The sequence below is a fragment of the Procambarus clarkii genome, chromosome 74, assembly GCF_040958095.1.
Source record: "Procambarus clarkii isolate CNS0578487 chromosome 74, FALCON_Pclarkii_2.0, whole genome shotgun sequence".
NCBI lineage: Eukaryota > Metazoa > Arthropoda > Malacostraca > Decapoda > Cambaridae > Procambarus > Procambarus clarkii.
Window position 1 is genome coordinate 9,909,200 of NC_091223.1, and position 55,197 is coordinate 9,964,396.

The 55,197-nt window shown below is 42.0% G+C and overlaps 2 protein-coding genes across 2 annotated transcripts; one reads left to right on the forward strand and one right to left on the reverse strand.

Moving 5' to 3' along the window:
* The first annotated feature begins 28,171 nt into the window (after positions 1–28,171).
* On the forward strand, positions 28,172–44,268 carry LOC123767307 (mucin-22). Its single transcript, XM_069313127.1, has 5 exons — positions 28,172–28,225; positions 32,311–34,231; positions 36,348–36,596; positions 38,058–41,879; positions 42,405–44,268. The coding sequence occupies exons 1-5, from the start codon at positions 28,172–28,174 to the stop codon at positions 43,016–43,018; spliced, it is 6,660 nt and encodes a 2,219-aa protein (XP_069169228.1). The 3' UTR covers positions 43,019–44,268.
* Positions 43,092–43,898, reverse strand: LOC138356806 (uncharacterized). Its single transcript, XM_069313128.1, has one exon. The coding sequence runs from the start codon at positions 43,896–43,898 to the stop codon at positions 43,092–43,094; it is 807 nt and encodes a 268-aa protein (XP_069169229.1).
* Positions 44,269–55,197: the final 10,929 nt, after the last annotated feature.

The window sequence follows — 55,197 nt, forward strand, 5'->3', positions numbered from 1 at the left end:
TGGACTTTAAGAATGCCTTCAACATGGTAAGAAGAGATGCAGTACTTTGTGCCGTACATCGCCATTTCCGGCCCCTCTACCCGTTCATACTATCGTGCTACAGTGGCGAGTCAAAACTGCTCTTTGGTGAACATGAAATCAGATCATGTGAAGGTGTTCAGCAAGGTGATCCTCTTGCTCCCCTTCTTTTCTGCTTAGTCTTAAAAGAAATCACCGAAAGCATGTCCAGCGAGTTCAACATCTGGTTTTTGGATGATGGCACTATAGCTGGCACCGTAGACCACCTCTTGTCAGATATCAGGAAAATAAGGGAGCAAGAAGTAAGCCTGGGTCTCGTCCTGAACCCTTCCAAGTGTGAAGTAGTCTCCTCCAACCCAGACATCGTAGCTAGAATAAGGTCTGCCTTGCCTGGAGCCCATGTCATTGGGGCCGAGAACAGCACCCTCCTTGGAGCTCCCCTCGGGTCTAACGCCATTGAGGAGATCCTCGACAAGAAAATCGCAGACCTTAGGAGGATGGAAGACAGAATAGGTGACATCGATGCCCACGATGCTTTTTATCTCCTCACCAAATGCCTATCCCTTCCGAGGCTAACCTACTTTCTGAGGTGCGCCCCATCTTACAACAACCCAAAGCTTGACGAGTATGACCTCCTACTGAAGACCATGCTGGAAAAAGTTGTTAACCTCTCTCTCAACGAATGCCAGTGGAAACAAGCCACTCTTCCTGTCAGGCTCGGTGGCTTGGGTGTCCGCACCGCCACCCAAATTGCAGTCCCAGCCTTCCTGTCTTCCTCCTCAGCATCAGATGACCTGGTTAAGGAAATTCTACCTGACACCCTGAGTGATGTAGCGGGGATACAGGACCCCCACTACACGGAATGTGACACGAAATGGGGTGCCATGACAGACCCAGCACTCAGACCAGCCATGCCGAAAGCCAAGAAACAATCCAGTTGGGACAGCCCCATTGCAGACAAAGAAGCCACAGCTTTGCTGGAGGCAGCAACAACCCCCAGTGATCGTGCACGCCTCACAGCTGTGCAGGCTCCCCATGCAGGGGACTTCCTTCTGGCAGTCCCTATGTCTGCGACAGGCACACGTCTTGATCCGCAGGAGCTCCGTATTGCAGTCGCTCTCCGCCTTGCTGCCCCTATCCACACTGTTCACAGGTGTATTTGCGGCGAGGCAGATGCTGACGAATATGGATTGCATGGCCTGCACTGTGGAAAATCGGGTGGTTGGCACACTAGACACGACGAAGTCAACGACATCATTAAGAGAAGCCTTGCCTCTGCTCAGTGTCCAGCGGAGAGAGAGCCCCGCAACCTACTGAACCGTGACTCTGTTAGCTTTGCCGGCCGACCAGACGGAATCACACTGCGTCCGTGGAAGGGTGGCAGGCAGTTAGCATGGGACTATACTTGCGTATCCACCCTGGCAACGACATACATCACCCTCTCTGCCGGCACGGCAGGAGCCGCAGCGACACACAGAGAAAAACAAAAGTCAGTCAAGTACAGGCAATTAGATCAAAGGTACAATTTCGTTCCAATAGGGTCTGAGACCCTAGGCCCATGGGGTGAGAGTGCAAGAAGGTTTCTTAAGGATCTTGGTTCCAAGCTCATTGACACCACAAGAGACCCTAGAGCGGCAAGTTTTCTCTTTCAGCGCCTCAGTGTCGCGATCCAGAGGGGAAATGCCCGCTGCGTCCTCGGTTCCTGCCCGGCGTCGGAGGAGTTCGAGGAAATCTACAGCCTCTAGGAAGCGAACTTTTTCTTGTGTCCTCTTAATGTTCATTTTTTGTATAAAATCAGATATGTAACTGTATAACCTTGCATAATAAAGTGTACATCATAATAAAAAAAAAAGGGGGTGGTAGGAGAAGTGAACACTCTTTCGTATTCAGAGTTAAATGTCAAGTTTTTCCCTGAGTGCTCTGTGTTCCCTTCTCTGAGGCTGTGGGTCCCTATAATTACACCAGTGGTGGTACCCCCCTATATATATATATATATATATATATATATATATATATGTCGTACCTAGTAGCCAGAACTCACTTTTCAGCCTACTATTCAAGGCCCGATTTGCCTAATAAGCCAAGTTTTCCTGAATTAATATATTTACTATAATTTTTTTCTTATGAAATGATATAGCAACCCTTTTCTCTATGTATGAGGTCAATTTTTTTTTATTGGAGTTAAAATTAACGTAGATATATGACCGAACCTAACCAACCCTACCTAACCTAATCTAACCTATATTTATAGGTAAGGTTAGGTTAGGTAGCCAAAAAAAGCGAGGTTAGGTTAGGTTAGGTAGGTTAGGTAGACGAAAAAACATTAATTCATGAAAACTTGGCTTATTAGGCAAATCGGGCCTTGAATAGTAGGCTGAGAAGTGCGTTCTGGCTATTAGGTACGACATATATATATATATATATATATATATATATATATATATATATATATATGTCGTACCTAGTAGCCAGAACGTACTTCTCGGCCTACTATGCAAGGCCCAATTTGCCTAATAAGCCAAGTTTTCCTGAATTAATATATTTTCTCTAAATTTTTTCTTATGAAATGATAAAGCTACCCATTTCATTATGTATGAGGCCAATTTTTTTTTATTGGAGTTAAAATTAACGTAGATATATGACCGAACCTAACCAACCCTACCTAACCTAACCTAACCTATCTTTATAGGTTAGGTTAGGTTAGGTAGCCGAAAAAGTTAGGTTAGGTAGGTTAGGTAGCCGAAAAACAATTATTTCTTGAAAACTTGGCTTATTAGGCAAATCGGGCCATGCATTGTAGGCAGAGAAGTGCGTTCTGGCTACTAGGTACGACATATATATATATATATATATATATATATATATATATATATATATATATATATATATATATATATATATATATATATATATATGTCGTACCTAATAGCCAGAACGCACTTTTTGGACTACTATGCAAGGCCCGATTTGCCTAATAAGCCAATTTTTCCTGAATTATTATATTTTCTCTAATTTTTTTCTTATGAAATGATAAAACTACCCATTTCATTATGTATGAGGTCAATTTTTTTTTATTGGAATTAAAATTAACGTTGATATATGACCGAACCTATCCAACCTTACCTAACCTAACCTAACCTATCTTTATAGGTTAGGTTTGGTTAGGTAGCCGAAAAAGTTAGGTTAGGTTAGGTAGGTTAGGTAGTCGAAAAACAATTAATTCCTGAAAACTTGGCTTATTAGGCAAATCGGGCCTTGCATAGTAGGCTGAGAAGAGAGTTCTGGCTACTAGGTACGACATATATATATATATGTCGTACCTAGTAGCCAGAACGCACTTCTCAGCCTACTATGCAAGGCCCGATTTGCCTAATAAGCCAAGTTTTCCTGAATTAATATATTTTCTCTAATTTTTTTCTTATGGAAAGATAAAGCTACCAATTTCATTATGTATGAGGTCAATTTTATTTTATTGGAATTAAAATTAACGTAGATATATGACCGAACCTAACCAACCCTACCTAACCTATCCTAACCTATCTTTATAGGTTAGGTAGCCGAAAAAGTTAGGTTAGGTTAGGTAGTCGAAAAACAATTAATTCAGGAAAACTTGGCTTATTAGGCAAATCGGGCCTTGCATAATAGGCTGAGAAGTGCGTTCTGGCTACTAGGTACGACATATATATATATATATATATATATATATATATATATATATATATATATATATATATATATATATATGTCGTACCTAGTAGCCAGAACTCACTTCTCAGCCTACTATTCAAGGCCCGATTTGCCTAATAAGCCAAGTTTTCCTGAATTAATATATTTACGCTATATTTTTTTTCTTATGAAATGATAAAGCAACCCTTTTCTCTATGTATGAGGTCAATTTTTTTTATTGGAGTTAAAATTAACGTAGATATATGACCGAACCTAACCAACCCTACCTAACCTAACCTAACCTATATTTATAGGTAAGGTTAGGTTAGGTAGCCAAAAAAAGCTAGGTTAGGTTAGGTTAGGTAGGTTAGGTAGACGAAAAAACATTAATTCATGAAAACTTGGCTTATTAGGCAAATCGGGCCTTGAATAGTAGGCTGAGAAGTGCGTTCTGGCTATTAGGTACGACATATATATATATATATATATATATATATATATATATATATATATATATATATATATATATACATATATATATATATATATATATATATATATATATATATATATATATATACATATATATATATATATATATATATATATATATATATATATATATATATATATATATATATATATATATATATATATATATATGACTAGGTGAGAGGGAATAGGTTCCTAAAATTGCTTCTGTTTAGTAAGCGTGGATAAATTGGACTCCCTTCACATCGTGACAACTGCCTGAATAACCAATGAGGGTTTTGGCGAGGGGTGTGCCTTGTGCACCATGTGTCACGGAACCCAACACCTGCCGATTAATGCAACGAGCTTTCATATGCATGTCCTGATCTGGTATAAAAGACTTCCGAGCAACCTACGGTGTTAGTGCATCTAGTCCCTGGCCGGTCAGCGGACGTTCTGGGACTGTGCTCCAAGCCCCTGTTGCTGCTACACGTCGGTGTAGTCCCCTGCAGCAGTAGAGACAGTAGCAGCCCACTCCTCCTGTCCCAGCTGTACGCTACCAACATGAAGACTTTCATTCTGGCTGCTTTGGTCTTCTGTATTTTCCTCCTGGCACAGGTACGGAGGATCCCTTACGTGCAGCCCAAGTAAGCGCAGTACTATACACCCACTTTAAACTTTCAACTTAAGAAGATAACAGTGTTTACATGACTACAAAAATAGACATTAAAGACAGCTATTTATTATAGCAACATCATGGGCAATGAACAAATCAGAGGTTCATATATACAATTTTACTGCAGTGGTATAAATAATAAGAACCAATAATATGTTGTTCTCGTAAACTTTATTCAAACTGGGAACCTATACTCAGTTGTTGCAATTTTTATGCAGTTTAGAAAATATATCATCTGTCCATTTGCTGAGTATTTCCTTCTTATATTCTCTCTCTAGTGGAAGTCCATCCACTTGGGCTGGACGGTAGAGCGACGGTCTCGCTTCAAGCAGCTCAGCGTTCAGTCCCGGACGGTCCAAGTGGTTGGGCACCATTTCCCCGACCCATTCCAAATCCTTATTCTGTCCCCATCCAAGAGCTATATAGTCATAATTCCTTGGCGCTTTTCCCTGATAATTCCCTCCTCTCTCTCTCTATTTATCTAAATAGTGTTCATTAGTTAAAATGAATATATGTCCTGCAAACTATACATTCATACTCTTTGAACATATAAAAATGATCACTACGATATTTGGAGATAAAACAGATTTGTGCTGAAAAGAATGTTTCGCTATTGCATACACTTCCGAAGATCACATACAGAAGTCGTAAATCACAGGAAGTATGTTTTGCAGGAATATTTTAAATTTAAGGCAATTATATTTTTATGACTTAGCATTTAAAGAACCCTCCAATATATTCTGACTTCTAATATAACTAAAAGTTTTTAGTGTGACGACAACAACAATAAAACACTTTTTCCGCCAAATGTTTTATTTGATGGCCTCTATGTGTTTTACAACGTTACCATAGAGTTTTTATTTTTTTATCTTCTCAAGTTATTTCCTTGTGATCAAACTCTAGCGTGTGTAGTTCAGGGGCGATGGCCACACAGATTTTTCATATATATTTTCCGAGAAATGTCTTCAAAAAGGAACATAAGCATTTCTTACATAGGTCTCACGACTTCCAACATTTTTGTACAGTCAGTGTGGTCAAGCGGTTAAGGAGCCAGGTACGCCAAGGTGCACAGAGCTCCTGGCTTCCTGGGTTCGAATCCTTCTGGAGTGAGGAGTTTTCAGTTGCATACTGACTTGGAGACCATTCAAGCTTCTTCGCATATATACATACATATATATATATATATATATATATATATATATATATATATATATATATATATATATATATATATATATATATAGAGAGAGAGAGAGAGAGAGAGAGAGAGAGAGAGAGAGAGAGAGAGAGAGAGAGAGAGAGAGAGAGAGAGAGAGAGAGAGAGAGAGAGAGAGAGAGAGAGAGATAATACCAAAGTATTTCAATCTACAGGTGCATGGAAAAACTGTTGAAAATCGTCAGGAGGTAAATGATCAAGACCTGCTGACTCAGAGAAGAAGAAACACTGGTATTGACAAACATGGCGGGAAAAGTGTTGGTCACGGCAGAATTGATGAAGTAAGAACAGGTCACCGAGACCAGAATGGAGGAAAATCTGTTCCTTCCAAGATAAAAAAAGCTGACACTGTTAAGAAATCGTTAAAACATCGAACTAAAAAACAGGAAACGAGTTTTCGTACCCAGAATGGACAAAAGCGTCATGATGGGCAGAAGAGGAAAAGTTCTATCAAAAGGAAAGGAGAAAAACGTCGAGGGAGCAAGAAAGGCATAAAGAATAGTGTAGATCAACCCAGCAGGAGTAAGAAAAAAACTAGTCGCACCAAGAGCGGAAAGAATAATCGCGGAGGCAAGAATAAGGATAAACTCCAACGTGGCAAACATCGGCGGCAGAAGAAGAAAGATGGTCGCGTCAAGAATGGCAAAAAGGTTTTCACTGTCAAGAAGGCTGCTAAGGGACGCGACAAGTCTAATAAAGAAGTTCCCACTGCCAAAAAGATCGTTAAGGGACGTAAAGTCACTTCAGAGAAAAAACAAAAGAAGAAATCAAGAAAAAATTTAAAAAAGTCAAAACCCAAAAACCGTAAGACAGGCGGCCGTAAACAAAAAAAAAATAAAAAGACAATGAAAACAAACTCAAAAAAAACAAAACCCACCAAAAATCAAAGAAGGAAGCCAGCGTCAAATAAACAAAAGAAGGTGATGAATGGGAAAAGAGCAAAGAAAGTTAAAGGCATAAAAGTAAAGGGGGATAAATACAAAAAGAAGCAAAACAAAACTAATAAGATCCAAATGAAACATAACAAAAAAACAAAGAAAAACCGTAAAAAAAACAGTAAGGACAAACGCAAGAAACACAAAAATACCAAGAAGAATAAACCCAAAGTTAAAAGCAGCAAGAACTCTAATAAAAACAATAAAAAGCCCAAGAAAAGTAAAGCCAAGGCGGGTAAGAAAGGTGACGAGCCTGCAGTAAAGGAGGAAGGGAAGCAGTCAGACGGGAGGAAAGGTTATTCAGACTCGGGTGAGAATCATGGTGGCGATATTGACTCTAAAATAAAGTGCAAACCTTATAAAAAGTGTACTCAAGCCGGCGGGAAGTGTCAGAAGAAAAAGACCTGCAACACCAAAGTTGCCGGTGTCAAGTGCAAGGGGAAGTCGTGCGAGTGTTGCCTCTCATGTAAGTGTCTATTTGTTTTCAATGTTTGTTTGTTCATTTTGTTGAAATGGAAGGAGCAGGAAGTTATTAGCCTGACAGTTGCTTATGACTATCAAACGTTTGCCTCTTCATTTTGTGCCTGGTGTATCAATCCATCTATCCATCATCTCTCCACAATATGTGAGATAGTAATATGATCTCGCAAAGATGATATTACTTTTTAAATTAGTAACTTGGGATTAGAGCTGTTAACTTTTTCTGTATGTCTTAACTATTAGTCTAGTACTTGAAAGTGAAAGTTGCTCAAGATTTATTTGTTGTAAGTTTACTTTACTTTTCACAGTTACATATAATGACTGATGTCTGTTCTATGGAGAGATACAAAACCTGCTCAAAAATATATTTTAAGTCTGTAACTTTAATACATCTGAAATATACATCGGTGTCAAACGAGATATATTAGAGGCAATTTAGGTTAAGTGACAAAATTTGAAACAAATGTTGAAAAAAATATTAAATAGATAATTATAATGTCCCGTTTGCTGGACTCTCTACTATAATAAGTAATTGTGACTGTATTTGATTTTTGAAGTTATTTGACGTCACTACCACTATTTCTCCTTCCGGAAGTAACATACTGAGCAAGACTCGACTCTAGTATTGTCTGATTCAGGTCTCTTAAACTCTCCTCTGAGCTCAGCGCTCTTACTTCTGACAACAATGTTGTAGTAAATTACTCTGGACATTCTCCAGCAGTTTATTGTGCTCGTAGAGACGAGCTGACCCCGAGCTGAATATTGTTGAGCCAGTCATTCATTTGCTTCCGCTCTACTTGTCACTGTTGCTACTTTATGTTTAATTTTTATTTTCGTTCTTCTTACCACTAATGCAGCCATATGTTTGACTTTTTGACAACAATAGAGTTTTTCCTGTTGTTCTCAGCGTATACTTCTCTGGACCCCCTGCTGTTTACTGGAGATCTGTTGAGGCCTATTACTATTTATCATTAAATCCTCTGCTGTTACTGTGATGTAATATTGTGCATTGACCACGTCTATCACAGGGTATTCAAAACGAACCTGCATATGTATTTACGATTCTATTAGCTTTCCCGGACAATGCTCTTTTATATAAAGGGGCTGTATATCAATGAGCAGGTTCATACGGAGTAGATAGGCTAAAAATTTATATTCTGGAATAATGTCCAATTATATTATTAAAATTGCCATCACTTTTTGTACTGCAATTGTTTGTGGCTTTTCACATAATGCTCCGAATCTTAAAAATTTCAGTGTAGCTCTAGATAAAACAATAATAATATATTTAAAGAGTGGTTAAATTTATATGAAAGCCTATATTGAGATCCTCAAATAATTATATTATTTAATATTATAGTGCATAAATTTATAATAATTATCTTTCAAATAGCTTGTGCAATGAGCCCAAAAAAGAAGTGTACGATATACAAGGGCGTGTGCAAGAAGAAGTGTGGGTCGACGGAGCGCCAGATAGCCAAGGGATGCTCCAAGAAGAAGTGCGTCTGCTGTGCCAAGGCTTGCAAGCCATTGAGCGCCTGCAATGTTCTCGGTGGCTACTGTGTCTCCAGTAAGAAGCTCTGTACAGGATTGATAAACAAAAAGGGCTGCAAGGGAAACAAATGTCTCTGCTGTTATCCAGGTAAGACATCCTTTACCATCACTTAAGCACATACTTGTACATCTAGGAACGAATTTACATAACATATTTGCACTTATAGTTGCTGTTAGGAATCCAGATCTCAGTAACTGGTATTAACCTCATTAGCAACCTCGGAAGACCATGCACAACTGCCAGAGTTCCGGCAGCTTCTGAAAGTACTCTTATAGGCAATCTTTATACATCATTCATTTGATTCCAGAAATTCCAAGAACGCTGGTACATATCAATTCAAAATGTAGCTATTTTGTACAAGATGCAGGCAACTATATTCTGAATCTAAAGCAACAAGTTTTGCTGTTTTATCAAAGTTCTTAATTATATGTGTATGTGTGTGTGTGTGTGTGTGTGTGTGTGTGTGTGTGTGTGTGTGTGTGTGTGTGTGTGTGTGTGTGCGCGTGTACTCACCTATTTGTGCTTGCGGAGGTTGGGCTCTGACTCTTTGGTATGTGTATGTATGTGTGTGTGTGTGTGCACTCACCTAGTTGTACTCACTTAGTTGTGCTTGCTGGGTTGAGCTCTGGCTCTTTGGTCCCCTCCTCTCAACCGTAAATAATCTGATGTACAGATTCCTAAGCCTACTGGGCTCTATTATATCTACTTTTGAAACTGTGTATGGAGTCAACCTCCACCACATCACTGCCTAATGCATTCCACTTGTTTACTACTCTGACACTAAAAAAGTTCTTTCTAACATAACTTTTGGCTCATTTGGGTACTCAGTCTCTACCTGTGTCTCCGTGTTCGCGTACCACCCGTGTTAAAAAGTTTATTCTTATCTCCCCATTTCAACTCCTCTGAGAATTTTGTAGGTAGTGATCATGTCTCCCCTTACTCTTCTGTTTTCCAGTGTCGTGAGGGCCATCTCACTCAGCCTTTACTCGTAACTCATGATTCTTAGTTCTGAGACTAGCCTAGTGGTATACCTCTGAACTTTTTCCAGTTTTGTCTTGTGCTAGACAAGGTACGGGCTCCGAGCTGGGGCAGCATACTCCAGGATTGGTCTTACATATGCGGGAGTACAATGTTTTGAATGATGCCGTACACAAGTTCCTGAAGGCTGTTCTGATGTTAGCCAGCCTAGCGTATGCTGCAGATGTAATTCTTTTTATGTGGGCTTCAGGAAACAGGTTTGGTGTGATATCAACTCCTACATCTTTCTCTCTGTCCGTTTCTTGAAGTACTTCATCTCCCATTCGGTATCCTGTGTCTGGCCTCCTGTTTCCATCGCCTAGTTTCATTACCTTGCATTTACTCGGTTGAACTTTAGAAGCCATTTGTTGGACTATTCATTCAGTCTGTCTAGGTCATCTTGTAGCCTCCTACTATCATTCTTTATTTTAATCCTTCTCATAATCACCAGCAAACAATAAGAGGAAGGATTCTATACCCTCTGGGAGATCATTTACATATATCAGAAACAGTATAGGTTCATGGACTGAACCCTGCAGTCTGAATATGCAGACTGAATATGAATATGCATCCAAAAATATGCAGTCTGCCCACTCCTCTCTTTCTTGCCTGATTTTTGTTGTCTGGTCGTAGAATTCAACTAATCCTGTGAGGCAGGACTTGCCATCCCTGAAACCATGTTGATGCTGTGCTTCAAAGTTCTTTCGCTCCAGATGTTCCACAAGCTTTTTTCGCACAATCTTCTTCATTAGTTCAACAAAGAGCAAAACAAATTATTAAATTATTACATAGCGACATGGGGCCTGTATCCCCGACCAGTACAACAACGTTTCCATCATTTCCTTCTTCAACTTTGCCGAGATAACACGTACAGTTAACTAACTGGTTAGCTCTTCTCTCTCTCTCTCTCTCTCTCTCTCTCTCTCTCTCTCTCTCTCTCTCTCTCTCTCTCTCTCTCTCTCTCTCTCTCTCTCTCTCTCTCTCTCTCTCTCTCTCTCTCTCTCTCTCTCACATTTTGTTTTTAACTAAGACTAGGGTTCATTACGGTTGTCAATTGATGGGAAGCCTTAGGACGACGGGCTGGATAATGAGTTATTTTTAACACTTAAGTGGTATAATTTTTTAATAACATTTAATAACAAATATGTTATTTGTTTTTAACTAAGACTAGGGTTCATTACGGTTGTCAATTGATGGGAAGCCTTAGGACGACGGGCTGGATAATGAGTTATTTTTAACACTTAAGTGGTATAATTTTTTAATAACATTTAATAACAAATATCTATAGATTCGACTGCTTCCAAATTATAGAAAATTCATAATATTTATGTATTTTATTTTAAATATATTTATTTCAAGATTTGTAACTATGTCCTAAAATACAGTTTACATTTGTAATTTCTTTACACATAGTAAATAACTTTTAATATTTCTTTGCAATTACAGCGTTGCCGCCCCAGCCTACAGGAACAAGCACATATACGACAACTTCTGTTCTTACACCGTCGACGCCTAGTTCAAGCATTAGTACGCTGAACATGACCACTTCATCGAACACATCTACTTCTACCTCGAGCTCAACATCTACTACTTCCTCGAATACGACATCAACATCTTCCAGCACGATACCTAGCATATCAGGCACGACATCTACATCTACGTTGAGCTCAACATCAACGACTACGACAATAACGACATCGTCTACTACATCTGGTACGACATCGTCTACTACGTCTGGCACGTCATCTTCTACTACGTCAGGCACGACGTCGTCTACAACGTCTGGCACGACATCGTCTACTACGTCCGTCACGACTTCGTCTACTACGTCTGGCACGACATCATCTACTACGTCTGGCACGACATCAACTACTACGTCTGGCACGACATCATCTACTACGTCTGGCACGACATCATCTACTACGTCTGGCACGACATCGTCTACTACGTCTAGCACGACATCAACAACCACATCAACAACGACGTCGAGTACGACATCTACTACTACATCCAGTACGACATCTACTACTACATCCAGTACGACATCTACTACTACATCCAGTACGACATCTACTACTACATCCAGTACGACATCTACTACTACATCCAGTACGACATCTACTACTACATCCAGTACGACATCTACTACTACATCCAGTACGACATCTACTACTACATCCAGTACGACATCTACTACTACATCCAGTACGACATCTACTACTACATCCAGTACGACATCTACTACTACATCCAGTACGACATCTACTACTACATCCAGTACGACGTCTACTACTACATCCAGTACGACATCTACTACTACATCCAGTACGACATCTACTACTACATCCAGTACGACATCTACTACTACATCCAGTACGACAACTACAACGACATCGACCACATCAACTACCACATCGACCACGTCATCTACTAGCACGTCGACCACTACATCAACATCAACATCGACTACATCTACCACTACGCTGAGTACGACATCAACTTCGGCAACGAGCACCACCGCGACCAACCTACTAGCCGTGCTCACAAATCTACTCTCACTCTTGCAGACCTCCAATATCGCAATTGCTACCATTCAAACCCTTCTGAATCAACTAATAAACCTTTTAGTCTCTCTCGGCCTCGGAAGGAGGAGGAGGAGAAGGAAGCGCAGTGCGGAGACCGCCATCATTGATAACATTAGGACGACCTTTAGCAACGGTGCCACTGCACTCATGCGCGAAGACGAACTCGCTCTGTTAAAGATGATAGCGGAAATCAAGGATTCCTCGAGCAAAGTGGTAGCCATTGATGCTTCCATAAAACGTGGGTCCTTGGCATACTCTCCAGAGCTCGTTAATTCTATAAATAATACCATTTCCTCCGGCCATGATACTCTAAGAAATCTGACAGCTCAAAGTCAAAACGTAAGAGGAAAAATAAGGATTGTGTACACCCAAATTGGTGAAAAGGGGGGGACGACAAGTGACATCCCGGAAGTAGTGACGTACAGCTTGATGCCGCTTTCGACGTCAATTGGGACTACTTCTTCAACTACTATATCGACCACGTCATCTACTGGTACATCTACAACGACATCAACTACTACGTCTGGCACGAAATCGTCTACTACGCCTGGCACGACATTGTCTACTACGTCAGGCACGACAGTGTCAACTACGTCTGGTACGACAAGGTCTACTACGTCTGGTACGACAATATCTACTACGTCTGGTACGACAATATCTACTACGTCTGGTACGACATTGTCTACCACTACAGTTGTACCAACCACTCCAGCAACAACCACTACTGACACAGCTGCAACAACCACCACTGACACAGCTGCAACAACCACCACTACTGACACACCTGCAACAACCACCACTGGCACAGCTGCAACAACCACCACTGACACAGCTGCAACAACCACTACTGACACAGCTGCAACAACCACCACTGACACAGCTGCAACAACTACTACTGACACAGCTGCAACAACCACCACTGACACAGCTGCAACAACCACCACTGACACAGCTGCCACAACCACCACTGACACAGCTGCCACAACCACCACTGACACAGCTGCAACAACCACCACTGACACAGCTGCAACAACTACCACTGTCACAGCTGCAACAACCACCACTGACACAGCTGCAACAACCACCACTGACACAGCTGCAACAACCACTACTGACACAGCTGCAACAACCACCACTGACACAGCTGCAACAACCACCACTGACACAGCTGCAACAACTACCACTGACACAGCTGCAACAACCACCACTGACACAGCTGCAACAACCACTACTGACACAGCAGCAACAACCACCACTGACACAGCAGCAACAACCACCACTGACACAGCTGCAACAACTACCACTGACACAGCTGCAACAACCACCACTGACACAGCTGCAACAACCACCACTGACACAGCTGCCACAACCACCACTGACACAGCTGCAACAACCACCACTGACACAGCTGCAACAACCACCACTGACACAGCTGCCACAACCACCACTAACACAGCTGCAACAACAACCACTGATACAGCTGCAACAACCACCACTGACACAGCTGCAACAACCACCACTGACACAGCTGCAACAACTACTACTGACACAGCTGCAACAATCACCACTGACACAGCTGCAACAACCACCACTGACACAGCTGCAACAACCACTACTGACACAGCTGCAACAACCACCACTGACACAGCTGCAACAACCACCACTGACACAGCTGCAACCACCACCACTGACACAGCTGCAACAACCACCACTGACACAACTGCAACCACCACCACTTAAACAGCTGAAACAACCACCACTTAAACAGCTGAAACAACCACCACTGACACAGCTGCAACCACCACCACTGACACAGCTGCAACCACCACCACTTAAACAGCTGCAACCACCACCACTGACACAGCTGCAACATCCACCACTGACACAGCTGCAACAACCACCACTGACACAGCCGCAACAACCACCACTGACACAGCTGCAACAACCACCACTGACACAGCAGCAACCACCACCACTGACACAGCTGCAACAACCACAACGGACACAGCTGCAACAACCACCACTGACACAGCTGCAACAACCACCACTGACACAGCTGCAACAACCACCACTGATACAGCTGCAACAACCACCACTGACACAGCAGCAACCACCACCACTGACACAGCTGCAACAACCACTACGGACACAGCTGCAACAACCACCACTGACACAGCTGCAACAACCACCACTGACACAGCTGCAACAACCACCACTGATACAGCTGCAACAACCACCACTGACACAGCTGCAACCACCACCACTTAAACAGCTGAAACAACCACCAATGACACAGCTGCAACAACCACCACTGACACAGCTGCAACAACCACCACTGACACAGCTGCAACAACCACCACTGGCACAGCTGCAACGACTGTGACAGGTTAAACAGCAAAGGCCGTGCCAAACGTCTCAACTCATCACAGTAAACCGTGCTTAGATGGTCACCTTAACAGTTGTTCATAGCCTATGGTTCTAAACTACAAATGAAATAGCGAATTGCTTCACAGGTAAAAATTAAGTCTTTAGTAACGCATACAACATGAAACGCAATGAGCTGGCTAATAGAAATACAATCGACCAGTGAACAGTATGTTAAAAAACAATGACATGCAACAGTCAAGAATGAAACAAGAGATCTGAACTAGACCAGGCTCGAAAATCTTGTTGGCTTCCCTAATAGTACGAATTGATTAAGTAAAATTATACATTTTAACAAATTTACATCAGATTTCAATAATTACAAACATTTTATATATACTTTTTTCTTACAAGAGATTGTTCCGAATCACAAGTTATTAGAACAAGTTATCCACAGAAACTTACAGACGAGACGTTATGCACAGAAACTCACAGACCAGACGTTATCAACAGAAACTCCCAGACCAGACGTTATCCACAGAAACTCACAGACCAGACGTTATCCTCAGAAACTCCCAGACCAGACGTTATCCACAGAAACTCACAGATAAGGCGTTATCCACAGAAACTCCCAGACCAGACGTTATCCACAGAAACTCACAGACCAGACGTTATCCTCAGAAACTCACAGACGAGACTTTGTCCAGTAGGAGGAAACCACTTCCACAGACAGGCACAGTAACGCCCCGTGTTGCTGCGCCAGAATGTGAGAGTTTACTTAGTTTTGGGACGTGGATTCGAATGTTTGCCTGGCTATTGTTGCCTCCTGCAACACCCTGCAATTGCTTGCAACCGCACCTACACCAGTGCGGGCCACACTGCAAGAGGTCACTTTGGAGAAAATCACAACCACAGAACAAACAAACTAATACACCCCCTAGGCGTGAGCAAACACCAAGGTCTAGGTATTCCACGTGGAGATGAAGGCCAGAACGGTCTTGAGAAATCATCTTAAGGTAACCTCCCCCGAGTTGACAGTGTAACACTTCACAATCTCCATGAAACCAAACACAGAGAAAGATCGTTGTGAGATATACTCACATCGATCCGAGATTGGGTGATTACTGATCACCCAAAATTAATATGTGCATATAAACAGCACTTAATTAACCCGGGTTTTGTACTTACATTCAATTACATCATTGGTACTCCCTCGACGATGATCCAGGCGTCTCTAGACGTCACGGTAAGACTGCAGATTTCTTAGCGAGGGAGCCCAACACTTACATCCAAATGTTGAATCAAGCTCACACCTCCAGCTTTCAGATGAATTAATAAATCCAGGAGTAATATGGCTATACCACGCGAGTTGGCCAACCATCTTGACACGATCATCAATGACTAGCGTAAATTATAACCCACTCAACACAGTCTCTTTGAATTCTTGTACATCGACCCACTTTGTGAGAAAAGAAGCTTTACACTACTTCCACTTCTCATTTCCCGTGTGGCTTTAGAACGCACGAACACGCACGCTGTTGTCAGGATGAGGTACCTCCTCACCTCTCCACCCCGACACCACAAACCTCCACGAGTTCTTCTACCTTTAAAATCTTTCACAATTCTTGTGACCTTCCAAAGCTGATTTTCAATAATGATGCTAAGACACCCAAGTAACACTGAATATTACGAAGATGACTTAAGATTCGATACGAGAGTACACTGCTCTCCCTTGCCGGTTACTTAACATTTCACCGATATCTCTGCTTTCTATGAAATCACACGTCTCTTTCTTTCACAGGTATTTCACACTGCTATAATTATCCATACAAATACCCGTGACCAAGACGCTTCCTTGAACTGTTGCTGGTGTCAGAAATTCGTGTCTTCCTTAAAGATGTAGATAAATCATTTGACACCTGTATCACCCAGTGATTCGGATTTGGAATAGTACTGGTGTTTAGGTAAACTGTTCTCTGAGGACTTAGGACAAAGAGGCCTTGCTTCAGAGCTCGTAAGGCAATCCTCCTCCTGGAGAGTCCTCGGGGGAATGAAACCCCGGGGGTACTCCACGAACCCTCCAGGACTCCGTGACCTCATCACCCCGTCAGCTAATCACATGCATAGGTCTTTCCCGCGTTTTCCGTAAATTCATCTGATTGGCAGCGGCACCAGGGTGCCCAGTGCCGTCATGTTAACTTCAACAGCGGTACCCTTGACAAAGGGTACTGTAGCCTTGCATTCTCCATTTAAATGGGACGACCCAAGTCAAAACTGTTGACCTCAGTGGACTCCTTATATGAAGACGAATCCGTAGACACTCAACTTGACACACGTCTTGCAAACACTTATGCAAGCACAAATTTGTGCATTGAGATATCTATCACATTTAGAATCTCATAGATGACGTACGTTATCTACAAAAACTCCTAAATGAGACGTTGTCCACAGAAACTCAGAGGAGACGTTATCCACAAAAATTTACTCATGAGATGTTATCTAAAGAAACTCATACACGACACGATGTCCACAGAAACTGACAGACGAGACGTTATTCACAGAAACTCTCAGACGAAACGTTGTCAACAGAACCTTCAGCTTAGTATAAAAGAGCTGAATATAATCTTCAGCTTAGTATTTATCATCTTAGTAGTCAACAACCTTTGCTCTCTTTAAAAAACTGCGAAAATGCATTTACTATAAATTTTCTTTATGCGTTTCTTATTTAATATATTGTTGCTAGTGTTTCCTGCCTACCAAGTTGCTTTTAATCTTATATATCTGTATCGCTTTAATTTCCTTATATTTACAATGTTGTATGTTCACGGCTGTCATTATTTCAGCTTTAGGTCGATATTTTCGAGAGATACACGAATCAATGATTCTAATCATTTTTGGACAAATAAAGTATCAAGTACAGATTGGATTTGTTTCCATGTCCTCCGATAACTTTACTAGCGAGTGTGTGTGTGTGTGTGTGTGTATGCGCTGAGATTAGTGGACTCATCTGTCGTTATCTATTTTGTCAGACTTTTAATGGAAGTTACCTTCTTTTTCACTACTTGCTCACCTAATTTATTCCATTTTATTACGCCTTTAAGACTACAGCATTTCCTTGCATCCCTATGACTCTTTCGTGTCTCTAGCATCAACTCGTCCATTCTCGCTATAAAAATCAAACAAATTCGGCTATTTCCTCTATAGAACCAGGAGAGGACACTGCGCCTTGTGTTTCAAGAACATTGAAGCGAGTGTACATGAAATTAATTTAAATTAACTGGTCCCAACACTTGGAAACTACAGGATTTGTTATAAAGATCTAGATAGGTTCGGGGGACAACAAATCATTCTGACCCTGCCTTTCTAACCATCCGTCCTTTAATGTATAGACTCCCGACCAAATTATTCTCCGCATGTGTGTGTATGTGTATTCACCTAGTTGTTTTCACCTAGTTGTGCTTGCGGGGGTTGAGCTCTGCTCTTTCGGCCCGTCTCCCAACTGTCAATCAATCAACTATTACTAACTACTACCTCCCCCCCCCCACACACACACACCCAGGAAGCAGCCCATAACAGCTGTCTAACTCCCAGGTACCTATTTACTGCTAGGTAACAGAAGCATCAGGGTGAAAGAAACTCTGCCCATTGTTCCTCGCCAGCGCCGGGAATCGAACACGGGCCACAAGATTACGTGTACAGCGTGCTGTCCACACAGCTACTGGCTCCCCTGTGAGTCCCCGACCGTCCAAGTGGTTGAAATTGAAATTGAAATAAGTTTATTGAGGTAAAATACACACAAAGGGATGAGGTAGCTCAAGCTATTCTCACCCCGTTATCCAAGTGGTTGGGCACCATTCCTTTCCCCCGGCCCGTCCCTTTTCCTAATCCTGACCCCTTCCAAGTGCTATATAGTCGTAATGGCTTGGCGCTCTCTTCTGATAGTTCCCTTCCCCTGTGTATGTGTGTGTGTGTGTGTGTGTGTGTGTGTGTGTGTGTGTGTGTGTGTGTGTGTGTGTGTGTGTGTGTGTGTGTGTGTGTGTGTATTTTCACCTAGTTATGCTTACAGGGGTTTAGCTCTGCTCTTTCGGCCTGCCTCTCAACTGTCAATCAACTGTTACTAACTACTATTTTATTCACACACACACACACACACCCCAGGAAGCAACCCGTAACCACTGTCTAACTCCCAGGTACCTATTTACTGCTAGGTAACAGGAGCATCAGGATGAAAGAAACTTTGCCCATTTTTCTTTCTCTCCAGCACCAACAATCCCATATGCGTATGGGAATGTCTAGACCCACAAGCCTGGAAACTCACTTCAGCCAGTCATCAGCCAGATACCCACACCCACATACAGACTGGCTAAGCGATTCAACTGCCTGCTGACTCCTTATGTGCCGTGTGCCTATAGTCTGAAGTCTCCAAAGGAATTCGTTGACTTACTGCGGGGAACACGGGCCACAGGAACAAGAGCCTCTTTGGATGTGGAGTCGCTGTTTACCATCGTACCTGTGGATGAAACAATCGGGATGATAATGGACAAAGTGAATCGTGATCCTGCTTGTACTCCTCTTGACATTCCAGAAAACATACTAAGAAAGCTACTCCAATCTTGCACTAAAGAGGCACCCTTCTTGAGTCCCGATGGGCACATGTATAAGCAAGTAGATGAGGTTGCTATGGGTTTTCACCAAGATGTCCTGTTTGCGAAATTCTACATGGGTACCATAGAGCAGAGGGTCTTAGTTGACATGGACTTAAAAGCCGCCATATACTGCAGGAATGTTGATGACATTTTTATGCAGGTACCTGATGTCAGACGTCTGCAGCAGCTGAAGGAGGCATTCGAGCAGAATTCGGTGTTAAGTTTCACTTACGAGATGGAGAATGATGGGAAGCTGCCCTCTCTAGATGTACAGTCACGGAAAGGAGCGGAGGTTTCCACACTGCAGTCACAAAAAAGAATAGGCGTGGCAGGAGAAGAAAATATCAAAGTGTTCAGTGAGGATCCAAAAGGTCTTCTGTGTGGGAAATTTCACCCATTATATCTATATTATTATCTAAGAAATGCATTATTTTTATATCATATTAAAATCATATAAGAATCATATCAGAATCACTACAGATTCATTATATCTTACATCTGGATCCTACATGACTATGCCACCTATGATCACGTACACCATAGGGCCCTTGGTGCCTACCTGACTTTGTGCATGATTTCTCAAGGCTCTAGTAGCTTCGAGAAGAATATCTTAATTAAAAAATTATTTAAAAATCAATCGATTTCCGGTAGAGATTAAATCAAATCCTTGATAAGAATCAATAGAAATCAATAGGTACCTGGGAGTACTATCCAGCACTATTAATATTCTATAAATCTTATATCTAATTATATTATAATCGCATCTGATCTCAATCTTATGTTTAGACAGTAAAAATAATAAATTAATATGCATTGAAGGTTACCTTCCCCAATGAAGGGAGGAGCCAAGCCGGGAGAGAAGTGACCCAAGCAGCGCCCCGAAGACAGAAAGCGTTGGCTGATTCCTCATGGACACGGACGGAACGTCATGGCAACTACTGGAGGTTCACGCAGCGTCTCTCCTACAAACATTGACACTACCTTAGAGGATACTGGGAAACCACTGTTGCATACTACACATTTGGATCATGAACGTCACCCAGTCTTAGAAGAGGATCCAGAGGGAGTTTACCTGGACAGTAAACATCACAACAAGGCAAATAGATTGGAGGCGAAACGCCGCCAACTTACAGAGGTAAACAGAGACCATGCCGGCACCACGCGGCCTTAGTATCAACATCCACAGCTCAACCAAGGTAGGCCAAGTTCTTTTGATTTGCAAACTTTCATCATTGCCTTTGATGGCGAAGAGGAGAATGTTTTCAGAAATAGCAGGGACCAAAGCATCTTATATAATGCCATTCCCAAGATATTCAGGATCAACGTGCACGATACGAGACCTAATGAACAAAAGAACTTGATCGCACGGGACCACAAACACAGGGCGAAGAACTATAGTCATTGGCCGATATAACCTCAATTCCCTCTATAGGAAGACTGTTCACCACAGCTAACTTACACTCGCCGCTGAAATATTGTGACTCTAGATGCACTTTTATCAAAGGGGCAACGTACAATGTGGAAGGAAAACCGCCTAGGATCACATTTTATTTCCCATCAACTGATACTCCCTCGGGTAATGACTTTTCCAAAATCAGAGACTGGGCAGCTCCACTGTCTCTGAGTACTACCACGGGCTTACCCGAGTGGTCACTTGATACATACCCTTGGGAAGTGTATGGGACGAACAACATTTCTCTTTTCTAGGGCGGCCACCGGTGGTGCTATACCACCAGCATAACTTCTCTATGAGGATTGTTACCAGCACTGACACGGCACTTAGCCGCCATGTGCCCTTTCTTTCCACATGTCCAACACACTACGTCCCTTCTTGGACTAATCCTCCTAGGACTATCCGGGGTTGATTTGGCGGCACTACGAGGGATGGTCTTATCCTCCGGTTTATGCTTTGCCAAGTACTTCGTGTAGCTCTTTGGGACATACCTAGCAGAAGACCTAAGTGTCAAGATGTATTCCTCGGCCATAGTGGCTGCTGCTCTTAAGGTCTCTACCTGCTGTTCTTCTAAGTATGTCTTCAGATCCCCAGACAGGCAATCTTTGAAGTTTTTCAACAGTATGAGCTGCTCGAGTTGTTCTTTCGTCTTCACCTTTTGAGATGTACTCCATTCCTGAAAAAGCCGTTCCTTGATGTTCGCAAACTTTGTGAACGTGTGCTCCGAGTTTTTCTTCAGGTTCCTGAACTTTTGCCTATAGGCTTCCGGCACCAACTGATAAGCCATGAGCAATACCTTCTTCACAGCGTCGTAATCACTGGAATCATCAAGCGACAACGTGGAGTAGGCAATTTATGCCTTACCAGTCAAGACGGACTGGACCATGATGGCCCAATTCTCCTTTGGCCAATCCAAAGAGGCAGCAACATTCTCAAAGGCAGTGAAGAACTTTGAAACTTCTTTTTCATTGAATTTTGGGACCATCTTTATATTTCTCACTGGATCGAAACTACTTGTTTCCTTTTTTTCCTCTGACTACCTAATCGTAGCACTTCTAACTCGCGCAGTCTTTCCTTCTCTCTGTCTTGTAATTCCAAACGTTTCATTTCCATTTCCTTCTCTTTCATTTCCCGTTCTATTTCTAATTTCTTCCACTCTATCTCACGATTTATTTCTAAGGCACGCATTTTGACAGTTAACAAACTTATATTCAGTTCACCTACATCACTTTCACCGTCACTACCTTTATCTTCCTTTTCAGTGGAAACCACCACACTTTCCTTTGTACTCTGTGCCTCGCTTTCCTGCTTCTCCCCGGCCTTTAAGTGCTTATGAACCTTCTATTAGATTTCAACACGGGAATCACTCTCACGTACTTTGATCTCTAAATAGACACTTACTATCACAAGTTCCAGCTTTCCCAGATGTTTCAATCTAGCAAGACAGTCCTCCTTGTTCAGAAACTTTTGAACATTGTCTAGATCCTCAATGGTTATTTTCTCTGCCATTTTGTCACCAAGTTGTGCACGAGCAAGTAACACACTGCTTCACTTAACACTAGACACTTATAATAACTGAGCACCGCACTCGCCAATACTGCACTTAATCGCACTGAGCACTGCACTCGCCAATACTGCAATTAATCACACTTAGCACTGCACAGGACATGTAACGTCCTGAAAAATAACGAACAGGGGAATTATTCACAGGGGGTTGCACTACATCGCCACCCCTGTCAAACCTACTTGACAAGAGGTCGGATCCCGATGGGGATGCCAATTATGTTACGGCCACAATGGGTCGTAACCGGGTTCTTTGCTGGTGGAACTAAAGGTCTGGTATCCAACCCCAAGTTAGTAGTGACTTTCAAGGAGTGAGCTCGGTAATGCAAGTAAAACACAATGGGGGAGGTGCATTGAATATGACACTTCATCAATTATCAATATATTCACATATAATCACTTTTCCATCACCTCATATATAATCCTAAAGGAAGTATTACTACACTTAATATGTACACAAGTGTCTCTCTCATAGGACACTAAAAGCTCCTCGATGCTCAATCGATGCAGTCTTGTCAGCTAATGTATTTCCTCAACACACAGTACCATCCTCAACCAGTACTGGGAAACATCAACGAGTCTACCCTAGCCATGGGCCAGTCAAAACACAGTCTCACTAGGTGCTCTTTGTGCATGCCTACAATCACTCTCCAGCCTGGTGCTGGCAGAGAACATCAGCCTCGCGCTGCTGGGCCTCTTCACGTACAAATACATGGGTAGCAAACCCCTAGCAGGAGCTTCTTGCAACTCGCTGGTTACACTCCTCTGTAGCACCTTACTGTCAGTCGTCTCTTCCGCTAGCCATTCCCAGGTAAGCTGAATTCTGTCACTGCCACTTCACAGGCAGACAGTAGAACACTACACAGTTCTCCGGCAGCGGCTCACTGCTTCCGTAAAGCAGAATGGAGTAGAGAGCTATTGGCTGCCCTAGGTAGACTGTCCTTGTACCACAGCAGCCCTACGTCGACTCTGTGGATACAGACACGTCATCAGTACACTGGTCAGTACATGGGACACTAGGAAACATCACTTACGTACTCTGTCATAGACATATAACTCCTCCTATAATAGATGGCGTTTATTTTCTAGGCGCCACCTCACCAGAGGTCAGCACCAGCTACCTCTGGAGCTAACTAGGACAGGAATCTAGCGCCTCGTGCTGGTATAATCCTGTCACCACTAGATGGATTCGTCCAATTTGAGGGGGTTTCGGGAGCGGACTCACAGATGGCATTGACGTCGCTGCTCCATGCTCCGATGATGGAATCGGGTTCGTAACACCACCCCACCAAAAAGGAATTTGGTTTGGGTTTCTAAATAAAAGAAAACAAACCAAATTAATCGGGTGTTCAGATGCGTGACAACGCATCAGCTACAACGTTATCCACTCGAGGGAGCCAGTCGGCCGAGAGGACAGCACGCAGGACTTGTGATCCTGTGTTCGATCTCAGGCGCCGGCGAGAAACAATGGGCAGAGTTTCTTTCACCCTATGCCCCTGTTACCTAGCAGTAAATAGGTACCTGGGAGTTAGTCAGCTGTCGCGGGCTGCTTCCTGGGGTGTGTGTGATGTGGGAAAAAAAGTAGTTAGTAAACATTTGCTTGACAGTTGAGAGGCGGGCCGAAAGTGCAAAGCTCAATCCCCGCAAACACAACTAGGTGAATACATACGAATCCCCCTACTTCGGCAGGAGGAGCGAGACACGGGTTCGGCTGGAAGCCTCATGCGGCTCGGATGGTACCACGCCCTCAACACGACACAGTACAACACGGTACGGCGCTGTATAGCGTGGCATGTGAAAATGTCAGAGTCCTTCACTGTTTACTGGTAATTTCGCGGAATTCCGAATTCTAGGTTTCCAAAACAACACTGAAACCTTCACAAGTTCGTCTCTCTCAGGTATTTTGAAACTAAGGCGCGATAGACGACGGAAGTCCCTACCCCATGCAGATATAACACAGCCTCCACAGTCCACTTTCTCTGGGTGGTTATCTTGAGATGATTTCGGGGCTTTTTAGTGTCCCCGCGGCCCGGTCCTCGACCAGGCCTCCATCCCCAGGAAGCAGCCCGTGACAGCTGACTAACACCCAGGTACCTACTTTACTGCTAGGTAACAGGAGCATAGGGTGAAAGAAACTCTGCCCATTGTTTCTCGCCGGCACCTGGGATCGAACCCAGGACCACAGGATCACAAGTCCAGCGTGCTGTCCGCTCGGCCGACCGGCTCCCTAAGGGTGGAGAAAATCATAGGCACCAATCACAGCTAAGCATCTCCGAGGCCCGGAGCGTCGGCCAATCACGTTCTACCGAGACGACGCTCTTCCCGTGGCATGAAGGGGCTCAAAGATGGGGGTCAACCTGCAACTGTTAACCCCCCAACCTCCTCCTCTCCTCTTGAACTCGTAAAAAATTAGTATAGCTTTAATGACTAGCACTCATCAAGGGCTATTCGTAGACATCCCGCAAGACAGTGTAAGAGTTGTATTTCTTAACCTTGTGCTATAGTGCACACGCTCCTGTGCACACCTACTGTGCACTCATTCCAGTGCAAAAGGGAGCTGGAAAAATTCATCTGGCAATCCTCTTAATGTGTTAAGCGCATCTCTGTTAATCTCATACAACTTAATACTCTCAAACAGTATATGGAGATCATAACGACAGGTGTCTCTAAAATCATAATTATTATTATTCCAATCTAAAGCAATTTAGAAAGCTCGCATCCACTTACATATAAACATAACAATGCATAGCCAATTATAGGAATCACGAACATCCGGAACTACAACAGGTACACTTAGGTACCTACAATAAGAGTAGGACACACACACACACATACGAGACGTTACAAGTGGAGTTCCGCAGGGGTCAGTCCTTGGACGTATACTGTCTCTGATATATGTAAATGATCTCCCAGAGGGTATAGAATCGTTTCTCTCAATGTTTGCCGATGATGCAAAAATTATGAGGAGGATTGAAACAGAGGATGATAGTAGAAGGCTACAAGATGACCTAGACAGACTGAGTGAATGGTTCAACAAATGGCTGTTGAAGTTCAACCCGAGTAAATGCAAAGTAATGAAACTAGGCAGTGGAAACAGAAGGCCAGACACAGGATACAGAATAGGAGATGAAGTACTTAATGAAACGGACAGAGAGAAAGATCTAGGAGTTGATATCACACCAAACCTGTCTCCTGAAGCCCACATAAAAAGAATAATGTCTGCGGCATATGCGAGGCTGGCTAACATCAGAACAGCGTTCAGGAACCTGTGTAAGGAATCATTCAGAATCTTGTACATCACATATGTACGACCAATCCTGGAGTATGCGGCCCCAGCATGGAGCCCGTACCTTGTCAAGCACAAGACGAAGCTGGAAAAAGTCCAAAGGTATGCCACTAGACCAATCCCAGAACTAAGAGGCATGAGTTACGAGGAAAAGCTGCGGAAAATGCACCTTACGACACTGGAAGACAGAAGAGTAAGGGGGAGACATGATCACAACCTACAAAATCCTCAGGGGAATCGACCGGGTACACAAGGATAAACTATTCAACACTGGTGGGACGCGAACAAGGGGACACAGGTGAAAACTGAGTACCCACATGAGCCACAGGGACGTTAGAAGGAACTTTTTCAGTATCAGAGTAGTTAACAGATAGAAAACATTAGGCGGTGATGTGGTGGAGGCTGACTCCATACACAGTTTTAAATGTAGATATAATAGAGCCCAGTAGGCTCAGGAATCTGTACACCAGTTTATTGATAGTTGAGAGGCGGGACCATTATTCGCAATAATCAGTACCTATTTCAACTGACGTATTTGACTACGACAACACAGGGAAGGACTTATATTCCGTCTTATCTAGTTCTTAGTTGGCCAATATAAAATCTTTTAGGTGTGACGGTTATATGGCATGACAAACCCAAAATAGGCGAGTTTAATAACTCGAGTAAACTGAGCCAAAATTATGCCATATATATAATAATAATAATAATTTGTGTAGTTTGTGCCTATCCACATTGTATTGTCTAGGCAGGCTGGAGTCCAGACAACACCGATAGCGAAGAATTGCCATCTATGTTTAGGCGGCATCACAAACCGATGCCTCCATTACAGCCAGGCCCACTCACGTGTTCAACACTGGTTCCAAGATAATTGTGGAAGCCTTCTAGTCAGACACGGCTATAATTCACTTATATTAACCACATCCACTAACTGTTTTAATTCAGTTTAGAGAAAATAATAATGTTAACCGTTTAAATACTGTTTAAAAATTGGTTAATAATAATAACCCTCCAAATGTGTGAAGTGGAAATTTTGCAGTAATTTTAGATAATAATCTATACAGTCCGCTTAATAAAATAATTATTAATCAATAATTAAAATAACTACAGTACATTCAATAATAAATAAATTTAATAAAATAATCACTCGTAGATTTTCCACACAGAATGTGTGTGTGTGTGTGTGCATTTATTTCTGTGACTGCAGAATCAAGCTGTTAGTTCTTGGACCCCGCCTTTCTAACCAATCTACTTTTCCTCTATTATATCTATAAATATATTTCTATTACATGTGCACACACAAACACACACACACACACACACGCACATAAACACACACACACACACACACACATACACACACACACACACACACACACACACACACACACACACACACACACACACACACACACACACACACACACACACACACACACACACACACACACTCACACTTTTCCATGAAGGAGCCCATATCAGCTGTCTAACTTCCAGGTACAAATTTACTGCTAGGTGAACAGATGCATCAGGGTGAAAGAAACTCTACCCATTTGTTTTCGCCTCCGCCTGGAATCAAACTAGGGCCCTTAAGACTACGACCCCCAAGCACTGTCCACTCAGCAGCGAGGCCCCAAGAGTGTGTATTACTGTATTTATAGATATACGTGATGTATATTTTAGGTTTTTAATTTTAATTTATATTTTCTCTATAATTTCATTTTTTTTTTGTTTTTGTTTTTCATTTAAGTTTAGTTCTTTTAACCTGCTTATCTTTTTTGGGGGGCTAGCGAATAACACCAAGTAGATAACTAAACAGTAATAAAACGAGTCAACTACGTTAATAAAATAAAGTTGATAAACAAGGGTAGAAATCCGTGAACCATGACACACTCGTTATGTATTTACGTTGATTCCCCCAGAGAGCACTGAACTATGCACCTGCAAATCGACTACACAGGTGGGCCCACACAGATGCACCCCTACTTATTTATATAAGGTTTTTGACAATATTTACTCTCAGATTTGTTGCAGCGTTTGGCAGATGTGGTGTGAAGCTGAGGTCTGCTCTGCTGCTGGCATTTGGAGAGACGAGGCTTCGAACACCTATTGCTATCACTCGTCGGTGTAACAGAGCTCTGAGACCCCGTTGCTGACTCTTGTCGGTGTAGTCCTCTGCAGCAGTATCGGTAGAGGCAGGAGCCGAGTCACTTCTGCAGTTCCAGCTGCACGCCACCAGCATGAAGGCTTTTGTGTTGGCTGGCTGCGTCTTCTGCATTTTTCTTCTGTTGCAGGTATGAATGATATCTTAATCTGTACCAAAAGTGTTGTGTGTTACTGTCACTTAAATGGTTATAGAACTAATACAAAAATGCATAAGTCATAGTTGTTGGATAAAAGTAGTGACATGTGAGAAGGCCCAGTTAGTGAAAAAGGCCCAATTAGCCTTGTTGCAGATTTAAAAAAAAATATGTACTAAGATTCAAATATTTTGTGATGGATTCTTAACTTAAACTTCAAACACATCTGAATAAGCTAACATTCATATAAATAATAAGAAAGAAGTTGCCAATACTAACAGCACTGCTGGATTGGTATAAGAAGAGTGCAACATTAACAAGAGTACCGTCTGTATTTCAATTTCCAAGAAATTACAAAACGTAAGGGTCTACAGCGGAGATTTTAAGGTTTAGTAGACTATAATTTCTGGCAAGTAAGTTTCTTAAGCGCAGCCAGTATTTGGTCAGTATATTAGCTATTTCCTGTCTTGTTAAATATATTTAAGTATTTCACAGGCAAATTTTCATCCCTCTTCTGGTTATATGCCATTCTCTTTGCAATTTTGGTTAGTAAATTTATAATAATGACTATTTATTTCATAACTTCCAAGGGTCATTAAGTCTATCCTTTTGTAATAGTTGTAATATAAATGCTTTAATGTATGTGGATTATTTTTGCATCAAATGTTTGAATATTTGTATTGGTGCTGCAGTAAATTTGAGTTAAATAAACAGGGAAAATTAAACTAAAAATTATATTTTGGAAAGGTTAAAATCTACTGTATCGTGCAATTTATCACGGAACCTAGTAATTTAAAACCATGCATGCAGAGTATGCAGTCTGTACAAATTATTTGTACATTCTTTTCTGGACCAAAGTGTTTAAGACCAAATAATACCAAGAAATATTAGTGAACCAACAGTACCCGACCACGCGTTGCTGTGGCTCAGCAATGCACATGTGTTGCTGAGCCACAGCAACCTTCCCTGTCCCCCATTCCTCCCCACCATTCCCCCCTCACTCGTCTCCTCGGCCTCTCAACCATTCCCCACTCCATCGTTCCCTCGTCCTCCCCACCATTCCCCACTCCACCATCCCTTCTTCCTTCCCACCATGCCCCACTCCTCTGTCCCTTTGTCCTCTCCACTATTCTCCATTCCCCCATCCCCTCGTCCCCACCATCCACAACTCCACCGTCCCCTTGTCCTTTCCCACCATTACCACATCCCTTGTCCCCTCTTCCTCCCCACCATCTCTCACTTCCGTCCCCTCATCATTCCCACTATTCCCCACTCCCTCGTCTGATGCCTTACCAAATGGTCTGATGTTCCCATCAGAAAATTGGGAACATCAAGTGATCTGATGTTCCCATCACTGAAATATAAGAAAAACAGTTAAAAAATGAAATGAAAATATGAAAAAAATATAAAAATAAACTATTCTCACAAAATGAACGATCTGGTAAACAACACAGCTCAATTCCAATGCAATTCACAGAAAATAATTAAATCAAAATGAAAATAAATCAAAATCTATGAAAATTCAATTTGTCAATGCAATCAGAAACATTGAAATGGAATTGTAACATACTGGAATAGCATGTCTGTTGCTCTTACATGCAACAGATGGCGCTGTTTTTTCAAGAAAAGCATAGTTTTACCTGTCACAGGTGTGGCATCTATACTTATACCTACGAAATGAACGGTATTGAACAACACAGCTCAATTCCAACACAATATCACACAAAATAATTCAATAAAAATAAAATAAATTGAAATCTATGAAAATACAATTTATCAATGCTATCGGAAACATTTCAATGGAATTCTTGATATATTTAGTATAGCGTGCATGTTGCCATTCAACCCGTTCTCGCAAATTCGTAAAGTCAATATTGACTTATTAACTACGTGCATAGGTGATATACTAAACATAATAGATACCCTTAAAAAGATTCATAGAAAACGCCAACCTTACCTAACCTTGTTAGTATCTTAAGATAAGCATCTTATTGCTTCGTAATTACAATTATTACTTAACCTATACCTATTATAGGTAAGGTAATAATTGTAATTACGAAGCAATAAGATGCTTATCTTAACATACTAAGTAGGTTAGGTAAGGTCGGTGTTTTCTATGAATCTTTTTAAGGATATCTATTATTTTAAGTATGTCACCTATGCACATATTTAATAAGTCAATATTGACTTATTAAATTTGCGAGAACGGGTTGTGCCATTATGTGCAACAGATGGCGCTGTTTTAAAAAAAACGCATGTTTTTACCTGTCACAGGGGTAGCATGTATATAGTAGGTATATAAAAAGATGCCCCTATCGAATGCAACGTTGTGTCAAAATTTCAAAGCAATTAGTGAAGAATTTTCGGAGATTACACCGTGTGTTGCCCTTACGTCCAAAAGATGGCGCTGTTTTTTAAAAAAAACTATTTTTTCCTGTCACAGGTGAGGCATGTATATAGTAGATATATAAAAAGACGCGCCAATTCGAATGCAGCGTTGTGTCAAAATTTCAAAGCAATCGGTAAAGAGGTTTGAAGATTTCTCTCACATGAAATATAGAACCTCCATGGTTCTATATATATAAATATATATATATATATATATATATATATATATATATATATAAATATATATATATATATATATATATATATATATACATACATATATTTATATATAAATAAATATATATATATATATATATATATATATATATATATATATATGTGTGTGTGTGTGTGTGTGTATATATATATATATATATATATATATATATATATATATATATATATATATATATATATATATATATATATATATATATATATATATATATATATATATATATATATATATATATATATATATATATGTCGTACCTAGTAGCCAGAACTCACTTATCAGCCTACTATGCAAGGCCCAATTTGACTAATAAGCCAAGTTTTCATGATTTAATTGTTTTTCGACTACCTAACCTACCTAACCTAACCTAACCTAACTTTTTCGGCTACCTAACCTAACCTAACCTATAAAGATAGGTTAGGTTAGGTTAGGTAGGGTTGGTTAGGTTTGGTCATATATCTACGTTAATTTAAACTCCAATAAAAAAAAATTGACCTCATACATAATGAAATGGGTAGATTTATCACTTCATAAGAAAATAAATAGAGAAATTAAATTAATTCAGGAAAACTTGGCTTATTAGGCAAATCGGGCCTTGCATAGTAGGCTGACAAGTGCGTTCTGGCTATTAGGTACGACATATATATATATATATATATATATATATATATATATATATATATATATATATATATATATATATATATATATATATATATATATATATATATATGTATATATGCCAAGAAGCTAGCACTATGCATCTGGCGTACATGATACGTTAACCACTTGACCAACCGTGACTGTACATAAGACGTTGGTAGCCGAGGCTATATCCCCAATATCTCGACGACACTTGGTAAGCATGAGCATAGTCATTTCATCGAATCACCTCACTTTGTGGGGCCACGTGAGTAACGCAAATGCGAACAAGCTTAAATGGTGCCCAAGCATATGTGTAACGGAAAACTCCACACCCCATAAGTGACTCGAACCCAGACAGTCAAGAGCACTAAGCAGCTAGTGTTCATGTTCCATAGTACATTCCCATTTGTGTTGCTCACGTAGCCCCACAAAGTAAGGTGATTCGATGAAATAACTATGCCAAAGCTTACCACCAAGTGCCGTCGGAATATTGGGCATATAGCCTCGGCTACCAACATCTTTTGTACGGTCACGGTTGGTCAAGTGGTTAAGGTACCATGTTTGCCAGTTGCATAGTGCTCCTGGCTGTCTCTGTTCGAGTCACTTCTGGGGTGTGGAATTTTCAATTATATTTGTGTGTGTGTTTTTAATTGTTTTGTTAATGTAATTAAAATAAAATCTACAAATGTTTCATATGTTGATGATACTTCATACCTTTCTGATACAATTTCTAAATCTTACTGAACATAAAAAATAATTACCTCTGAACGTTAAACTATTTGTTTTATTTTAAAAACAGTCTACTCTGCAGGTAACTGTGGATGGAGAGAGAAATGTATCCAACCGTCAGGAGAAGAGCGTTCAAGACTTGCAGCCCAAGAAGCACAGACATTCTGAGAAACTGAGAGGCCTCAAAGATAAGCCAAGAGATTCTGGAAACGCTGCTCATAGAATCAGCCATAAAAATGATGCTACTGATATTATTCAAGAAAGAGGAGTGCCTGAGGTCAACAACGGACAAAAACGCCATTTTGTCGGGAGTAAAAAAGAAGCGGAACGTAACAAGATTGAGGGAAAATTTCTCAAGAAAAAGAAGAGTAGAAATTTGTATACTAAGGACAATGAGATTCATCGCATAGGAAAGAAAGGGAAAAGTTCAAGCATTAATGGAGATGAGAAACCTCGAGGAAAAGGGAAATTAAAACTTTTTGTCAAGAATGTGGGAAAACCTCACCCCCATAAGACTGAGGGAAAGAATGGGGCAAGTAGTACAATCTGGAGTGACGGGCGAGGAGCTGACCGCACCAAGAAGGGCGGGCGAGGAGCTGACCGCACCAAGAAGGGCGGGCGAGGAGGTGACCGCACTAAGAAGGGCGGGCGAGGAGCTGACCGCACCAAGAATGGCGGGTTAGGAGCTGACCGCACCAAGAATGGCGGGCGAGGAGCTGACCGCTCCAAGAATGGAGGACGAGGAGCTGACCGCACCAAGAATGGAGGACGAGGAGTTGACCGCACCAAGAATGGAGGACGTGGGGCTGACCGCACCAAGAATGGAGGACGTGGGGCTGACCGCACCAAGAATGGAGGACGTGGGGCTGACCGCACCAAGAATTTCGGGCGAGGAGCTGACCGCACCAAACATGGAGGACGAGGAGCTGACCGCACCAAGAATGGAGGACGAGGAGCTGACCGCACCAAGAATGGCGGGCGAGGAGCTGACCGCACCAAGAATGGCGGGCGAGGAGCTGACCGCACCAAGAATGGAGGGCGAGGAGCTGACCGCACCAAGAATGGAGGGCGAGGAGTCGACAGTACTGACAGTGGCAAAATAAGTCGAACCTTCAAAAAAGTCCCTAAGGGACAGAAAGACCCCACTTTAGGTAAGCTTAACAAAAACAGGAAAGACAATCGTGAAGAAGGAAAAATAAACAAATCAAAGAAAACAAAATCCAAAATTTATGGCAAGGCACCTTTGAAGAAATCTAAACAAAATAAAAGAATCACAGATAATGATAAAAGTGGCAGACAAACAAACAAAAACACAAGAGGTAACAAGAAAGAAAAGTTAAGCAAATCTGCCAATAAACTTAAGAATGGTCTCAGGAAACACGAAAATCTGCGAGGAAAAGATTTTGCGAAAAAGGCGAAACAACGCAAGAACAAATTGAAGAAATCCAAAAATATTAAAAAGAGCAAAAAGAAAGTCAAAAAGAATGGTCTCACGAAACACAAAAATCTCCGAGGAAAAGATTTTGCGAAAAAGGCGAAACAAGACAAGAACAAATTGAAGAAATCCAAAAATATTAAAAAGAGCAAAAAGAAAGTAAAAAAGAATGGTCTTAGGAAACACAAAAATCTGCGAGGAAAAGATTTTGCAGAAAAGGGGAAACAACGCAAGAACAAATTGAAGAAATCCAAAAATATTAAAAAGAGCAAAAAGAAAGTCAAAAGCAGCAACAAGGAACGGCAATACGAGAAAAAACAACCCAAGACGGGTAAAGAAGTTAAACAAGCTGTAGAAAAGATCGGGAGGACTTCGGGTGGCAATGGTTATTATCCTTCCTCTGGTGGTGGCCACGGCGATGACGACGACGACGCCTCTCCCAAGAAAAAGTGCAAAACATCGAAAAAATGCGCCAAAGTCGGCGGGAAGTGCAACCAGAAACACACCTGCAAGACTAAAGTTGTCAACGGCAAGTGCAAGGGGAAGTCGTGCGAGTGTTGCCTCTCCTGTAAGTGTTTCACAGATAATTATTTTTGAGGTCTAAGAGAACTCATTCCCGTATATATATATATATATATATATATATATATATATATATATATATATATATATATATATATATATATATATATATATATATATATATATATATATATATTTTCTTTCTTTTACCATGTTATATAACTTGGTATGGGGGACAGTTCTACTATTTGTTTTCACTAGAAGTGGTTTGTCTGAGTGTGCATTTCCCGAACTAGAAGATATATTTTTTTTTTTTTTTAAATACCTACATATTTACCATAAACTTACGGACCACTTGCACATAGCAGAGAGAATGACAATGGTTGGGAAGGAGCAAAGATGCAATTGGTTTGAGTTGATGTTTATGGTACGCTAGTTACTGTTGCCTATATTCTCAAAATCATGGCAGGAGAGGCGCCACAGAACTATATTGTAAGGGCGTTTGTAAAGTGAGTCACTGAAGGTAGTGACGGAGGGTCAACAGGTGGTAGTGATGGCGACTGGAGTGAAGGAGAGCCATGTTTTGTGTCTGGATAAGGTATTTGTGTTTGGGCAGTCGTGTGTTGTGCTTAGGGAAGTGTGTTGTGTTTGAGCAGCCGTGTGCTATAATTGGGCAACGATGTACTATTTCTGGGAACAATTTGCTGTGTGGTATAACAGGCTTGTCTTTTGTCTGGGTCGCTGGTACACAAACCGTATTACTGAGAGATATATCTGTGTGCGTGCTTGTGTGTGTTCTTTTGAATGTGTGTGTAAGTATTCACCTAGTTGTACTTACGGAGGGGTGAACTTTGGCTCTTTGGTCCCGCCTCTCAACTGTCAATCAACTGGTGTACACATACATAAGCCTATTGGGCTCTATCAAATCTACATTTGAAACAGTGATGGAGTCTGCTTCCACCACATATCTGCTTAATGCATTCCTTTTGTTAATTACTCTGAGTGTGAGTTTATTCACCTAGTTGTGCTTGTGGGGGTTGAGCTCTGCTCTTTCGGCCCTTTCTTTACACAGCATATGTAAGACCAATCCTGGAGTATGCGGCCCCAGCATGGAGCCCGTACTTAGTCGAAGCTGGAAAACGTTCAGAGGTATGCTACTAGACTAGTCCCAGAACTAAGAGGCATGAGTTACGATGAAAGGCTGCGGGAAATGCACCTTACAACACTGGAAGACAGAAGAGTAAGGGAAGACATGATCACTACCTACAAAATCCTCGGGGAATTGACAGGGTAGACAAGGATAAACTATTCAACACTAGTGGTACGCGAACAAAGGGGACACAGGTGGAAACTGAGTACCGAAATGAGCCACAGAGACGTTAGAAAGAGTTTTTCAATGTCAGAGTAGTTAACAGGTGGAATTCATTAGGCACTGATGTGGTGGAGGCTGACTTCATACACAGTTTTAAATATAGATATGAAATGTAGGCTCAGGAATCTATACACCAGTTGATTGACAGTTGAGAGTCGGAACCAAAGAACCAAAGCTCAACCCCCGGAAGCACAAATAGGTGGGTACACACACACACACACGGGAAGCAGCCCGTAACAGCTGTCTAACTCCTAGGTACCTATTTACTGCTAGGTAACAAGGGCATCAGGATGAAAGAAACTGTCCATATGTTTCCGCCGGCGGCCGGGATCGAACCCGGACTCTAGGATTACGAGTCCCAAGCGTTGTCCACTCAGCCACGGCCCCTTAGGTGTGTGTGTGTGTGTGTGTGTACTCACCTAGTTGTACTCACCTAGTTGTGTTTGCGGGGGTTGAGCTCTGGCTCTTTGGTCCCGCCTCTCAACCGTCAATCAACAGGTGTACAGATTCCTGAGCCTATCGGGCTCTGTCATATCTACACTTGAAACTGTGTATGGAGTCAGCCTCCACCACATCACTTCCTAAGTGTATGTGTATGTGTGTATGTGTGAGCGTGTGTGTGTGTGTGTGTGTTTGGAGTAGGGGTGGGCGATGACAAGGCATTGGTTGGAACTGTATGAAAGCAGATAAGACTAAGTTTTCTCAAGTTTAATAATCAGATTAAGCAATAACGAAGACCTTAACTACATTTTACAATAAATACATATACAACAATCTTTCTTTCAAACAGCATGTGCATTAGAACCGAAAAATAAATGCCTGAAGTACAAGGGCGTGTGTAAGAAGAAGTGCGGGACGAAGGAGCGCCAGATAGCCAAGGGCTGCACCAAGAAGAAATGCGTCTGCTGTGCCAAGGCTTGCAAGCCCACGGACCACTGTAAGACTAACGGAGGCTTCTGTGTGGACAAGAAGAAGTCCTGTACAGGACGGGTGGACAAGGATGGCTGCAAGGGAACCAAATGTCTCTGTTGTTATCCAGGTAAGCTTACCATTTGTAATTATTTCCAGTATATTGGTGCATATATATGTGCATGTGTAAATCAATGTACATTAGTGAAGTGATCCAAAATATTTAGTTTCTGCATTACCTTGTTTGTTGCTTGATATCCCAGAGTGAACAAGTGTTATCATCTTCAAAACAGCTACCCAGGTTATCCAAGTTTCTGTGTTGCTGAAAATTCTAGTTGCATTTCGTAGACTCTAATATTAAATCACTCATTTGCTGCTAAAATAAAGAGAATACTGGCACAAGTACTTAGAATAATTAAATTGCTACGTTATATATGACACCAGAATGTTGTTACTGGATCATACTAGTGTCATATTTAAATTTAGAATATGTAACTTGTTTATAGGTCATGGTAAAACATGATCTTTGCTGCAGGCACAGATGAGGCATATAAAATGTAGTTAGACTACTAAATGTTGTCGGCAAATTGTATATCAGAATAGCGAGTGGATGAGCCTTGATAACTAAAAGTTTTGGAATGATGAACAACATGGGTTTTGATGTGGAAAGGATTGCGTGGATGAGATATCTGCAATGAGACTAATGATAGGGAAAGTATTTGAGAAAGATTATAGTGTATATGTCATTTTGTTTGATAGGTTAACAGAGAGGGAGTCTAGAAATTTTTGAACACTGGTGGATTTGGTAGAATTTCAATAAATGTTGAGGAATGCTATGCTGGAAGAGAACATATGAAAGCACATAACAGTGTAAAGGGTGACTGATTTAGAGAAATTAAACAAATGGAGTCATAAATGGATAATAACATTTAATATAGATAAATACGAGGAAATAAGAATGAATGTGAATGATGGTATTGCAGTTGAGGACGTAAACTATGAGCAAATTTTAAGGAAATCAGATATAAAAATAAGGCTGTCTGAGAATGATTACAAATTAAAAAATAAAGTTAGGCAGGAAATCGTATTAGTTCTGTTAGGATGCGATTTTTGCTGTCAATAAATTTCAGGAAGGCCTAAAAGTGTAAGGAAAAAGAAATGCGGCATATATTAGTCATAAAAAAACAAATTGGACCAACGTGACGTGCGCAGCTGTAGTATTGTGCCCACTCATAAACAAATTTGCCAGCCAAATAGAAAATGTTAAAATATAGGCAACCACGGTCTACTGAGACCGGAAATGCTTACACTTGATGACAGAAGACACATCCAGCTGGAAGGTCAAAACGAACGATCACGAGGTCATAAAACTACTTTGCTTGTTGGTCAAAAGTGCACAACTGCTTGTTGCTCAAGAATGGGCCGGAATTGTCAATAAGATTAACTTTTCTTATTGACAATTTAAAATTACTTTTCATTTCGAGGCCTCTTCAGTAGAGGAGGCCCCTAGGTGAAAGATTTGTTAACATTAACTCATTTTCAAAAGTAAACAGAGAAACTATGTGCTTGTTAAATATTTTGTCTTTTCCAGAATTGAAACCGACATCAAGGCCACCCTTGACTACCTCTGGAATAAACACAACACACCCGGGATCAGGATCAAACACAACTGCATCAGGATCAAATACAACAGCTGGGTCGAATACTACAGCCTCAGGATCAAATACAACTGCTGGGTCGAATACTACAGCCTCAGGATCAAATACAACAGCTGGGTCGAATACTACAGCCTCAGGATCAAATACAACTGCTGGGTCGAGTACTACAGCATCAGGATCAAATACAACAGCTGGGTCGAATACTACAGCCTCAGGATCAAATACAACAGCTGGGTCGAATACTACAGCATCAGGATCAAATACAACAGCTGGGTCGAATACTACAGCCTCAGGATCAAATACAACAGCTGGGTCGAATACTACAGCCTCAGGATCAAATACAACAGCTGGGTCGAATACTACAGCCTCAGGATCAAATACAACAGCTGGGTCGAATACTACAGCCTCAGGATCAAATACAACAGCTGGGTCGAATACTACAGCCTCAGGATCAAATACAACAGCCATTGGATCAAACACGACGATTTCGGGACAAAGCACAACTGCTGTTTCCAACACTACAGCTGTTGGTTCCCAAACTACAGCTGCTGCTTCCAACACTACAGCTGGTGTTTCCAACACTACAGCTGCTGCTTCCAACACTACAGCTGCTGGTTCCCAAACTACAGCTGCTGCTTCCAACACTACAGCTGTTGGTTCCCAAACTACAGCTGCTGCTTCCAACACTACAGCTGGTGTTTCCAACACTACAGCTGCTGCTTCCAACACTACAGCTGTTGGTTCCCAAACTACAGCTGCTGCTTCCAACACTACAGCTGGTGTTTCCAACACTACAGCTGCTGCTTCCAACACTACAGCTGCTGGTTCCCAAACTACAGCTGCTGCTTCCAACACTACAACTGTTGGTTCCCAAACTACAGCTGCTGCTTCCAACACTACAGCTGGTGTTTCCAACACTACAGCTGCTGCTTCCAACACTACAGCTGTTGGTTCCAACACTACAGCTGCTGCTTCCGACACTACAACTGCTGCTTCCACCACTACAACAGCTGCTTCAACCACTACAACAGGTGCTTCAACCACTACAACAGCTGCTTCAACCACTACAACAGCTGCTTCAACCACTACAACTGATGCTTCAACCACTACAACAGCTGCTTCAACCACTACAACAGCTGCTTCAACCACTACAACAGCTGCTTCAACCACTACAACAGCTGCTTCCACCACTACAACAGCTGCTTCAACCACTACAACTGCTGCTCCCACCACTACAACTGCGAATACAACACTTGGGAATCTCACTGCGCAACGCAGCCAACTGCTCGCTACCTTAAACACCACCAATAATGTAATCACTTCTCTTCAAAACATTCAAACTGTACTTAACAGTACTATTTCTACGCTTAGCCCAACAACTGGACGAAGAAGGAAGCGCAGTTCTTTAACAGACATTCAGGCGATTCAAATGCTTATCGCCTCCACCAACGTAGCGTTAACAACGGCAAATATTACCGGTTTGAATACCCTGTTACCGTTACTGATATCTGCGGAAGCAACACTGCTCCAGATACTAGTGACGGTAGTTGGCAATCCATCAACAGTTGATCCGAGCCTTCTGCAGGCCGTGCAGTCGACTCTCAACAGCGTTAATGTTACTTTAACCGCTGCCCAAGCTTTGCGTGCCAGTACAACCAGTGAATTTAATACGGTTCAGCAGAGCATCACCCAGCTCGGTGGAACCACAGTGGCCTTACCCATTGCTCCTCCGACCATCACAGTTCCCCCCAACCTGACCGTCACTAGCACCTCAAGTTCCGCAACGATTACAACAACCCTTGGCAATATAACGAATTCAACAGCCTCAAATACAACACCGAATGCAACAACATTTGCTAATGCTACCGATTCGACGACTTCCGCTAATGCTACGACGACTTCCGCTAATGCTACTACGACTTCTGCTAATGCTACGACGACTTCCGCTAATGCTACGACGACTTCCGCTAATGCTACTACGACTTCCGCTAATGCTACGACGACTTCCGCTAATGCTACGACGACTTCCGCTAATGCTACGACGACTTCCGCTAATGGTACAATTTCAACCACCTCTGCTAATGCTACGAATTCAACAACCTCCGTTAATACTACAGCTTCAACATCCCTGGACAATACTACTACTACTGCAGTAAACATTACACTTTCTGGGCTCTATTCACAACTCAGTCAGCTTCAAAATTCCCTAAACGCCACAGATAGTACGATTTCGGCTCTACAAGCTCTTCAAGATCAACTTAATAATATATTAACAATAATTAACACCACTTTAAATGGACGCCGGAGAAAACGCAGCGCCTATGATGACGTCTTGGCGATCCAAACTCTCGTTGCCAACGCCACTAACGCCCTGGAACAAGGAAATGTTACCGCTTTAAATAGTTTAATTCCACAACTTATTGCCGCGAAGGCTACGTTAACCCAATTAACAGAACTGATATCAAGCAATACTTCGGTAGTCAATACAACCCTTCAAGCTGAGGTGCAGGCAGCGTTGAGCAGCGTCGACGCTGCCTTAGCCGCCGCACAAACTGAGAGAAACAAAATAGTGAGTGATATAAACGCCGTTCAGCAAGCCATCGTCCAGCAGGGCGGGACCACCGTCACTGTCCCCTCCGCCCAGACACAGGACACCTCCGCCACCACAGTCACTTCATCCACAAGTTCCACAAACAGTTCAGCGACAACAATTTCAGGCGCTGCTGCAGACAACACGACAACTGCAGCAGACAACGCGACAACTGCAGCAGGCAACGCGACAACTGCAGCAGACAACACGACAACTGCAGCAGACAACGCGACAACTGCAGCAGACAACGCGACAACTGCAGCAGCCAGCACGACAACTGCAGCAGGCAGCACGACAACTGCAGCAGGCAACGCGACCACTGCAGCAGGCAACGCGATAACTGCAGCAGACAACGCGACAACTGCAGCAGGCAGCACGACAACTGCAGCAGGCAACGCGACCACTGCAGCAGGCAACACGATAACTGCCGCAGACAACGCGACAACTGCAGCAGACAACACGACAACTGCAGCAGGCAGCACGACAACTGCAGCAGGCAACGCGACCACTGCAGCAGGCAACGCGATAACTGCAGCAGACAACGCGACAACTGCAGCAGACAACACAACAACAATTACAGCAGATACTGCAACAACAACTACAGCAGATACTGCAACAACAACTACAGCAGATACTGCAACAACAACTACAGCAGATACTGCAACAACAACTACAGCAGACACTGCAACAACAACTACAGCAGATACTGCAACAACAACTACAGCAGACACTGCAACAACAACTACAGCAAACACTACCAACAGTAATACATCAGCAGCTGCCCTCACTTCACAACTCACCCAACTACAATCCGAGTTAAATGCCACAAATAGCGCGACTCTGGCACTTCAAGAGGCTAACAATACCCTCACCACTCTTGCAAGCGCAGTTCAGGAAGCACTTCCAGGGAGGAGGAAACGCAGCGCCGCGGACGACATCCTGGCCATACAATCCATCGCAGATCAAATTTCAAAAGCCATTTCTTCGGGAAACTTCACCGGTCTCCCTACTCTGGTTGAGCAGCTTAAAGCGGCGGCGGCCACTCTGACGCAACTTACCCAAGCGATTCAAAATGGGTCTGTGACAGTGGATGCTTCCCTTCAAGCCTCCGTGGTCGGCGCCATTGCCTCAGTGAACACCGCCGCCAGCACCGCCGCTCAGGCCAGCAATAACATGGCCAGCGAAATCGCAAGCGTTCAGGAGAGCCTCACTCAGTTAGGGGTAACGACAGTGGCCGTGGACACAACGGCGCCAGTAAACTCGGCTCCTCTCCAGACTACTGTTGCAGCATCAGACACCACTGTTGCAGCATCAGACACCACTGTTGCAGCATCAGACACTACTGTTGCAGCATCAGACACTACTGTTGCAGCATCAGACACTACTGTTGCAGCATCAGACACTACTGTTGCAGCATCAGACACTACTGTTGCAGCATCAGACACTACTGTTGCAGCATCAGACACTACTGTTGCAGCATCAGACACTACTGTTGCAGCATCAGACACTACTGTTGCAGCATCAGACACTACTGTTGCAGCATCAGACACTACTGTTGCAGCATCAGACACTACTGTTGCAGCATCAGACACTACTGTTGCAGCATCAGACACTACTGTTGCAGCATCAGACACTACTGTTGCAGCATCAGACACTACTGTTGCAGCATCAGACACTACTGTTGCAGCATCAGACACTACTGTTGCAGCATCAGACACCACTGTTGCAGCATCAGACACTACTGTTGCAGCATCAGACACTACTGTTGCAGCATCAGACACTACTGTTGCAGGATCAGACACTACTGTTGCAGGATCAGACACCACTGTTGCAGCATCAGACACTACTGTAGCAGGATCAGACACTACTGTTGCAGGATCAGACACTACTGTTGCAGGATCAGACACCACTGTTGCAGCATCAGACACTACTGTTGCAGCAACAGACACCACTGTTGCAGCAACAGACACCACTGTTGCAGCAACAGACACTACTGTTGCAGCAACAGACACTACTGTTGCAGCAACAGACACCACTGTTGCAGCAACAGACACTACTGTTGCAGCAACAGACTCTACTGTTGCAGCATCAGACACTACTGTTGCAGCAACAGACACTACTGTTGCAGCAACAGACACTACTGTTGCAGCAACAGACTCTACTGTTGCAGCAACAGACTCTACTGTTGCAGCATCAGACACTACTGTTGCAGCAACAGACTCTACTGTTGCAGCAACAGACACCACTGTTGCAGCAACAGACTCTACTGTTGCAGCAACAGACACTACTGCTGCCAGCGGCTAGTGCTGCTACAACAACAGCGAGTACTAACAACCTCAGCTGTAACAACCACCATAACAATCGTGACCATTACAACCTAGGTTACAACAATAACAGCAGCAGCTATAACAATCATGATCACTACAACAGCAGGTATAACAATCATGGCCACTACAACAGCAGCTATAACAATCATGATCATTACAACAGCAGGTATAACAATAATTTCCACAACATCAGCAGGTATAACAATCTTGGCCACTGCAACAGCAGATATAACAATTATGTCCACTGCAACAGCAAGTATAACAATCATGGCCACTACAACAGCAGATATAACAATCATGACCACTACAACAGCAGACATAACAATCATGGCCCCTGCAACAGCAGGTATAACAATCATGGCCCCTACAACAGCAGATATAACAATCATGACCACTACAACAGCAGGTATAACAATCATGGCCCCTACAACATCAGGTATAGCAATCATGGCCACAATAACGATCAAGGCAACTACAATAACTGATGTAACAATCATTCCCACTAGAACATAAGGTATAACAATCAAGGACACTACAACATCAGATATAACAATCAGGGCCACTACAACTGCAGGTATAACAATCATGGCCACAACATCAGCAGGTATAATAATCATGTCCACTACAACAGCAGGTATAACAATCATGGCCACCACAACAGCAGGTATACCAATCATGTCCACTACAACAGCAGGTATACCAATCATGTCCACTACAACAGCAGGTATAACAATCATGGCCACTACAACAGCAGGTATAACAATCATGGCCACAACATCAGCATGTATAACAATCATGGCCACTACAACAACAGGTATACCAATCATGGCCACTACAACAACAGGTACATCAATCATGGCTACTACAACAGCAGGTCTAACAATAGTAGGGACAATATATACTTCAACAAGCTTTAATTCGTCAATATTACTTCAATTAAAAAATTATTTTCTACTTTGTTGATAATGATGTAATTCATATTTTTTATGCTATTCGTGTGATTCCTATTTATTAATGTGTATTTTACTATATTATCAATTATTTTAATTATTTTACATTAAACACGTATGTTTATGAGAACAATGAAATGGGTGACTAAACTAATATGTGTATTATTCTGATGTTGATTACTATCATGATCACTATTCCGGCTCTGTGCTAGCCATTCTGAGGGCTGTCCTAAGCATTGTCAAAAACTGTTCTAGGCAATTAAAAATCTACAGTTCAGGATTGTGTTTAATTATCCCGCGTTAATATATATGTTTAAGCGATTATGTACATTGCTTTTGCGATTTTGTATGTGTATTTGTTACGGACCCGAGCCCAGCGTCGTAGCACGGAGCATTGACGTCCACGCCACGTGAGTCAGCTCCCGAAACCCCCTATAAATGGACGACGCCATCTAGTGAGGACGGGATATACCGGCCACAGGGGCTGGATTCCCGTCTTAATCACCTCGTAACATAGCCGCTGCTGACTTCTGGTGAGGTGGCGCTTAGACAGAACGCCATCTATGGAGTGGATAGGTGGACGTTTGTGTCTAAGCCTGTAAGTGAGGTGCCCTAGAGTGTCCCTAGTACTAATGACGTGTCTGATTACAGAGTCGACCTGGGACTGCTGTATTGGACGATGGGGCAGTCTACCCAAGGCAGCCATAGTCTCTCCACGTGTTTGCTGCAGAAGCTGTGAGTTGCTCCCGGACGAACACTGCTGAGAGTGTTAGCCTGCCTGTGACGTGGCAGAGTTGAGGAATCGTCGTACCCGGGGGTTGACTGGTGGAAGAGACTAGCCACTGTGGTGCTATAGAGAGGAGAGTGATCAGCGGAATCACACGAGGCTCCTGCCTAGGGCTCGCAACCCTAGTATGGGTTGTGGAGTTGCCTATGCAGCGGAGCTGATTGGAACCGGCCAGCTACAGGCTGGATTTGTGGTTGAAGGCCTCAACGACGGTGCACCCAGTGGGACTGTGATTTGGCTGGCCTGTGGCCAGGGTAGATTCGCCTAGAGAATCAAAGGATTCATCGTGAGGCCACGAGAAGAGATCCAGGGCTACTCATCTTGAGCACCGTAGAGCATCCTGTGTCTTAGGAGGGAGACAAGTTATTGTATATAAGTGTAGTTATAGCACCAGCGTGTGACTGTGAGATATATATTTATGGTGGTGGTTAATATATATATTTAATTTAGTGTATTTGTATCCCTTCCCCTTTAATTTACTTGCGTTATGGAACACACCCCTTGAAAGCCACTACTAACTTGGGGCCGGATACCCAAACTCTAATAACATCAGAGAAGAACCCCAGTTGCGACCCAATAGGGCCGTAACAGTATTTAGTTACACATGTATGCAGCAAACGTTTATATTTGCTGAGGCTGAACTCAAGCTCATGAGCCGTCTTTCTTAAATATTAATCACAGGTTATATAAATTATTATCCTCCTAGTCTCGTAGTGCAGTTGGTGGTTGTTTGCATGTAGGTCCTTCCTAACCACTTCACATACTTCGGTTACTTTGGTATGTTGTGAAGGCTCCTGTGTCAGGTTAGGTCGGCACTGGTGGGTTTCGACGGTTCTTTGGCATGATTGTCCTCCTCCCATGTCTGGTCGTGGATGCTGGGTTGTAGACCTGCTAGGACGAGGTGGTCCTTGATGGACTTTCCTCGCCTCCAAGCAATCATTGGTGGATTTTGCGGGAAAGTCTTCCAAGAATGTTGGTCACTGTATGTCTCCCTCAATTAGGTCCATACTTCTCAGATTGTCTGTTTTAGTTCCCCGCAAAACCAGGAAAGAACAGGGGTAAGGAGGATCCGGCCGTCTCCTATCCTCCAACCGTGTGGCCGGGGGCCTGAGAAGTTGTTCTATGGTCTTCCCGCATAGTTTCTCCTGGGCGTGGTTCAGCGTTTCCTCAGGGTAACCTCTGCGCCTAAACGTCACTCACAGGTCGTCTAGCTGGGGGTAGAGGATTTCGTCCTTGTTGTTTATTCTTTTAAGGCGTAATCCTAGGGAGAAGGGTAATGATTTCTTTAGGGCTAGCGGATGGAATGAGTCGAACTTCACGTATGTGTGAAGGTTCGTAGGGATGTAATATGCCATCGTGTTAAGGTGTCGGGTTGTCTCGTCCACGTACATTGTGGTGTTGATAAAATTCATTGTGGTGTCGTCGTGTTCTAGGATAAATTTGATGTTTCCGTGGACTCGAGTCAGTCAGGTGCTGTCACAGTGAGAGGTTGTGTTAGCTGGAGCTCTGGAGTAACATTCTTATTGCAATAATGGAAGGATTAGTAAATGATTTGGTGAGTTTGGTTGGAGCTCAGAGAGCAGAGATGGACTCCCTGTGGGAGGAGGTACGACGGCTGAGACTTCAAGAGGAAACGAAGGAGGAGACCAGTGTTGACGAGACCTCATCGTGGAGAGTAGTGAAAGACAGGGGTCTTAAGAAGACCTTGACAAGGCCGCCTACAGACGCCCTAAGGACGGCAAATTCATTTGCCGTGTTGGAGGACGAGTGCTGTAGTGCCCCTGCAGCGAAGAAATCAGCGAGGAACGGCGGAGCACAGGCCCCTCAGGCTGCTCAGAAAGTTAGGGCGGTACCGAAGCGAATTTTGGTTGTGGGAGATTCCCAGGTGAGGTATTTAGACAGAACGATTTGTGCCAGAGATAGGGGGAACAGATTAAGGGTTTGCTATCCGGGAGCTGGAATTGGTGATATTGTTGAAAACATGAATGATATTATGACGGGAAATGGGAACAAACCCATTATTTGTATTAGTGCAGGGGGTAATGATGTTGGGCGAGTTAGGAGTGAGGAACTAATACAGAGATTTAGGACAGCCATTGAATTAGTTAGGAGCAAGGGAGGAATCCCGATCATATGTGGCATTCTTCCAAGAAAGGGAGTGGGAAATGAATGGATGTCGAGGGCACTTGGTGTCAATTGCCGGCTGGAAAGATATTGCAAATCAAATGCAATATCTTTCATAGACAACTGGGAACGCTTCTATGGAAGAAATGAAATGTATGCTCGTGATGAGGTGCATCTATGGAGGGCTGGGGTTGTTGCTGTTGCGAACTCGTTGGAACCAGTGGTTAGAGGTGTTTGTTTGGGTTTAAACTGTTAGTAGATTGTGGTATGGGATTTGATTTGGAGGAAGGAGGTAATAAAAGTATGTGTTCGTGGGAGAAAAGAATTGGCAAAATGATCAGGGAAAGAAAAGGGCCTCAAAATAACAATTCACTTAGGATATATTACACTAACAGTAGAAGTCTAAGAAATAAAATTAATGAATTAAATGCTCTTGTCTGCGCAGAAAAAATATATATTATTGCACTTACCGAAACGTGGATGAATGTAGAAAATAGAGAACTATTAGCTGAATATCAGATTAATGAATTTAAACTATTTCACACAGATAGATATATTAGACGAGGAGGGGGAGTAGCCATATATGTTAGGGACAATTTGAAATGTAGTCTCAAAGAGGGAATCAAAACTGAGCCACACACAGAAACTATTTGGATAGAATTAAACGAAAAAGCAAATATTATTATATTAGGAGTTATATATAGGCCACCAAATTTAGACAGAATGGAAGCAAAGCATCTATGGGATGAAATATCTAGAGCATCTAGATCTAACAGTATTTATGTCATGGGTGACTTTAATTTTAGTGGAATAAACTGGGTGAACAAAACAGGGAATAGTGAAGCAGAAGATTTTCTAGAATTAATTGACGATTGCTTTCTGACGCAACACATTAAGGAACCAACGCGGGAAAATAATATTTTAGATTTAGTGTTAACTAACAGGGAAACACAAATTAATGACATCGAAACAGGGAGTGAGCTAGGGAACAGTGATCACAAAATAATCAGATTTAGCATAGAATGGAATAGGCCTGTAGGAGAAAATTCTGTTAAAGTGCCAGATTTTCGAAAAGCTGATTTTAATAGCCTATGAAATTTTTTGGGTCAAATAGATTGGAAAGTCTTGGGTATTATATTATATATATTATATATATATATATATATAAATATATATATATATATATATATATATATATATATATATATATATATATATATATATATATATATATATATATATATATATATATATATATATATATATATATATATGGTTGTACGGAAGTGGGGGATGGTTGTACTGACGAGGGAACAGGGGAGGGTGTAATGGGGGGTAGGACGAGAGGACGGAGAAGTTGGGGATGGTGGGGACGAGGGGACAGGTGAATGGAGAATGGTAGAAAGGAAAAGGAAACCAGGGAGTGGGGGATGATGGGAAAAATGAGGGGCCAAGGGAGGAGAAATGGTAGGGAGGATAAGGGGACAGAGAAATGGGAGATGGTGGAGTGGGGACTGGTTAGGAGTTCGAGGGGATGGTGGAATGGGGGATAGTGGGGAGGACAAAGGGATGGAGGAGGGGGGGGGGTAATGGTAGGGAGGACGAGGGGATGGAGAAATGGGGAATGGTTGGAAGGACGAGGGGATAGGGAAGTAAGGAATGCTTGGGAAGACAAGGGGACGTCGGAGGGGTGAATGGTGAGGAGAACTGGGAGACAGGGGAAAGTTGTTGTGGCTGTGGCTGGGTACAGCTAGTATATATATATATAATGTAAATATTCGTTTGTTCAAAATCACAAATCTCCAAAAGTTCTTCACAGATTGCTTTGAAATTTTGACACAATGTTCCATTCGAATATGCGCACGTTTTTATTTACCTACTATATAGATGCCACACCTGTGACAGGTAAAAACATGCATTTTTGAAAAACAGTGCCATCTGTTGGACATAAACTCAACACACGATATACTAAATATTTTACGATTCCATTTCAAAGTTTCCTACTGCATTGTTAAATTTAATTTCAATTGATTTCGATTTATTTTCATTTTGATTTAATTATTTTGTGTAACATTGCCTTGGAATTGAGTTGTGTTGTTTACCATACTGTTCATATAGCGAATAAAGATGACTTTTTTTAACTTTTTCATTTCGTTTTTTTAACTGTTCGTATTTTTCAGTGCAATTGGCGTGGGATTGAGCTGAGTCGATTTTTCTGCCTTTGAATTGAAATATTTATTTAGTATTTTTTGTTTTGTTTTTTGGCTTTGGGTTTGAAAGCAATAAAATGGACAATGTGTTTATATAACGGCTGCAAATGTGCAACAAAATAGCCATGAACCCACCGGCTACAACGTTAACTGTCTTTTTCACATTTTATCAAAATAACGTGTTTGCAAAAACACTGCTGTATTCGTGTGCTTTAGTGCACAGCTGCCTACGTATTACACACACACATGGAATGCGAGAAGAAAATCATTTGAACGACGCAAACGAGAAGAGCGATTCGCCAAACTTCCTGGCATATTCAAACAAAATACGAGAGGCAGGCTACACCGTGCATCCCAATCATGAAGAATGCTTCTCTCTTCGCATGCTGTTGGTAAATGTGCCCGGTCTAACGTCTTTCCTGCAATTGAGATTTGTCAACGGAGTTACACATACCACTTTCCGAAATGCATGGCAAGCTCTGAATTTATTGGAGAACGACCGACACTGGGATGTGTGCATTAATGACTCGAGTGTGTACTCACCTATTTATGCATACGAGGGCTGAGCTCTGGCTCATTGGTCCCGCCTCGCAATTGTCAGTCAACTAGTGTACAGGTTCCTGAGCCTATTGGGCTCTATCATATCTACACATGCAACTGTGAATGGAGTCTGCCTCCACCCTATCACTGCCTAATGCATTCTATTTGTTAACCACTCTGACACTAAAAAAAAATCTAATATCTCTGACATTTGGGAACTCAATTTCCACCTATGCCCCCTAGTGCGTGTGCTTTTTGTGTTAAATAGTCTGTCTTTATCTACCTTGTCAATTCCTCTGAAAATCTTGTACGTGGTGATCATGTTTCCCCTAACTCTTCTATCTTCCAGCGACGTGAGGTTTAATTCCCGTAGTCTTTTCTCGTAGGTCATTCCTTTCAGACCGGGTACTAGTCTGGTGGCAAACCTTTGAACCTTTTCCAGTTTAGTCTTATTCTTGACCAGATATGGACTCCATGCTGGGGCTGTATACTCAAGGGTTGGTCTGACATATATGGTATACAGAGTTCTGAAAGATTCCTTACACAAGTTTCTAAATGCCGTTCTTATGTTGGCCAACCTGGCATATGCTGCTGATGTTATCCTCTTGATATGGGCTTCAGGGGACAGGTCTGGCATGATATCATCCGCCAAGTCTTCAAGAATTTCATCTCCCAAATGATACCTTCTAACTGGCCTCCTGCTCCCTACACTTATCTTTATTACTTTACATTTGCTTGAGTTAAAATATAACAACCATTTGTTCGACCATTCCTTCAGTTTGTCCAGGTCTTCTTGAAGCCTCAAGCAGTCCTCCTCTGTCTTAATCCTTCTCATAAGTTTGGCATCGTCAGCAAACATTGAGAGGAATGAGTTTATACCCTCCGGGAGATCGTTTACGTATATCAGAAACAGAATACGACCGAATATAGAGCCCCGTGGGACTCCACTAGTGACTTCACGCATATCTGAGGTCACACCCCTCACTGTAACTCTCTGCTTCCTATTGCTTAGATATTCCCTTAACCACTAGAGCACTTTACCAGTTACTCCTGCCTGTCTCTCCAGCTTATGTACCAGCCTCTTATGGGGGACTGTGTCAAAAGCTTTCCGACAGTCCAAAAAAAATGCTGTCCGCCCGGCCTTCTCTTTCTTGCTTAATCTTTGCCACCTGGTCGTGAAATTCTATTAAGCCTGTAAGGCAAGATTTACCCTCCCTGAACCCATGTTGATGGGTTGTTACGATGTCCCTTCTCTCCTGATTTGTTACTAGGTGTTTTCTCACGATCTTCTCCATCACCTTGCTTGGTATACAAGATAAGGACACTGGCCTGTAGTTCAGTGCCTCTTGTCTGTCACCCTTTTTGTTTATTGGGACCACATTAGCCGTCTTGTGTGTACTCACCTAGTTATACTCACCTAGTTGTGTTTGCGGGGGTTGAGCTCTGGCTCTTTGGTCCCACCTCTCAACCGTCAATCAACAGGTGTACAGATTCCTGAGCCTATTGGGCTCTATCATATCTACACTTGAAACTGTGTATGGAGTCAGCCTCCACCACATCACTTCCTAATGCATTCCATTTGTCAACCACTCTGACACTAAAATGTTCTTTCTAATATCTCTGTGGCTCATTTGGGCACTCAGTTTCCACCTGTGTCCCCTTGTGCGTGTGCCCCTTGTGTAAATAGCCTGTGTGTGTGTGTGTGTGTGTGTGTGTGTGTGTGTGTGTGTGTGTGTGTGTGTGTGTGTGTGTGTGTGTGTGTGTGTGTGTGTATTCACCTAGTTGTGTTTGCGGGGGTTGAGCTTTGCTCTTTCGGCCCGCCCCTCAACTGTCAATCAACTGTCAATCTTTTTTTTCCACACCACACACACACACACACACACACACCAGGAAGCAGCCCGTGACAGCTGACTAACTCCCAGGAACCTATTTACTGCTAGGTAACAGGGGCTTTCAGGGTGAAAGAAACTTTGCCCATTTGTTTCTGCCTGGTGCGGGAATCGAACCCGCGCCACAGAAGTCCTGCGCTATCCACCAGGCTACCAGGCACCTGGTAGTGTGTGTGTGTGTGTAAATAACAACCACACAAATGTCACTGATAGGTAAATGCTGAGACGCTACTGTACTTTTCTTTTCCATCCTTGAATTCTCATTCTTCAAGATGAGTGTTGTCCGGGTGAGGTGGTGTTCATCTCACTCTATGTCCCCAAAATCAACTCCCATCTACCTTTTGTTGTAATATAGTTATTTGTTACTTATTTGAATTAGTATTTTGTGTGGTGGGATGATGGGGACGCCACGCGTGTGTGTGAGGCAAATTGTTGTTGTTCGATATTGGCAAAACCAATTAATTTTTTGTTTTTGCTCTTTTTTTTATTATATGGTCCTTTTTTATCATTTCTGTTTGTATTTTAAACTCTTAATATATGAGTCATCTCTATATAGATATAGCTATATTAAAATAAAACACAGAATACCTAAGAAATATATTTGGGTAAATAAATGCCAAAACTGTCAGTTCAGTAGTTGTACACTCCATGTACACATTTGTTTCACTCAAAGAGATTTTTATGCTTCGGCAACAAGCCTACGTCACAACTGGTTACACCTGTGCAACTCTGGTATAAAGCCTCGGTCCTAAATTGCGTATCAGAGTTTTTTTTGCGTTCGGCAGTGGAGGTTGTTGGACCGAGCTCTGAACCACAGACAAGACAAGAGCCGGGAAACTCCGTCAGCCCCAGCAATACGCCACCAGCATGAAGGCTCTAATTTTTGCTGGCTTGGTCTTCTGCATTTTACTTCTGTTACAGGTATGGACGAAGGTTCTTAGGGACATTATAAGCGTTCTTTATCTCTGGGGTCCTTATCTCTGGCATGTGGGGTCTCGTCTAACCACTCCTCAAGCCTTGTAGGAAAATCTTTTGGGGGACCCAAAAACTTGTTCCACCGGCAGGTTAGGGTAGGGGAGGCTAGTTCTGCTGCATTCCTAGCTCCTTTACTATGCAGGCTGAGTCTCCTGTTTAAAACCTGCTCAGACCAGGTGGTCCTTGAGATATTTATTTCTCTTCCAAGCGATCATAGGAGGATCGGATAATAGGATAATTGGCTGCCAATTATTGCACAACTATATTCTACCCACCTCAAGACTCCGCTAAAATATAGAAGCATCAAGAAATATGGACCAACAGGCTTTCTACAAACACTTCTATTCAATACCCATTGTTTCTGTTCTGTCTTGTGTTGATACTTTTAATACCCTATTAATATCCCCTCATGTTCTGTCTTGTGTTAATGCCACATCACCCCTCCCACCTCACTCAAATGTAGATATAATAGCAGAGATACGTAAGTTCTAATCAGTTGTGTATTTGTGAAGTCTTTGAAAATGTAATAAGTTTTACGAAACGCGCCCATGTCGCGTCAGACTAGAAATAAAAATGAATTTTGGAGAAGTGATTTTTGATTTACCTCCAACAGTGAAGCGTAATGTACGAAAGATTGAGAAAATTCGTGTTAGAATTATTAATCTTACTTTTTCGGTCATATTTAATAATATATATATATATACACATATATATATATAATATATATATATATATATATTTTTGTAAAAAATCAGAAAATACAACAAGATACAAAAATCAGAAGATACAACTGACGATTTACTATAAAACCAGAAAAACGGCCAGCCTACTCATGAGAAACTCTCCAGACACAAAGCAGAACGCTTTAAAAGAGACCAATGTCGTCTATGCCTTCAAATGCCCTCTTGGGGACTGTAAGCCTTAAAAAAACCAGTATATAGGTAAGACAACAACATCTCTTTCCAGGCGTTTAACGATGCATAAGCAACAGGGCTCCATTAAAGGAACATATAACCTCTTCCCACAAACAAACCATCACCAGAGAAATCTTAGCAAACAACACAGAAATCATCGATAGATACAGCGATAGCAGGCGGCTAGACGTCTGCGAGGCACTACACATCAAGAAGTCAACACCAGCAATCAACAGCCAATTAATGCACAACTATATTCTACCCACTTCAAGACTCCGCTCCAATATAGAAGCATCAAGAAATATGGACCAATAGGCTTTCTACAATTACTTCCATTCAATACCCATTGTTTCGTGTTCTGTCTTGTGTTAAGAATTTAATACCCATTTAATACCCATTGTTGAAAGTTCGTTTTCACCTCATCCACCTCACCCAAATGTAGATATAAACTCGAAGATGTGCAAAGCTCTATTCAGTTTCAGTTGTGTGTTTGTAAACTAAAGTCTTTGAAAATGTAATAAGTTTTACGAAACGCGCTCAAGTGTCACGTCAGACTAGAAATAAAAATGAATTTTGGAGAATTGATCTTTGAATTACCATCAACAGTGAAAAGAAACATAAGAAAGATAGAGAAAATTCGTGTTAGAATTATTAATCTTACTTTTTCGGTCATATTTAATAATATATATATATGTATTATATATATATATATATATATATATATATATATATATATATATATATATATATATATATATATATATACATATATATATATATATATATATATATATATTTATATATATATATATATATATATATATATATATATATATATAAATATATATATATATATATATATATATATATATATATATATATATTGTGACGGTAAAGCGTTGGTTTTCGGCTGTTTCAAAAGCTAGGGGCAGGGCCTCGTCACATTAAAGAAAAAAAAGAGAAAAAGCTGGAACTTTCGTCTGTGGTAAGGTAATGGGAAGACACACAAAACACAAGTAAATTTAACAATGAAATTTTAATTACGTTAGAAAAACAAGACATGAATAAAATTAAGTATGAAATATACAAGGCAAGTCGACAAACAAAATAATAAGAACAATCACTGGCAAATGAAAAGTTACATTAAGACAAGTGAGTAATAGCAAAATAATAATAATGATGCCGGAATATTGGCTTCGAGCTGCCACCTCCCTTAGTACACGAAAGCCAAGGCTTAGTCTACCAATGAGAGATGTCAACTGCAAGGAGCACTGGGATATTCTGACCACTCTGGGCCACTGCAGCCCAGACATCAATTTGTGGCGGAGGGTGGAAGGCAGGTGCGAAGGGACACCAGCCAATCAGCGACAGGCAGGCGATGGACAAGCAGTTTGCCGGTTTACGGTGGTGGTGGCGGCGAGCAGGTGTGCCGGTGTGCTGGATACGTTTTGCTCTCTGGGCAAAACGTTTTGGAGATACTTGCTGGATATATCTTCTATATTATCTGTTGTTTTTGCATACTTTGAAGGGAAGAGCAGGCTCAATCTCTCTTGAAAGAGATTATCGTCACAATATATATATATATGTATATATATATATATATATATATATATATATATAAATATATATATATATATAAATATATATATATATATATATATAGAAGGGGTACCACCTCTGGTGCAAGTGTAGGGACCCATAGCCTCAGAGAAGAAAATAAAGAGTACTCAGAGAAGACCTTGTGGATCCTCACTGAACACTTTGATA

Coding starts and splice junctions, on each gene's coding strand:
- LOC123767307 (XM_069313127.1), top strand. CDS start 28,172: ATGAAGGCTTTTGTGTTGGCTGGCTGCGTCTTCTGCATTTTTCTTCTG. Junction 28,226..32,310: donor GCATTTTTCTTCTGTTGCAG/GTATGAATGATA, acceptor TCTACTCTGCAG/GTAACTGTGGATGGAGAGAG. Junction 41,880..42,404: donor CAGCACCGCCGCTCAGGCCA/GCAATAACATGG, acceptor CTGTTGCAGCAT/CAGACACTACTGTTGCAGCA.
- LOC138356806 (XM_069313128.1), bottom strand. CDS start 43,898: ATGATTGATGTACCTGTTGTTGTAGTGGCCATGATTGGTATACCTGTT.